The sequence below is a fragment of the Nicotiana tabacum genome, chromosome 21 (assembly GCF_000715075.1).
Source record: "Nicotiana tabacum cultivar K326 chromosome 21, ASM71507v2, whole genome shotgun sequence".
Taxonomy (NCBI): Eukaryota; Viridiplantae; Streptophyta; class Magnoliopsida; order Solanales; family Solanaceae; genus Nicotiana; species Nicotiana tabacum.
This window is the reverse complement of record NC_134100.1, coordinates 3,311,565-3,383,653: the sequence shown is the minus strand read 5'-3', so window position 1 is coordinate 3,383,653 and position 72,089 is coordinate 3,311,565. Positions and strand designations below refer to the sequence as shown.

Sequence of the window (72,089 nt, the reverse complement as noted above, 5' to 3'; positions counted from 1 at the left end):
GCCGAGGGCTTGTTACACTTGTAGTAATATGGGTCACATTGCTAGGTTTTGCCCTGGAGCATTGAGAAGTTCTCAGCATCAGGGTTCTTGTGCCATGGTTCAATCACCGAGTGTTCCATAGCCCGCCCAGCTAGCTAGATGTGGGGGTAAAGGTGCTAGAGGTGGAGATGGAGGTATTAGAGGTAGAGCTCAGGCCGCTAGGGGTGGAGGCCAGCCAGTAACAGGCCATCCCAGAGATGTAGTTCAGGGTGATGGGGCCCAACCCCGATGTTATGCTCTTTCAGCCAGGCCCAAGACTGAGGCTTCCAATGTAGTTATCACAAGTACTGTTTTGGTTTATAGCAGAGATGCTTCGGTTTTATTTGATCCAGGATCTACGTACTCCTATGTGTCATCTTATTTTGTACCGTATCTAATCATGCCTGGTGATTATTTGAGTGCTCATGTTTATGTGTCTACACTAGTGGGTGATTCTATCGTGGTAGATCGAGTCCATCGTTCGTGTATAGTTGTGATTGGGGGTCTTGAGACTCGTGTAGATTTACTTCTTCTGGACATGGTCGATTTTGATGTTATATTGGGGATGGACTGGTTATCACCTTATCATGCTATCTTGGACTGTCATGCCAAGACTGTGACCTTAGCCTTGCCGGGTCTACCTCGTCTTGAGTGGAGAGGGACTCCTGGTCATTCTACCCATAGTGTTGTCTCATATATGAAGGCTTGGCGTATGGTCGAGAAGGGGTGTTTGGCCTATTTGGCATATGTTCGTGATTCTAGTGCCAAGGTTCCTTCTATTTATTCTGTGCCTGTTGTTCATGTGTTCCCCGAGGTATTTCCTTCAGACCTACTGGGTATACCACCCGACAGGGATATTGACTTCTGCATTGATTTGGCTTTGAGCACTCAACCCATTTCTATTCCGCCGTATCGTATGGCCCTGCCTGAGTTGAAATAGTTGAAGGAGCAGTTGCAAGATTTTCTCGAAAAAGGTTTCATTAAACCTAGTGTCTCGCCTTGGGATACGTCGGTATTGTTTGTTAAGAAGAAGGACAGATCGATGAGAATGTGTATTGATTACCGGCAGTTGAACAAGGTTACAATCAAGAATAAGTATCCATCGCCGAAGACCGATGATTTGTTTGATCAGCTTCAGGGTGCCAAGGTATTTTCGAAGATTGACTTGAGATTTGGCTACCATCAGTTGAGTATTAGGGCATCTGATGTTCCTAAGACCGCTTTCCGCACTCGGTACGGGTATTATGAGTTCTTGGTAATGTCATTCGGGTTGACAAATGCCCCAACAACTTTTATGGATTTGATGAACCGAGTGTTCAGGCCTTACTTGGATTCGTTTGTGATAGTCTTTATTGATGATATTTTGATCTACTCCCGCAGCCGGGAGGAGCATGAGCAGCATCTTAGAGTGGTTCTTCAGACTTTAAAGGACAACAGTTGTATGCCAAATTTTCAAAGTGTGAGTTCTGGTTGAGTTCACTTGCATTCCTAGGTCATGTTGTATCCGCATGGGGTATTCAGGTTGATCTGAAGAAGATTGAGGCGGTCAAGAACTGGCCTAAACCAGCATCAGCTACAGATATCTGGAGTTTCTTGGGATTAATAGGCTACTATCGTAGGTTTGTGGAGGGGTTCTCGTCTATAGCAGCCCCGATGACCAGGTTGACCCAGAAGGGTGCCCAGTTTAGATGGTCATATGAGTGTGAGGCAAGCTTTCAGAAGATCAATACAGCTCTGACTACGACACCGGTGTTGGTTTTGCCCACAGGTTCAAGGCCTTATACAGTTTATTGTGATGCATCTCGTATTGGACTTGGTGCGATGTTGATATAGGATGGAAAGGTCATTACCTATGCTTCGCGGTAGTTGAAAATTCATGAGAAAATTATCCGGTTCATGATTTGGAGTTGGCAGCCATTGTTCACGCGTTGAAGATTTGGAGGCATTATCTGTATGGCGTGGCATGTGAGGTGTTCACGGATCACAAGAGTCTGCAGTATTTGTTCAAGTAGAAGGAGCTAAATTTGAGGCAGAAAAGGTGGTTGGAGCTATTAAAGGACTATGATATCACCATCTTATATCATTCGGGAAAGGCCAATATGGTGGCCGATGCTTTGAGTAGGAAGTCAGCCAGTATGGGCAGTCTTGCTTATATTCCTGTCGGTGAGAGACCGCTTCAGGCTTTGTCCAGTCAGTTTGTGAGGTTGGATGTTTTTGAGCCCAGCCGTGTGTTAGCTTGCACAGTCGCTCGTTCTTCTTTACTAGAGTGTATCCGAGATCGACAGTACGATGATCCTCATTTTTGTGTCCTTAGAGACACGGTGCATCACGGAGGTGCCAAGCAGGTTACCTTATGAGATGATGGAGTTTTGAGATTGCAGGGTCGCGTTTGTGTGCCTAATGTGGATGGTCTTCGAGCGTTGATTTTAGAGGAGGCCCATATCTCCCGGTACTCTATTCATCCGGGCGCCGCTAAGATGTATTAGGATTTATGGCAGTATTATTTGTGGAGGAGAATGAAGAAGGATATCGTTGCATATGTAGCTCGGTGTTTGAATTGTCAGTAGGTTAAGTACGAGCATCAGAGGCCTGGTGGTTTGTTCCAGAAGATTGAGCTTCCCGAGTAGAAGTGGTAGCGGATCACTATGGATTTCGTTGTTGGACTCCCACAGACTCGGAGGAAGTTTGACGCAGTGTGGGTCATTGTTGATAGGCTAACCAAGTTAGCGCATTTCATTCTTGTGGCAGTCTACTATCCATCTGAAAGGTTAGCTGAGATCTATATCCGGGAGATTGTTCATCTTCATGGTGTGCCCATGTCTATCATTTCAGTCCGAGGTATGCAATTTACCTCATGTTTCTGGAGGGCAGTTCAGCGATAGTTGGGTACACAGGTTGAGTTGAGAATAACGTTTCATCCTTAGACAGACGGGAAGTCCGACTGGACTATTTAGATTTTGGAGGATATGCTCCGAGCTTGTGTCATTGAATTTGGAGGCTCGTGGGATCAATTTTTGCCTTTAGCAGAGTTTGCCTACAACAACAGCTACCAGTCGAGTATCTAGATGGCTCCTTATGAGGCTTTGTATGGTAGGCGGTGTCGGTCGCCGGTTGGATGGCTTGAGCTGGGAGAGGCTCGGTTGTTGGGTACGGATCTAGTGCAGGATGCCTTGGACAAGGTCAGGATCATTCAGGATATGCTTCGTACAACTCAGTCCAGGCAAAAGAGTTATACCGACTGCAAGGTTCGTGATTTAGCATTCATGGTCGGTGAGTGGGTATTGCTTCGAGTGTCGCCTATGAAGGGCGTGATGAGATTTGGAAAGAAGGGCAACCTTAGCCCTATGTTCATTGTCCATTTGAGATTCTTGATCGAGCAGGAGAGGTGGCTTATAGACTTGCATTGCCGTCGAGCTTATCAGTCGTACATCCAGTGTTTCATGTGTCCATGCTTCAGAAGTATCACGACAATCCATCCCACGTGTTAGATTTCAGCACTGTCCAGTTGGATAAGGACTTGTCTTATGAGGAGGAGCCGGTAGCTATTCTAGACCTGTAGGTTCGTCAGTTGAGATCGAAGAGTTTTCCTTTTGTTCATGTTCAGTGGAGAGGTCAGCCTGCTGAGGCATCGACCTGGGAGTCCGAGTCCGATATGCGGAGCCGTTATCCCTAGGGCTGAGCATATATCGAGTATAACCGATAGCCCAAACCGACAAAAGCTTATTGGGATATCGATATCGGGTAATCGAGTTAATGGTTCGGTAATGGTTTTGTATTTTTTCACTATTGGTTTATCGGTTCAGGCCACGGGTTGCCCAATTTCTTAACGGGTTAACCGATAACCCAATAAGATTTAATAAAATTAGTATTTTACCCAATTTCTAGGGCTTCATTCTCTCTTTTTCTCCTAATTTTCCCAGCCACATTCAAGATTGAAGTTTCCATATTCACTCTTCAGACTTTGATTCAATTTTTGAACAGTTCTTCTTCAAATTTCAATGTACAACCACATTCTTAAAATCTTAGCATAAATTTGTATTCCAAAATTACTTCTTTGTTAAGAACAAATTTCGTTCCTTTCTTTTGAATTTTACAGTAGAGTTCGATAATAACAATATAGGATTTTTGATTGTTTTCGATTCTTTATTTTGTGCTCATGTTTTAGTACTATGTTTGTACTTTTTAATTTTAAGGTGAAATTGCTACTACTTTGTATTGTTATTAATGTATTTGGATTGTTGAAAAATTAACACTATTTCAGTTGTGTTTGGACAACTTTTGAATTACTAGTACTCTTATTGCTCTTGATACCATTGGACTCTGGAAAATGATTGATCTCCTGATTATAGTTTGGTAGGAACCCAAAAAATTATAATTTATGTTCCCATTAACTAATATTTCCAATGAAATAGAGATGGAATGCTTGTGGAGTTGTAGTATCAATTTTTGAGATTGCACATGTCATGAATTTGTCAAAATGAAACATTCTTCAAATATTAGTTGTGGCTAGAACGTAGAATTGAGTAGTATACTATATGTGAATTCTTCTCTTTTTTGCTTAACTCGAGTGAATTGTCTTCTCTTTTTTGCTTAACTCTTGATTGAGTTATCTTATCGGGTAAACTGATAACCGAACAGATAATGATCGATAACGGATTAACCGATAACCGATAAGTAATATCTTATTGGTTTGGTTATCGATTTATCATATTTGTAAACCAATAACCGACATGTTAAACTGATAATATTCATAACCGAACCGACCAATGCCCACCCCTAGTTATCCCCATCTTTTCCCCGACACAGGTACATTCTCTTCTTACGTCCGTTCGAGGACGAACGATTGTTTTAGAGGTGGAGAATGTGATGACCCAAAAGGTCATCACTTATTTTAGAAATAAATTCTGCATTCTGAGGCCTTAAAAACCTCTTTCAGCATCAGCTCGATTTGCGTGCGCAGTCCGGATACGTAGCCGGAAAGCCATTATATGAAAATCTATGAAAATGATGAATTTTGACTTTAAAATGAATTAAGTTGACTTCAGTCAACATTTTGGGTAACGGACCCGGACCCATGATTTGATGGTCCCCGAGGGTCCGTAGAAAAATATGGGACTTGGGCGTATGCCCGGAATCGAATTCCGAGGTCCCAAGCCTGAGAAATAAATTTTTTAAAGAAAAATATTTTCTGGAATAATTATGAATTTGTGAAAGTGAAATGTGTTTAAAGTTTGATGGTATCGGGCCTGTATTTTGGTTCTTGAGCCCGGTACAAGTCTTATATATGATTTGAGTCGAACCTGTGAAATTTGGCAAGAAACGGACTTGAAATGATATGAATCGGACCGTATTTGAGAGAAATTGGAAAATTAGAAGTTCTTAAGAAATTTCATGATTTTGATGCTAGATTCATAGTTGTTGATGTTATTTTGGTAATTTGAATATACAAGTGAGTCTGTATAATATTTTTAGGTTGGTGTTCATGTTTGGTTTGGAGCCCCGAGGGCTCGAGTGAGTTTTGGATAGGCCACGGTGTGGATTTTGGACTTGGGAAATTGCAGGCCTGCAGGCTTCGCATTTGCGAAGCCTAGCTCGCAAATGCGAAGGCTATGTCGCAAATGCGAAAATAGCCCAGGCCAGCCTACCTCGCAAATGCGAGGAATTTATCGCAAAAGCGATGTTTCCCCTTTTGGTCAGTCGTCGCAAATGCGACATATTGTTCGCAAATGCGAAGGTCACTTCGCAAATGCGAAGGTCGCTTCGCAAATGCGAGCTTAGCAGAAGTCTAGGTTCGCAATTGGGAACCCTGGTCGCAATTGCGACATCTGCGACCTGCAATTTTATAACTTAGCCGAAAATCTTTCATTTTTCACACTCTTTTAGAACCAAAACACTCTTGGGCGATTTTTCAAAGACAACTTCTCTTCCAAATCGATTGTAAGTCATTTCTAACTAGTTTTCTTCAATCTCTAACATCTTTTCACATGATTCCAAATCAAAATCAATGATTTTAATGGGGGAAATTGGGTGTTTTGGGTAGAACTTAGGTTTTTCAAAAATTAGGGATTTGGACCTCGATTTGAGGATCAGTTTCAAAACAAATTATATATTTGGGTTCGTGGGGAATGGGTATTCAGGTTTTGGTTTGAACCTCGGGTTTTGACCATGTTGGCCTAGGGGCGATTTTTGACTTTTTGGGTAAAACTTTGGAAAACTTATTTTCATGCATTAGAATTGATTCATTTAGCATTTATTGATGTAATTAAGTAACTTGTGGCTAGATACGAGCGAATTGGTGGTGGAATCAAGAGGTAAAGCGATAGTAGAGACTTGAATTGTGTTCGTGGCATCAAGGTAAGTGTTTCGTCTAACCTTAACTTGAGGGATTAAGAGTCGTGTCTTATTTGCTACGTGGTAACTGTGGAGTACGACGTATAGGCATGATGACGAGTATCTTTATGGCGGTGTCAAGCATGCCTGTGAGTCTTGTATTGTAATTGTTATGACACGTGGTTTATTGCTCTTCATATGAGGATTATCATTATTGTTTGCTTGCCGGGATGTTATTATCATTACTGTTCCCTTGTAGGATGTTATTGTCATATTATTGTTCCCTTGCTGAGATGTTGTTGAAATATTATTGTTCCCTTACCAGGATGTTGTTATATTGCTCTTGTTCTCTTGTCGGGATTCTTTTGTGATTGTTGTTGATTTATAAATGGGATCGGGTGGCATGCCGCCACAGAAACATATGAAATGGGAGCGGGTTGCACGCCTGCAATAAGATATATGAAATGAGAGCGAGTTGCACACATGCAACGTAATATATGAAATGGGAGCGGGTTGCACACCTGCAACGAGATATATGAAATAGGAGCGGGTTATACGCCTGAAACAAGATATATGAAATGAGAGCGGGTTGCACACCTGCAACAAGATATATGAAATGGGAGTGGGTTGCACGCCTGCAACGAGATATATAAAATGGGATCGGGTTGCACGCCTGCAATGAGATACATGAAATGGGATCGGGTTACACGCCTGCAATAAGATGTGAAATGAAAGTGAATTCTGCATTTGTTTTCCTTATCCTTGTTAGTGATTGAATTTTGGTTTCTTTATATTCCTCTTGATATTCTGTTGTTATCTGTTATTTCCTGAAGCATGTTTTCCCCCTCCCATCTTTAACTGTAATTATCTGCTTTTATTTTTCCGCTTATATGATTTAACTGCACATGTTTATTTGGTAATCTGGTCCTAGCCTCGTCACCACTTCGCCGAGGTTAGGCTAGGCACTTACCAGCACATGAGGTCGGTTGTGCTGATACTACACTCTGCACTGTGTGCAGATACCGGTACTAGAGTGTTTGGACCGCAGTAAGGTTGCTGACTTCAGTCCAATAGGCGATCCGAGGTAGTCCTGCAGGCGTCCGCGGGCCTTGGCGTCTCCTTCTATAATTTCTTTTCTGTTTCTACTTATTTAGAGACAGATTCGTGTACTTTTATTCGGACTTTATTTGTAGTAATCTTAGACAGTCTGTGAACTTGTGACACCAAATTCTAGGTAGAATTGTATTTAGACTTCCGCGATTTGTATTATGATAAATTATTAGATTTTGTCTTCCGCTTAATTATTTCTACTATTTGTATGATATCTACTCATCACTGATAATGGTTTAAAACTGGAAAAGATTAAGTAATTAGAATAATTTGGCTTGCCTAGCTTTCACCATTAGGCGCCATCACGACTCTCGAGGGTGAAAAATCCGGGTCGTGACAGAAACAAGTATTGAAAGAAGTGATAAGTGATCATGTGAAGGAGTTTGGCAGGATTTATGATTAAAGAGATGTGCTCCTTCAATCAAATCCAGAGAGTACATGTGTGGTAAAAGTGACAGATTCTGAAGATGGGAAAAAATTATTTCACTCCTTCTACATTTGTTTTGCAGCAATGGAAATGAGATATATTGAAGGGTGCAGGAAATGTATTGGGTTAGATGGTTATTTTTTAAGGGAATATCTAAGGAACATCTACTTGTTGTTATTGCAAATGATGGGAACAATTAAAAGTTTCCAATAACATGGGTTGTAGTTGGGATTGAAAGTAAAGATACAAGGTGTTGGTTTATAAGGATATTGAAGTCTGATTTGGAGATCAATGATGAAGGAGCAGAATTGACAATCATTAATGATATGCAAAAGGTACTATCTTATTTAAACTAACAAGATATTTGTTTTTAAGCTAACAATATCTTTTTTTAGACTAACCTTGTCTTATTTTGTAGGGTTTATATTCAACAGTTCAAAAATATCTTCCTGAATGCGAGCATAGAATGTGTGCAAGACCTATTCTAGCTAACTGCAACAAAAATGGAAGGGTATTGAGAGAAGAAATGGGTTTTAGAGTTGTGCAAGGTCAACTTATGAAGCTGAACTTAAAGCAAAGTTGGACAAGTTCAGTAAGCTAGGTCACAAGATCTGTGAAGACTTGGTAAACTACAATTCCGAGAAGGGAAAGCAAGCAATCACAACTAGACAACTTCAACATAGAAGTGCTTTACTACAGTATTTAAGGTCAAAATCACCAAAAGCTAATGAAAAACTGGAGGTGTTTGAGCTTCAACACTACTCTATTGTGAACTGTTGTATGTCGATACTATGATTGTGTTTTGGATAATATTTTTATGGTGCAAGTTATGATGTAAACTATTAAAACTTATTTTACTTCAATAAACCTTATGGGATGTAATGTAAAACTAGTCAATTGTAGTTCTTTTGGGCTCTAATACAATGTGTTATTTCTAGCTTTCCTTGTATTTTTAGTTTTGTGAAAAGATCAAACATATAGCAATGACAGTACACTTTCTAGCATTTGAAACAAAAGCAGCAATCAAGTCTCAGATTATACTTCCCAGCATTTGAAACAAAAGCAACAACCAAGTTTTAGATTACACAACACTTCCTAGCATTTGAACAACCAAAAATACACATTGAAACATATACTAATAATAAGCAGCATCTTCAAATTTTTGGAAAAATACATAAGTACTCCCCTGACCTATACTCGGATTCCTAACTACATACTCTACCTTTGTGGAGTTTTTATTACCCCCCTAAACTATTTTAAAGTAGAATTATTTGCACTTTTAAAACTGACGTGGCAGAGTGTGTGTATTTTACTCCCCTCTAGGAGAGTGAGAAGCATGAAAAAACGAGAACCAATTTGGGTTTATTCTGGTGCGTTCGACTACAGAAGCCATCCACCTTGTTAGGATATTGATGGATCAGTATAGGGAGAGAAAGAATGACTTGCATATGGTGTTCATCGACTTAGAAAAGGCGTACGATAAAGTTCCGAGGGAGGTTTTGTGGAGATGTTTGGAGGTTAGAGGTATTCATGTTGCCTATACTAGATTAATTAAGGATATGTATGATGGAGTAAAGACTCAGTGAGGACGGTTGGGGGGGAGGGGGAGCTCGGACCATTTTCCGATTATGATGGGGTTGCATTAGGGATCAGCACTAAGCCCATTTTTGTTTGCTCTGGTGATGGACGTACTGACGCGCCATATCTAGGGGGTGCCATGGAGCATGATATTTGCAGATGATATTGTATTGACTGACGAGACGTGAGACGGTGTGAACGCGCAATTAGAGGTATGGAGGCAGACCCTGGAATCTAAGGGTTTCAAGTTGAGTAGAGCCAAGACAAAATACTTGGAGTGCAAGTTTAGCAGTGAGACTTTAGGAGGGGAAGGGGAGCTGAGACTGGACTCGCAGGTCATCCCTAGGAGAGGGAGTTTTAAGGACCTCGGGTCTATTATTCAGGGGGATAAGGAGATTGATGAAGATGTCGCACATCGTATTGGGGTGGGATGGATGAAATGGAGACTCGCTTTCGGTATTTTGTATGACAAGAAGGTGCCACCAAAACTTAAGGGTAAGTTCTATAAAGTGGTAGTCAGACCAACGATGTTGTATGGGGTTGAGTGTTGGCCAGTCAAGATTGCTCATGTCCAAAAGATGAAGGTAGCAGAGATGAGGATGCTGAGATGGATGTGCGGGCACACCACGTTAGATTAGATCAGAAATAAGGTTATTCGCGATAAGGTGCGGGAAACACGACTTAGGTGGTTTGGTCATGTGATAAGGAGGAGCACAGATGCTCCGGTAAGGAGGTGTGAGAGGTTGACATTGGAGGACCTACGGAGAGGTAAATGTAGGCCAAAGAAGAGGTGGAGAGAAGTGATTAGGCAAGACATGGTGCAACTTCAGCTGACCGAGGACATGACCCTTGATAGAACGGTATGGAGGTCGAGAATTAAAGTAGTAGAGTAGGTAGTGTAGAGTTTTCATAGCTTTAGTATTGGCAAGCAGTCTCGTTTTCTGTTGGTAGTAGGTTTTTATGACTAACCGTTATTTTCTTTCATTGTTGATCACTTTACTGTCTTGTTGTGTTATTCTGCTTTTATATGGCTTTTTGATACTGTCTCTTCTTGCCTATATTTTTATTAATGTAGTACTTATACTATTTTGAGTTGAGGATCTATTGGAAACAACCTCTCTATCCTCACAAGGTAGGGGTAAGGTCTGCGTACACACTACCCTCCCCAGACCCCATGGTATGGGATAATACTTGTATGTTGTTGTTGTTGTTGTTTTGTTGCTTTTTTACCATTTATTTTTACTTTTTTCCCTTTTCCTTTTCTTTGTCTTTTTCTTTTACTTCTTTTTTCGTTTCTTCTCTAATTCCGGCGGATACTCATTCACCGGCGACTTTATCTTACCATTTTTCTTATATTTATTCTGTTTTTATTTTTTCTCTTTCTATCCTTTTCACACACAAATGAAACTCTCAAAAAGATCTATTTATAAGCAAAGCAAAATATACTCATATCGGAATAAAAATCTGTCACCGGGAAAAAAAATTCGCCGGAAAAAATGGTGTTCTTGAAATTCCGATGACCACCATTTTATGCCGTTGGTGACCAAAATAAAAAGAAAGAGAATGAAATAACCAAAAAAATGATAATAATGAGAAATAAGAAAAAAAAGATAAGAAAAAGAAGAAAGAATTAAAAAAATACTAAAAATAAATGTGGCAGCGCGTGTACTTCACTACTTGCCAAGAATTTGGTTGTCTAGTTTTAGGGTGGTATTTATTCCACTTAAAAATAGTTTTTAGGGGGGTAATAGGATTCCCGCAAAGATAAAGTGTGTAGTTGGGAATCCGGGTATAGGTCAAGGGGGTACTTATGTATTTTTCCTTTACTTCTTCTTCTTCTTCTTCTTCTTCAATTCAACCTCAAGTTCCATTTTATCCTTCTGTAAGCCAAGAATTATCTCTTTCGATTGGTCAGGAAATTCCGGATCATACCACTGGAAAAATCCACAAGCCACACGATCCTTATCCTGAAAATTTTAACCAACCCATTATAAATAAAAGCAAAATTTAGCTATATTATATCACATAAAATATGATGATTTGAAAGATGATTACCCCATAGTACTTGCATCCAAAAAAACGTCTTCCTGGGTTAGCATTTGTCGTTGATGTTCTCAAAGAAGCAGACTGCCCACAACCACATAACATATTAAACCTCATGACTCGTCTACAATGGATGTCCTTCTTTCAAATTAATTTGGGTAACAATGAAGGATGGATACAATGGGAAGGATAAAAAATAAACTCAATAAACAAAGAGAGAATTTCAAATGGATTAAGATGAAGAAAGAGATAAAAAGGGTGAAGAAAGGCGAAGAAATGGAGAAGAAAGGTGAAATAATGGAGAAGATGGTGTAATATAAAGAAAAAAGGGATAAAATATAAGTTTTTTTAAATAAATGGGCTAATTAGCCGTTATTCAAGCTGTTAGGTGGACCCCTTTTCATGTTGATTTTCACCGTTCACGTGCTCTTGCGCAACTGATTTACACAATATGCCACATAAGAGACTGGGGGGGGGGGGAGGAGGTTTATTATGAAGGGGGATATAGTTCAGGGGGTTTTCGGGGATACTCGATAGTTTAGGTAGGAAACTGACAAAAATCGTACATTTTAGGCGGGTTTGAGGGTATTAACTCTATTTTTTTTATTGTGCTGCAGAGTGAGCGTAAATAAGAAATTATTCAATTGGAGTCTAGTATAAAGCATAATCACAGTTAAGCCTAAATTAACCATTGCATAAGATACTATTTTGGTCAGAACTCCTAAAATTAATCTGTCATCCGAAAGTAATACAGCATGTGTAAACTACATAAAAAATTTAGTACAAACTATAAGTTAAAATAGTTAGACAACCGCACCTTTAAAAAAATTCAACATGGGGTCTTAATATACATGAGAATATAGTTCGGGATGGAGGGGGAGGGATTGGAGGACACTAGATAGTTTAAGTAGGTAACTGACAAAACAATTATAATTTATAAGGGTTTTAGGCTGGGTTAAATAGCCACGTATAGTGCCATAAGGCACATCTTTTAGATAATTAGAAGTGTGTACTAGACGTACCTCTAAGAATGCAACGAGAGAGTTTTAGTACGAAGAAAAATATAGTTCGGGAGGGGGGGGGGTGGAGACACCGAATAGTTTAAATAGGTACCCAGCAAAAAATGTAGAAATTTAGGAGAATTTAGGTATTAACTCTTAAACAAAAGGACCAAAAGTTTCTCAACACACATGGAATAATTTTTTAGTTTATGACTATAAGAACAAATAGTCTCGGCACACACACTTATTATGAACACTTTTTCCAAAAATAACATAATAAAAAGTGCATTAGAGTTGTCATATAAATTTAAGGAAGAAAGTGTACGTTTCAAAAAATGAGAAATGTTGATTCTATTTAGAGAACTTAATAAAGAAGAAAATGTGCCTCGCATAAGTCTTCGTATAACTTTGCCCATGTGAGCCATGGCCTGTCCTAAGCCTGGAATCTAAATAAAGGAAGAGAATTATAGTAGGCTGACAGTTAGTGTAAAACTTGCCAATTCATGATGAATCTCTATGATAAATAGATGATTTCAAATATTTGCTTTAGAAACTTAGATTGATAGCGATACTTGACTTGCATTCAATAGAATTTTGAATCATTCTATTACATCTTCACTTCTCTGAGGAAACAATTTGAAACTATGAGATTGAATGTCGTAAATCTACACAGTTCTAAAGGGAAACAATGCATAAGTACACCTGCCCTATACCCGGATTTTTAACTACACACTTTTTCTTTACGGGAATCCTATTACCCCCTAAACTTATTTTAAATGGAATTATTTGCACCCTTAACGCTGACAACCAAACTCTTGGCAAGTGGTGAGCTACACGCGCCCCCACATGTATTTTTAGTACTTTTTTTATTCTTTCTTCTTTTTCTTATTTCTTATTATTCTCATTTTTTGGGTTATTTCATTCTCTTTCTTTTTGTTTTGGTCACCGGCGGCATAAAATGGTGGTCGTCGGAATTTCATAAACACCATTTTTTCCAGCGAATTTTTTTTCCAGCGATAGATTTTTATCTCGATCTAAGTGTCTTTAGTTCTCTATATATATATATATATATAAATTTTTCTTGAAAGTGTAATTTATGTGTGGGAGGAAGAGCAAAAGAAATAAAAATGAATATAAGCTGAGAAAACGTTTTGCAATTAAAATTTCAATATATCATTTTTTTTCGGCGTGGGAAGGTTTTTCGATGATGAATGAATTTTTTTCCCCAAATCTGAGTGTATTTTGCTTTGTTTATGAATAGATCTTTTTGAGAGTTTAATTTTTATGTGAAAAGAAAAAAAAAGAAGAAAAACGGTTAGACAAAGTCGCTGGTGAATGAATATCCGCAGGAATTAGAGAAAAAACAAAAAAAAGTAAAAGAAAAAAGACAAAAAAAGTAAAAGTAAAAAAAGTAAAAGAGAAAATGGTAAAAAAGAATAAAAAATAATATGAAAATTATTTTTTATTGCTTCTCACTCTCCTAAAGGAGAGTGAAATACACACACTCTGCCACGTTAGCGTAAGGTGCAAATAATTTCATTTAAATAAGTTTAGGGGGTAATAGAATTTCCGCAAAGAAAAAATGTGTAGTTGAGAATACAAGTATAGGTCAGGGGATACTTATCTATTTTCCCTAATGTTTTTACATGAAGAATATTACAATAATGGCAACATAGACCTTTAAGCTAGAGAGATGTCTAGGATTTGAAGAAGATTTACGTACTTTTATGAAGAGGTAGATCTAGAATTTATATTTGATGGGTTTAACTTTTAGGTACTGATGATAAACTCATCACACTTTTGAGGTTGTAGGTTCAAAATTAATTTTATGTCACGATTTTAACAATTTTGTACCAAAAATATGTTGGTCATCTGAATCCATTAATTATATACTACGTCCTCTATTTCAGCTAATTCAAAAATAAATATTCAGTTTTATTATTCAAAATTTAACGAAGATGGCAAAGGAGAATAAAGATTTCAAGATGTTTTTTTTTGGTAATAAAGATAGATATTCTACTAAACAAACATATGCGTACAGAGGTTTTCGTGCTCAGGTTGCACTACATAAAGTTAACCATTACTACTACTAGCTATATTATTTATAGTTTTAGCAAGCAAGTTACTAGTACAACATCTCAAAATATTGTGACTACTGACATAACTTCTAGTTTCACACATGCAGGTTGTACTTGCAAGTCATATGTACAATGTGGTAGCAAGCAGGTAGTAGATACACCAAGCTTGTCCTCATCCCATATCTTACTAAGAAAAAAGTGGTGGTTCAGCAAAAGTCTGCATAGTAGAGTCTCCATTCAAAAAGCTTCCTCCATTTGCTAGTCGATCTGCTAATCTATTTTGCTCTCTGTACGCATGACTTACTGACGGATCATGCAGCTGTCTCAGTAGGTGCCTACAATCATTTAGTAGATTAACATGTAGTATATTACATTTGGGGATTTTAAAAGAAATAAACAATCAAACAAAAATACCTTAATAAAGGTAAGAGGGGACACAACACATGCCCATCCTCCATTTGTAGATCCAATTCTAGAAAAATAAAATAACAACAATAAAGACATGAGATTTGAACCTCCGAGCTTAATTACAAAAAAGAAGAAGAAAAAGACAACAAAATAGATGTGATATTTGAAACCTCGATTTTACTTGTAAAGATGCACTCAATAATTATTATACCATATGACTCATTAAGCTTAGGTATACACATATATCTAAATAATTTTAAGGAAATATAATATTGTTATACATGATTTAGGAAGAGAAGCATGTGTTCACGTAAATCCACACCTCTCTCCTTAAATATGCCCCTACTTTAAGATTCTTTACCATGAAAACGTTAATGTTAACTTCTAAGACGCTCGATCAAATCCGAACTCCAATTATAATCGAGTCAAACTAAAATATAATCAAATTGGTCGAGTCAGAATTAGAGCCGACTACTCTAACTTAGAATTCCCCGTCTTATTTCTTACTAAATAATAAATTCAAATCCAATGATACAAGTAAATTTTTTTTAACGTTATAAGTGTGAATTCAATATTCACATAATCTCAATAAGTGTGAATTTAATTCTCAATATCTTCTTTCTCCTTCTATCCCAAATGTAATAAAAATTAAAAAATATGGCAATTATAGGGCCTCACACGTGCCTTATTACTCACACGGTCACAAGATAAAAATAAAGTAAAAATTTCGTAGCATACTATATATAGTCATATTAATTTCCTCCTTTCGGCTTTCTTCTTCGACCTCTAAAATCTTTTTTTCTCTACAGCTTCCATTCGCCATTGACAAAAAAACTCTAATTCTCTGCTTCAGGTACTGCTTCCTTTTACATCGATCTTCTTTTTTATTAAAATTGTCACTGTTTTCCGATATTCGCTTCTGCTCTCTTAAATCCTTGCTTTGTGTTTTAATTTGCCTTTTTAGGGTTTCTCATGGGTATTTCGGGAAGTTCGTTTTTTCGATCCTTTTCTGAAATTGGTTGTTTTGATTTTTTTTACACTTACTTTATCGATCTTATTTCGATTGGGTTTAATTAATTAATTCTTTACTGGGTTTTTGATAATTAGCTGATATGTTTTCTGTTTTTTTTTTTAAAATTTATTTTTTGATAGACTTTAGACTTCAATTCTTTTTGCTAAATTGTTATTGGAAAGTTTCGTGGAATTAGGGTTTATTGGGAGGCCCAAACACTACAGTCATTAATAAAAAGAATTTACTGATGAGATTTCATTTCCAGACAAGATAATAATTATGCCTCAATAGGAATTTAGTTGAGTTGGTTCTATGATAGTCACTATCTGATTCGCTCCATTTTGCTTGTTATTGATTCTCAATTTCTATTGGAATCTCCCAGTTGGGAATGTGTAAAATTTCGCCAATGTGCTATGCATCGGTCTGAAGTGTTGTCAGTTAGCCACCCCTTGTCGGATAATTATACTGAATATATTGGTAAAATATTACTTTTTTATACATATATATTTAAATCTTGAACACCCTTATCAAAATTCCTGGCTTTGCTATTGGGTCTGAGGATTTTTAAGATACATTAAACGCAGAGTTGGCTGTGTTGCATTGCTTTTAACTTTTTGAATTAAGTCTGTAAAGAAGTGTAATCTGCTTGTACTGGACAGGTGAAGTTGCAGGAGCTTGGTGGGAGTTGTGGAGTGAGAAATGGCGGCTTCAAGTGCACATGAGGAGGCAGGGACAGGAAGGTCTTATGAGGGATTGTCGAGCGGGCAGCAGCAATGCAGTGAAGCGTTGGCGGAATGGAGGTCATCCGAGCAGGTAGAAAATGGAACTCCATCAACTTCGCCTCCTTACTGGGATTGTGATGATGACGACGATGGTGGTATGGTGCTTTCACTGCTTTGGGTCTCCAATTCTTTTTACCAATTCATTCAAATTTATGTTTGATAGTCTATGACTTTGTGATATTTTATTTCTTAGTATTTCCTTCAGTCTTTTAAGGTATTGTGGTTTCTTTATGATGAATACTTGGTACACGATGTTTTCGCTTTCTTTAGGATTTTCTTTCTATGCTAAGAGTGATATGCTGTGTAGGAGTCTCACTGTTGATTATGGAGGGCTGGACTTATCTGCGTATATTTATGTAAAGTTATCTAGATTGCCAGAATTCCTTCTTTTTGGATGAATATTTCTTTCCTCTCTTTGGTGTAGGAGGCTAGTATACCATTTTCTTTGAGAGTTTCTTTTAGAAAGTGTTTTAATTAGTTCTTTGTATTTTCCTTGTCTTTAGTTTCCTTGTAAAATTTCCTTCTCCCCCCCCCTCCCCCCAAGTTAATCAGTCAAAGTAGCTTCTAATATTCTCAAATCTTCTTTTACTGTCCCTTTTCTAGTCCCTAATGCAAAAAGTGGACATCATTACTGTATTTCATATACAAGGTCTATGTGATTTTGTAATCATGGACACTATTTCTGCTATCTTACATATAAGCAGTGATGTTAGGTGGATTGTACAATATACATTGATGGGTGATTTCGTCCATGGTAGATCCAGTATACTCTGGTTTTAAAGCTACTTTCTTTCACAATTCTCTGCCTCCGCTCCGTTGTTTTACCCTTTCCTAATTTTTCTAGTTCTTCACTTTTCAGCTCTAGTGAAATTGAGACAACTCTTTTGTCCTAATTACATAGTTGTTGAAAAAAGCTATTGCAGTCTAGTTGTATCTTTTACTTAGAAGATATCATAGTGGCTATTACCTTTTAAATCAATATAACTTAAAGGATATCACAGATTCATAGTGTCTGCTTACTTGCTTAGCACTATCCCAGCTTCCTGATTTTGATAATAAATAAGGATATAAAGTTAGAAGATTTAGTTTAAGTGATAGATCGAAATTGCAAAATAATGCGCCTTTTGCCTATTGGGTTGAGATATGATGCTTGAGTTATAATTGAGAATTTTCTTTTTGCATGGAACTCTGTGTCATTCTTATTCAGTTATACCTTTGGTTTTTATTCAGTTATCCTCTTTTATTGTCTTCAGGCCCTAAACCTTCTGAGCTATATGGGAAATATACATGGAAGATTGATAAGTTTTCGCAAATTAACAAGAGAGAACTTCGCAGTAATGCATTTGATGTTGGCGGCTACAAATGGTATGATGTTCTTGTGAAGAATTGTTTTGTTTAACTTTAAGCTCATTTTAAAACTGCTTTTAGAATCTTAATAGTAAGCCTCCATGTGCAACCCTATATTATTAGTTAGTTCTTGAGATTAGATTAAGAAAGGCGGCTTGTATCTTTATATTGATAGAAGAGTGGTTATTTTATATTAACTAGAATAACAATGCATCCATTTATTTACAATGATAATGACACTAGCTCAGAGGCGGATTTAGGATATGGAGATGGTGGGTGTCATAATTTTCTTTAATATACACCTTGTAATGACTAATATAGAGTTTGTTAGGAACATATATTCGGTTGGGTTCCGTCTCTTTTGAGTTTGTTCGAGTCAACTTAGTAGGTGTTTTTTATTTGCATATATGAAGATTACATCTCAAATGTCTAAGACAAACGTAATTAGAATTTTATGCCGGAATCATACCTTTAATTAACATCACAAGTAAAGTCAACACTTCCACTAATGGAATTTTTTTTTGTATATTTAAAAAATAATTTGCACAAGTAGAATAACATCGTCAATAAGAAAATTACACCAATTAAACAAGAAAAATAAAAGAACATTTTCAATTGGTAAACTACGCCCCCATAAGTAAATGTAGAATTAGATGATATATAAATTTCGTAAAATCAAAATCATAATTTTCATGTTTTTTCTAAGCAATATTTACAAAATTTCATCACAATTTGATAGTAAAGAGATTTAAATTGAACTTAACATCCATAGAATAGCACAATTTTTTATGATATACTCCCTCCGTTTCAATTTATGTGAACCTGTTTGACTGGCACGGAGTTAAGAAAAAAATGAAGACTTTTGGAATTTGTGGTCCTAAACAAGTCCAAATGGGGCCCAAAGTATTTGTATGGTTATAAAAGCTTCTCATTAAGGGTAGAGTTGTAACTTTAAGCTAAATTGTTACCAAATTTAGAAAGGGTTCATTCTTTTTGGAACGGACCAAAAAGGAAATAGGTTCACATAAACTGGAACGGAGGGAGTAATAAATAGAAGAAATTATGAAAAATTAAAACGGATCATAATCTAAAATTTCCATTGAGACCCAAGTCTTTCGATTTTGAAAGAAGAAACTTCGCAAAATTGAGACTAAAATATATGCTTATATTTATGGGATTTTAAAATTTTGGAGTTTCTTTTTGAGTGTTTTCGCTAGAAGTCACAGAAAAACTAATACTAGAATAAAGGAAAGAGAAATATAAAAAAGAATAAAAAGGCAAGCAGGAAATTGGGAGATAACTGAAAAGGGAAACGACTATGACAAAAGGAAATGAAAAGCACAAAAAAGGGAGCCAAATAAAGTTTAACATAAATTCGAACTTGGGTCACACAAGAAAAGCGTTCAAAAAGGTCTCCCAACTATGGCATCTTTGTTTAGTTTGCAACAACGGGTGGCAGAATCATATATTTAACCTAGTTTAAGAAAATTTCAATATAGGTACATAATAATTTTATCAACCTAGCGGGTGCCATACCATCCCCATCCTAAGGGGTGGATCCGCTCCTGCACTACCTGTATCGTATTCTTCCTATTTCTAATGCTATATTAACTTATATTACCATTTGTTAGGCTATGTTGAGTCTTCTTATTTCCAATGCCACATGAATTGCCAATATGCTTTCCACCACCATTCTTCGGATTGGAGCATATAATACAAGCGTTTACTTTTATGCACCAAGCTTGTTATAAATAAATACCGACTTCTAGGATGTCTCATAAGGATGTTTTGCTGTTTGTTCATTTGAACAAACGGACTAAGTGCTAATATGGCACAACCATAAGAGGAGTAGGGGAGACAAGGTTAGGCACTGGGTAGCGCAGTGCATCTGTCTCAGGTACAGAGGTGACGAGGGGTGTTAACCTGGCCACCCAATCCTAACAATATAATAGAGAAGTAAAGATTGTAAATACGGGTTCCGTACTTCAAGTAGGCAATAAAGAATGTCCAATGCATATTTAGCAGACTATAACAGCTGCCTCTCAGCTGCCTCATTGTTTCCGGGAAGTAAACTAGGAATGGTTACCAGTAATATGATTATAAGTACTAGAACCAATTATCCAAAGATTTCTATTACTTTTGTGAGATAAAAATGTAGAGTCACCAATACGTACTGTAGTGGAGGTGAAAGGACTGAGCTTGCTTGGATGCGTTTTGTTTGAAGGTACTCTTGGTAATTTTTGATTAGTCTTTGAGACATTTTGAAGACTGTTAAGATTGTTTAGTTTCTACTAGACTGAGAGGAAACGGGACGTGTTGATAAGGTCAGGATTCTGTTAGACTGGATGACAGACCTGTGATACTCTGATTGACTTGATAATAGACTAAGAGAAAGACTTGAAACAAGAGAATTGGCTAAGAAAATGACTCGTGACTTACTCGAGTGGTTTGTCACCCGGTAACTATAATTTACTTATGTAAAAAGTTATTACAAATTGTATTAACAGGAACAACAATTAATCCTCTTATATCAAATGCTATACTACCTATTTTCATTTTGTGTTATATTTACTTTTCTAACTTATAATGCTACATTAACTCTTCTTATTTTGTAGTTCTTCATTAAGTGCTAGTATCATTTTAACACAAGCTATGTTAGTAGGATGAACATAAGTAAAAGAGGAGAATTGAGAGTTATTTTCGTGGTTTGGTTGGAAAAATAGTTGAGGTGCATGATAACTCCCTACGTCACCTTTCTCCAATTCTTGGGAAACTTAAATGGTAATCACAAAATCGTTTTTACTACGTACTGAACAAAAAGTAAACTCTCTTACTTTCCTCTAGAAATGAATGGTTAATGGGTGACGTAAGGAAAGTAATGATTAAGTCCTATTCCTGTTCCCTTCCTCTTGTCCATTGCTGAACCAAATAAACTTGTAGCTTAGTTCGAGGCAGATGCATGGCTGACTAGCTGGCACAACAGTTATATTCTTGTTGTTTTGATGTAGAGGTTGGTGATAGTAATTGTTAATTTGGAGTTTGGGTTATCAAGGTTGCTACTCTTGTTATCATAGTGGAAGTTCCATGGGGGCATGCATTTGCAGCAACATCTGCTGTATCATCATATGCTCGTTACCTATTGTTGAATGGAAATTACCAGTTGATGAATTAGGAATTGACTGACAAATGTTTGCTCCAACTGTTGCGACAGGTACATTCTGATTTATCCTCAGGGGTGTGATGTTTGCAACCATCTCTCTTTGTTTCTTTGTGTGGCTAATCATGACAAGCTCCTTCCAGGTGTGGTAATGTTGATAGTTCATCACAAGCTATCTAGAAATTGATGTGTTAGCTATGATTATGATGTTTTGTTCCTATTTTGGTAACAGGTTGGGGTCATTTTGCTCAATTCACTATTGCTGTGGTGAACAAAGACCCGAAGAAGTCCAAGTATTCGGGTTGGTTTGTTGGGTCTGTTCTTTTTGCAATGAATTTATTGGTTCCGTTCGTGCTCACATTAATAGACAGTTGCAAATTTTTGCAGATACATTACATCGTTTCTGGAAGAAAGAGCATGATTGGGGGTGGAAAAAATTTATGGAGTTGTCGAAAGTTTTAGATGGTTTTGTTGATGCTGATACGCTCATAATAAAAGCTCAAGTTCAAGTAATCAGGTCTTTTGCAAGCCATTCCTATTTGAGACTTTTTAGATGAACGCTTGCAGAAATGCGTATACCCTTTGTTCAAATGCATATACCCTTTGTTTTACCTTAAAGAGGTTTAGCAGATGCACTAATAGCATGCTTCTTCCGCCTTTTTTGTGGTAAATGTCAAAGTGATATCTGATGTATGCTTGTGTATGGGGTGTAAAAGGGGCAGCTAGTTGACCTTTTCTTTTAACTTTTGCCTAATAAAAGAGCAGCAAATCGGTTAGAGATGTGGACATGCCGAGCATGGCATATGACCTGAGATGGACATACTGACATGAAAACTAAACATCATTGAATTGAGTTTTGCAAAATTTCTATTTTTTATAGCTTATATGGGGATTAATCTAATAAAAAGTTATACATGCACACTATATATATGATACAAATATTAACCAGGCAATTCAGCGATCTTTTTAACTCGACATATCATCCTTGTGTTCTTTTATCCTTGTAATATTTTACTATTATTTATTGACTTGCATATCATAGGGAGAAAATATAGAACAGAAAATTGTAGGAGGAAGTGTCTTCAAATATTGTTGAGGACATTTTGTATGGTGGTCAAACAGTTAATGAAGAATTTTGGAGTATGACAGGAATTTGATGCATTTCTTGAGTGTTTTTAAAAGTGCCTTTCAACATGAACATGAGTGCAGTGCCCTTGTTACATATTGTGAAGTTTGAACCAGTTAGCAACTTAGACCATAATAGACCAAGGCAACAAGATGTCACAATTGGAAGGCTCTATTTACTTTACATAAATCTTCAATCGAACTTTTAGTTTAGCTTGAGGATTGTAGCAGTTCTTTTTTGAATTATTCTTTCTGAGAATAGAAAGTACTGTCCTTTATAGTATTTTCCAGTAAGTTGCTCTTAAGCAGCCCCCTTCATGCTTGAATGGGTCTCAAACAGTGATTGTTGGTTTATACTGCTATGATCCTTGCAATGCTAAACTGCTATGATCTCTGTTTAATGTCTGTAGGGAGAAACCAGAACATCCCTTTCGTTGCCTTGACCGTCAATATCGAAGGGAGCTTGTTAGGGTATATTTGACTAATGTGGAACAAATCTGCCGCCGTTTCGTGGAAGAGCGACGAGTAAAGCTTGGGAAGTTGATAGAGGATAGAGCTCGATGGTCAAGGTAGGGATGACGATATTCTTACTTTTGGCCATGTTTTAGGGGCTTTCAGTTTCCATAGGGCACTATCGTCTACTTTGGTTTGTGCTCTCTTTTGTGTCTAGTCTAGTTGGGTTGTTTGTGGCTTGTGACTCATGGTTAATGGTTTTATGTTGAATAAACTGTGTTCCTCATCTCCTTAGGAGAAATGCTTAAGATTTTGATGTCAGTATTTCATTTGTCAAATTTCTCAGCATTTTCACCTAAAGGACTACTTGTGATGAAATTTCAGCTTCTGTGCTTTTTGGCTGGGAATGGACCAAAATTCTAGGTGCGACATGTCCAAGGAGAGATCAGATTCAATTTTAAAAGTGGTTGTCAAGAACTTTTTCATAGAGAAGGAGGTTACTTCTACTCTTGTTATGGACTCCTTGTACAGCGGGCTTAAGTCTCTTGAAGGCCAGATAATGGGCAAGAAAGGTAAAGCAAAATATTCGGATGCAGATGAACAACTGGTTCCTATTGTTCGTATGGAGAAAAACATGTTTGTGTTGGTGGATGATGTCTTGCTATTGCTTGAGAGTGCTGCATTGGAGCCATTGCCTCCAAAGGATGAGAAAGGCCCTCAAAACAGAACAAAGGTGAGTGACATAATGCCATTGTTGAAGCTATATGCCAGATATATTCTCATGGTTATAGCTTGAGTTGTGCAGTGCTACTGCTAAACGGACCCCCCCCCCCCGCGCGCGCGCGCGATATTGGCATTCACAATTGATAAGAATGTTACCCAACAATTGACTGGAGGTCAACATTTAAATTTAAGATGTCTCTTTCTGGCAATGTTCAATGCTATCAGACTGCTCGTATTAATCACGCGTGATAGTAGATTAAGATTCTCTTATTTATTGTGTGTTCTTGGATTTGTTTGTTGCTTATTTATGTATTTAGTTTGGCCCTGTTATTTAGGAGTCTATCAAATTCCAATAAGTAACAGTATCATTGTGTGATCGTTGACAAGCAGTTACATGTAGTCCTTGATCTGTTTGGACACATGTTAAGCTCGTTTCCTCGATAAACTTCTGCGTTTCAGCAAGAATAAAAATACACCTTTTGCCAGTGGTAACTGTCAACTGGAGTGCTTTTCTATTTAGGAATTTATATTTGAGAGAATTTTATGGCATTGGGCCAGTGAAGAATTTTATGGTGTCTAAAAGGAGAATTTTAGAATCCTCCTTTTTTTACCTATTATAACACCATCCCCACACCCCCCCCCCCAAAAAAAAAAAAAAAACAACAACACACATTTTGCAAGCTATGTGTGAACTTTGTGGCTCATGTTCTGCATGCTTGCACTTTATCTATCTTTTTAGCAGATAACATGTATCCATACCCCATAGACACTTGCTTATTGTACCATTGTTTTTTGTTTCAGGATGGCACTTCTGGAGATGAGTTTAACAAAGATACAATTGAGCGTGATGAGAGGCGTTTAACTGAATTAGGTCGTCGAACCATTGAAATATTTGTCCTAGCACAGATTTTCAGGTAAAAACTCTTTTGATCAATTATTTGCGCATTTTAGTCACTTAATTGTGATATAATATATAAACTGCTGGTTAGGTATAAAAGTTTCTCTTTGGCCTTGCTATTTAAATGGTTAGAACGTATAGATTCTGTTGCTTTTTGGTTCGTGTTTTTGCATGGAGGCCATTTCATGTTTGGAGGTCTGACCCATCTTCATGATCTAGCTTGGAATACTTCAAGTCTAGGTTGTAATTTTCTCTTGAATCCTATTTGTCTAAACTTGAGATGTATTGAGGAGTTCTCTTAATTCTAGTTTAGCAATTATACATTAATTCCAAGTTTAGTATATTTTGTGACGTTCTGTAATATCATCTCATGCACAACTTATGTAGTGTACACTAGTTGGTTAAATATACTTCTCTTATTTTGTGGCAAAAGTTAATACGTATGTCGTCCAGTCCACCTATTTGTTGGATTGAAGTTAATTTGGTTTGGCCTCACGGTTGGATAAGGTGCGCTTCCAGCAAAACAAAATATCTTTTCCTTTTGGAAGTACAATTTCAGAATCAAATTTGCTCCAAACCAATCCAGACCTTAGTAGCCCTCATACAGTTATCTTTTACTTCAACCACAGGAGGTCCAGGAGTAGACTTCTCTTGAATCCATTCTTACTTCTGTCAGCTGGATCACCTAAGTACAACCTAAAGGTTTTACCTCATGTTTCTATGCATGCTGATGTCACTTGATTGGTAGAAAATAAAGGAAACCAGTAGTTGGTGCTTCGTTTCTATATAGGATCAGGTAAAGGGGAAGCTCATGTTGTATGACACGTCACTCAAACACTCATACGTGCAGGTATTATGCACTTATCTTTAATGACCTTGATTTAATGTTAATTGATTCTTCTGCTATGCTGGAATGTTCGTTAAACTAACATAAATAGTTAAGAGTGGCATCAGTAACTGCATTTTCCTCAATGTGAGGTCTCGTACTTTCTTAAATAGCGGCAGTTTGTTATTCTTGCAATTTTAATTAACAATGACTTTTTCATTTATCTTCTGTAGTAAAATAGAGGTTGCGTATCAGGAGGCTGTTGCTTTAAAGAGGCAAGAAGAGCTCATCCGTGAAGAGGAAGCTGCTTGGCTGGCAGAAACTGAACAGAAAGCTAAACGAGCATCTGGAAAGGAAAAAAAGTCCAAGAAAAAGCAGGTATTGCATTTTTTTTATGTATGCAGGACAAGAAACAAGCTTTGGTATTATCTATGAATTAGGGCCTTTGCTTTGAGGACAGATACATTTATCGTGCTTGCTTTGTATGTCAGGCTAAGCAGAAGCGGAATAATCACAAAGTAAAGGATAAGGGTGTTGATGAAAAACCTGGATCCATGGAGCTATATAAAATTGATCAGGATGGGCCTATTGGTGAAGGAAACGAGTACATAAATGAGGAGCGAGAAGCAGTACTTGGAAAACCAGATATACTGGAAGCTGTATCTGATGTTTCTGATTCAATTGATTGTGTCCCAGAGGTTATTAATCCTGACTCTGAAGACAGAGATGCAAGTCCTGTCAATTGGGATACTGACAGCTCAGAAGTTCATCCTTCCACGGAAACTAGCTGCAGTGGGTTAAGTGACCTTTCAGCTGTGCAAAATGGGTTAGCTGGAAGGAGAAGTCCTTCCGTCATGGATGATAGTTCATCGACGTGTTCCACAGATTCGATTCCTTCCGTGGTTTCGAATGGGCCTTGCAGATGGACTTCGGCTAACCATAAAAATCAGAAATCACCTAGCAGGTAACCTTCTTTATGTTTTTTTGGGGGGGGGGGGGGAGGGGGAGCATAGTCTAAATATATTTGAAATGTTGGTTGTATTCTAAAATTGTGGTGCTTCAACTATTCAGAGGGAAGAACCAAAGAAACAAGTCAACGTCTAATGCGGCTGATTGGGCTAGTGAAACACTAAGTCAGCCATTAGATGCTGTTTCAGACTTAGGACAGCTAAGTGATAGAAGTTGCGGGGCACCTGGATCTGAGTCGCATTCTACTGTGCTTTCGTCGAATGAGCAGCAAAAGGTGAAGAAGGTTATTATCTTCCCTGCACTCCCTCTTTTCCTTCTGAAGAACCAACTGGAATCGTCATAAAATACTTTTACCTAAGAGAGACCACCTAATGTTGATGAATTTTTTTTTATTTTTGGTTCTTTTCTCTCTCTTTCTTATCCCTCATTATTTCACCACATTGCCATCATAAAACCTCAAGTTCATGGTAAACAAAAAACGAAATGCAGGGAAAGAAAAATCTCACGGAGACTTAGTTTCGTGTTCTTACTGTTCATGTAGGCAATTAGTATTCTCGAAATGCCGGTAAATTGCCTCTATTTGTTAAGATGCGTATGCCTTTCCAATGAGTTTATTGGGAAATGTCTTTTCTTAGACACTGTGATTCTGTTTGTCTCCAGTTAATACCAATTTCATGCTACTTTCTTACTCTGAGCAGGAAGTAGTAGCTTTGCAGCAGAGAAAGGCCGAGACAGAGAGACCTTCAATGGAGAAGCCGAGTGTCAAGTCTTCTCGGAGAAGCCCTCCAAAAGATGCAGGCTCTGCTGTTCAGCAGAAGTCACAGACGAAGATCTCTGTCACAAGTGATCCTGCTTTGGTTAAAAGATCCTCTACAGATGGTCCCAAGCTAGCTGATAAATCAGCTCTAGTGTCTAATTCATCTGAAACTGCGGTATTGAAAGCTGATCCGCATAAAGCTGTAGAGCCAAGGGTCAAGGATAAGCCCTCAGTGCAGCCCATTTGTATTATGACTGGGGAGTCCTCGTCTCAACAAGTAACAGTCTCTTCTACAACAGAAAATTTCAAATGGCAACAAGTGCCCGCCGTGTCCAGACCATTGTGTGATCCTTTAGTTCCTGGACCTAGGCCTGCTGCCCCTGTTGTTTCCATGGTTCAGACAACACCATCACTGGCTCGTTCAGTGAGTGCAGCTGGCCGATTGGGTCCCGATCCTTCTCCAGCAACACACAGCTATCTTACTCAGTCCTACCGAAATGCAATTATGGGTGGTCCTGTTTCTGGAAGTCCGGCTAGTTTTAGTCAACCTCATTCTCCAATTTCAGCAGTTAACCTATCACATTCGTACTCTCAACAACAACCTCCACTGGTTTCTGGGGCATCATTTTTACCTCATGGTTTGGAAAGAGCAGAACCTTGCTCGATGAGACCAAGTTTTTCATATGGAATGGTGAATAATGGCAGCTTGCAGAATGGACTGCAATGGGAGTGTCCCCAAAGGGACAGTAACAGGAGTATATCTCAACATCATCCTTCTGCATCAAATGGAATTAGGAACTTTGATATGTTCAAGACTGTAAACAGTAGAACACATGATCACGTTCCTGATTCTCTGGCTTGCACGTCTGGACGCCAGTCCCAGAGTGTATCGCCTGATGAATTTCCTCATCTTGATATTATTAACGACTTACTGAACGATGATCATGGGATTGGAAGGGCTTCTATACCCGACTTGGGCTTTCAAAGTTTTAGCAGCGGATCACAGCATCTAAATCATGTGTTCACATTCCCAGGTGATATTGGCACCCCAACTGACCTAGGTGCCTCATCAAGCTCTTGTAGGTTTGAACGAACACGAAGTCATCATGACATGTTCCAGCATAACTATTCTGGAGGCCTTTTTGATAGTGCTAGTGATATGATTCTGCAGCCCGATCCACGATTTATGAATGGACATCATATTGATGGGTTAGTTCCTAACCAGTGGCAAATGATAGGTTCTGATCCGTCATTTCTTGGGATGAGGAATGTGAATATTGATGGTAGTCACCCGTATCCCCTCCCTGACTATTCAAACATGGCGTGTGGTGTAAATGGGTACGGATTATTTAGGCCTTCGAATGGCCTTTGAAAGCTTCTATGGCGGAGCCTAGCCTTGAATATTTAGGCTGTCTTCCTCTGTAATAACGTATTTGAGAAGAGCATTTTGGTCTTTAAAGGAAACATTTTGTATAGGGTGATTCTGCTTTGTTTCAAATTTTAGCATTGGAAAAGCGTGGCTTTTTGCTATCGCGCCAGATTGAGTATTTAATATTTTAGAAGTTTGGCCTTTTTCTTATTCCTCAAGTCTGATGTATGTTGTTATCTTTGCTGTTTTGAGATAGCATAAGCAGATAACCAATATGTTACCATAAAAATGTACTCCATCACCTAGCATAGTCTCAAGAGCTTTGGTTCAGTGGTGTAAAGTTGGGACGTGTAATGTGTAAGTTAGACGCACGTTGTGGGTTTGAACTGTCGTTGACAAAGCAACAGCAGTAACGACAATATACTTAGTGTGATCTCACAAGTGGGATTTTGGGGAAGGTAAACTGCGTACAGACCTTACCCCTACCTTGTGTGAGGTAGAGAGGATGTTTCCGATAGACTTTCGGCTCAAGAAGCCATAAATTAGGAGGAAGGAAATTGGTATTATGGTCAATTTCAATACCTTTAAAGATACAACATGAAGGCAAGGTAGGTCTGCTTAATGATTTTTGATGTCAATGCTCCTTTGAATACCAAATAGAAAGAAGAAAAAGACCTACGTTTTCAAAGATAGAATTATTTAATCTTTTAAATTTTTATGAAATAAAAAAAAAGTACATGAAAATTACAGTAGAATCTCAGGTTTTCACACCTAAAAAGTATGTAAAATGTAATTTTAAAGTATAGTAATAATAGTTAACATTCTAAAAACATGAAACAAGACATTCAATTTAATGCATAAAGAATTGTTATTAGGTAGAGTTAGGCGAAACCTTTGAAATTATGGTCACTTGATGAGCATAAGAGATTTTTGTTGCATTTTTGTGAAAAAAAAAAGATGTATGCACGAAGCTTTGTGTGTGTGTGTAAAACTTTTGAACCCGATTTATTTTGCTCGTTATCTTTTTGATTCAATGGTTGATTCAAACGTCTCTTCACATGTGTGTCTGATTCTTTTTCCTGAGCCACTCATGTTGAATTTTTTATTTATTTTTATAATGAGTGAAAACGAGAAGAACCCAAATTTCCTTAATTATGTCCTCAACATGTCGAGTATGTGCGTGACTTATTCTTTTCGGCTAAATACGTGGATGATAATGAGCGGTAATAAAACTCAAATTTAAGACCTCTGTCTGCTCTAATATTATGTTGTAGCGTGTAATTATTTCATTTAAAAGCTTAAATTATTAGAGTAAGGACACTCAATTTTATCATGTTAGCGTGTGAAAGTTTAGAACCACATTTGAGTGTTTCCTCCTAAAGTCCTATCCAATGTTCAAAGCTTCTTCTAATGAAATACGCAATTTTTTTTGTAATTTTCTTTTCATGCGTGACGAAAAACTATATAGAAAGTCATGCGATTTTAATGCCACTAACTGATCACGATTGTTATTTTATTATGCATTTTTATGGTACTAATATATCGGCTCCTGTTGCTTTTTGAGCCGAGGGTCTCCTGGAAACAGCCTCTCTACCCTTCGGGGTAGGGGTAAGGTCTGCGTACATATTACCCTCCCCAGACCCCACTTGTGGGATTATACTGGGTCGTCGTCGTTGTTGTTGTAACTGATCACGATTGTGAATATCTCTTCCTTCATCCAAAATTTATATTTTGAATAATTACGTACATGTTTGAGAAAAATACAATAGTCTGCCTTTACTTTTGAACTTAACTAACTTTTTAATTAGTGGAGTATATATTTTATGAATAAGTTTCACAGTTTTTTCGTGCCGAATGGCACTGTGGAAAAATGGAAAAATCATCAGGAATTGATCAAAATTTATTATTCACAATGAAAAGGAGAAAAAAAAGAGAATAAAGTAATTTACAGCCTTAAGTAAAATTTTCTATATCTATATTTACATCAATTACTTGGACTTACAAACAAATTAAGCTAATCACGCATGGGCCTCCAAAAAGAAAAAAAAAATGCTTTACAAAAACAAAAGAAAATGAAACAAACCAAAGAATTAAAGAATGGTACATTACAATAGCAAAGAATTTACTTAAACTATTTAATGGAAACTTTCTATATTTAGCTTCCTTTGGCACCATGGAAGCTCCTCTAAGATCCATGCCATGCATGCTTGCAGCCTACGTAAACTCTACTATGGTGATGATACTGCAGAGGACTCCTGTGGAAAAATAGCTCGACGCCAGGATGATAAAAAGTTGAAAACCAGTAATAGTAACATCACATGAAAGAACATGAGCGTCCAACTTAAAATCTTTAATCATTGTGTCGTGTCTCAGGATATTATTAACCATTTTGAAAACTCTTACACAACTGATGAGAGACAAGTGCATTCTCTGACAACAACGGATATGGACGGCCAAGGTTTATCGGTTCAAGGGCATGAGCCGCCACCGCCTTGGCCGGGGATGTTGGTGCAAGGAGAAGGACCAGATGGTGGAACTGGACCCCTAGGCAAAGATGTTAGAAGTGTGGCTTCTTGTTTCAACCATTTCTCCATATCTAAGGGCCTTCCTGCTTTTACTGATAACAAAGTATTCGGAGTGGAAAAAATGGAGAAAATGAATAAAAATGTAATAAATCCTCTAAAAAGAATCATGATATTTTATGTAATATTAATATGAAAACCCCTTTTTGGACTTTGTTTTTTTTTTTTGATGAGGAAGAGAGTTTTGTAGGTAGGAGAAAGTTTATTGAGGTTGTTGAGATTATGGGAATGAAAATACAAGGTAGGTGGATATATTTATAGGCATAGAGATATACTTTAACTAGGGTATTCAAAGACTAAGAAATTCTTTAAATGTTTATTTATTTAAGTTTGACTTGGAAAAATGTGTTTTTTAGATGTTGACTTGGCCATGGTAAGAACTAAGAATGTTGAATTGAAAATTTTAACCTCATTTGTGACATACTCAAAAAGACACGGATTCTTGGGCACCAAACAAATGATAGAAGATTGAAAAAAAAAAACATAAAGATCAATGTTGTTTATTGACTTCTTTACATACATGATGCATTTAACTTGTTTGAATTGTATGCCATTGACGTGGAAAATAAATAGTAGTAAAAGATTTAAAAACAACAAAAGAAGAGAAAAATAAAAATAAAAATAAAAATTCAGGTTAAACAAGGTATCTAAAAATAGTAAAAGAATTAAAAACAACATAAAGAAGACAACGACAACAACAACAACAATAACAACCACGACCCAGTATAATCCCACAAGTAGGATCTGGGGAGGGTAATATGTACGCAGACCTTACCCCTACACCGAAGAGAAAAATAAAAATAAAAACAACATAAAAAAGAGAAAAATAAAAATAAAAATTTAGGTTAGACAAGGTATCTTCGGGATTGGTTGTTGAAACCACCCGAGCTCATGCTTGAGTACTGATCTAATAGTATAAAATTTTTAATTACTTTAACGGTAATTTTTTTTTTGGAATTTAATAAATAAGGCTAAGTCAGCTGCTATAACAAATAAAGATAACCTAATAATGTGAAAATTCTTTATCCTCGTCGATAAATATTAGTCAAATTAATTAATTTTGTCAAAATTCGTTTGTTTTTTCCTCTCTTTTGACCAGGAAGGGGTCAAAGACAATACTACGTTGTTCCTCCTCCGTTAGTCTACTCCTTGTGAATATACTATTTTATAGCTTGTAATTTCTTGGCAACTTTTGGAGTTTAACATGATATTAATTATAGCAAATTAAAGTGAAGATGTGTCAATGACGATGGATAATAAATCAAATGTGAAGAATGAAAATAGTATATTCACGTTTGGAATATGTAAAAATGGATAGAAAATTAAAATTTTGAAGCATAAGTCATAAAAGTTGGCCAATATTTAAAATCAGAGGCGGAACCATGATTTAAAGCTTATGGGTTCAGAATTCTAATCGTTTTAAGTTACTGAGTTCTAAATTAATAATTTATACATATTCAATGAATTTTTAAGACAAATACAGAGTTCGAACCAAAGCAACTGGGTTCGGCCGAACCCGCTGGCTACACTCTAGCTCCGCCCCTGTTTAAAAGTCAAGCACAACAAGAGAGGGAGATTAAGGAAAGGTTATGAATCGATTAGGAGGCAAGGATTGTAACTATGGTCTTGGTTGCTATACCTTTTTTTCAATTGAGTTTTTAATTAAATCTATATCTAAAATGGAGTGCCAATTTGAGTGGCATCTGCGTTTTTGACATGTATATAAAATTCTAAATTGTTAAAAGTATTACCTTAATTTCTTTTCCATTAACGAAAACTATATATTCCTTTAATTATCCCTCTTCGTATTGTTGTTTATACTTAGATCTTCTGCCTCTATTTTTTTTTTTTGGTTGTTATTATTATTTAGATAAAAACAAATTACTGTAGAAATGCATATTCCTTTTCTCTTTTTTTTTTTTCAATCCATTGATACATTCATTTCCATATATAAATAATTTGCACAATAAAGTGGAATTCTTGAGTATAACCTTCTTAAGTAAAGTCCAAAATAAAAAAAATTACTATCTCTTATGGTAAATATTGGAATATAATGAAAACCATCAATTGAAGAATTTCTAATGTTCACACAAAACAAGAAAATACCAAGGAAATAACGTAGCTTTATGTGCAACCGTACCTAAAAAATACTAAATATAATAATGTACGTGAACTACAAGAAAAGTTATTCGTAAAACGTATTTGTGTGTTAGCCCATTGGCTGTTCTAATTAGTTTCCAGTTGCAACACTGCTAATCTAATAAGTTATAAAGGCATAGTTATTAAATGTTACGCATGTTTAAGATTATAAGTTTCAATTTTTTTTGAAAATATTGTATTTAGTCAAATACAATTATATAAAAAGAAATTGAAGGAATATTACAAATACAAGATGTTTTGATATTGCAAAGACTGGAAAATAGGCTGCTAACTCTACAACCATGCAGATGGCGTGATGCAGATGGCGTGAAGTATAGCATGTGAAAATCTGGAAATCATCTTGAATTCCTATTTTATGGTACTAAAATACCCAAAACCGAGTAACAGTCATGGCAAAGCGATGACTACTATTCATTAGGCCTTTTTTTTATGGGATTGAAATTTTTTAGGAGATTAGGGTCGGGGCCGGTCGCCCGAATTTATGCAGATGTCGTAGACTATAGCACACAAAAATCTGAGAACTATCATAAATTCAGTTTTATGGCTCTAAACACCAGATTACGAGGAACGGTCATGGCGAAGCGATGAATATTGTTCATTAGGTCATTTTTGATAGGCGCACAAAATATTAGGAGATTGGGGACAGTCACCCATTTCATGCAAATGGCGTTGATTATACCACATGAAAATCTGGGAATCGTCCTAAATTCCTATTTTATGGCCCTAAAACACCAAAAAACGAGGAACGGTCATGTAAAAGTGATGACTATTGTTCACTAGGTCATTTTTTATGGGCCTGCAAAATATCAGGAGATTTTGGGCCGGTCACCTAAATTCATGCATATGACGTGGACTATAGCACACAAAAATTTGGGAATCATCCTCAATTCTTGTTTTATGGATCTAAAATGCCAAAAAAATGAGGAATGATCATGGCGAAACAATGACTATTGTTCATTAGGTTATTTTTTATGGACCTGCAAAATTTTAGGAGATTTAGGGTCAGTTGCCCGAATTCATGCAGATGGCGTAGACTATAACACACGAAAATCTGGTAATCATTCTAAATTCCTGTTTTATGGTCATAAAACACCAAAAATCGAGGAATGGTCATGGGAAGTGATGACTATTATTCATTAGCGTTTTTATGGACCCGCAAAATTTTAGGAGATTCGAGGCCGGTCGCCCGAATTCATGCAGATGGCGTAGACATAAAACACAAACATTTGGTAATCATTCTAAATTCCTATTTTATAGCCCTAAAACGTCAAAAATCGAGGAACGATCATGGGAAATGATGACTATTATTCATTAGGTCATTTTTTATGGGCTCGCAAAATTTTAGGAGATTCGGTGTCGGTCACCTGAATTCATGCAGATCACGTGGACTATAACACACGAAAATCTGGGAATCGTCCTGAATTCCTATTTTATGGCTCTAAAACACTAAAAAAGTGGAACGGTCCTGACGAAACGACGACTATTGTTGATTAGGTCATTTTTATGGGCCCACAAAATATTAAAAGATTCAGGGCCAGTAGCTCGAATTCATGCAGATGGCGTGGACTATAGCACATGAGAATTTGAGAATCTTCCTGAATTCCTGTTTTATGGTCCTAAAACACCAAAAAATGAGGAACGACTATGGAGAAGTGATGACTATTATTCATTAAGTCGTTTTTTATAGGCCCACAAAATTTTAGGAGATTCGGGGCGGGTCGCCCCAATTCATGCAGATGGCGTGGACTATAGCACACGAAAATCTGGGAATCTTCCTGAATTCAGGTTTAATGGACCACACACGCCAAAAAATAAGGTACAGTCATGGCAAATCGATGACTATTGATTATTAGGTCGTTTTTATGGGCTCGCAAAATTTTAGGAGATTCGGTTGGCTGCCCGAATTCATGCACATGCCGGCACACGAAAATCTCAGAATCGTCTTGAACTTCTATTTTATGGCTTAAAACGCCAAAAAATGAAATGGTCCTGGAAAAGAAATTATTATTGTTTATTAGGTCATTTTTGATGGGCCATAAAATTTTTAGGAGATATACAACCGTCGCCATATTCATACAGATGGCACAGACTATAACACACAAAAATTTGGGAATCGTCTTGAATTCCTTTTTTATGGCCCTAAGGAGCCAATAAACTAGGAAATGTCATGGTGAAATAATGACTATTATTCATTAGGTCGCTTTTGATGGACCCGTAAAATTTTAGGAGATTCGGGACCATCGCCCGAATTTATGCAGATGACTTAGATTATATAGCACACGAAAATCTCGGAATCGTCCTGAATTCCTGTTTAATGGTCCTAAAATGCCAAAAAAGCGGAACGGCCATGACGAAGTGATGACTATTGTTGATTAAATCGTTTTTTTGGGCCCGCAAAATTTTAGGAGATTCTAGGCCGGTCACCTAAATTCATGTAGATGGCGTGGACTATAACACACAATATGAGAATCATCCTGAATTTCTGTCTTTTGATGGTCCCACAAAATTTTAGGCGATTCGAATCCGGTCGCCCAGATGCATCCAAATGGCGTGAGCTATAGCACATGAAAATCTAGGAATCGGGTGGAATTTGAGTTTTATGGTCTTAAAATTCCAAAAACGAGGAACGATCATGGCGAGGCGATGATTATTGTTTCTTAGGTCATTTTTTATGATCCGAAAAAATTTCATGCGATTCGGGTCCGATCGCTCGGATGCAAGCAGATGGTGTGGGCTATAGTACACGAAAATCTGAAAATCGGGCATAATTCTAATTTTATGGCTTTAAAACGTCAAAGAACAAGGAACGATCATGAAGAGGTGATGACTATTGTTCCTCATGTCATTTTCAATGAATATTAGTTTAAAAAAGGTGATTTCTTATATGATGATGAAACTAGTTCGCAAGATCGTATTTAATTTGAAGGATATATGGGAGTTTGAATATTTACTCCTAGAAAAAACCAATACCCTTAATCTAATACACACATAGAGATCGAGATATTACAAGTACATACAAAATACAATATTAAGAAATCTATATATAGGAGACATCATATACTAAAAGACATAGTATAATATCATTAATAGAAATCATTAGGAGTACATGTAGAACATTCCATCATCAACAACAACAACAACAACAACAACCCAGTATAATCCCACTTAGTGGGGTCTGAGGAGGGTAGTGTGTACGCAAACCTTACCCCTACCCTGAGGTAGAGAGGCTGTTTCCAAATAGACCCCCGGCATCCTTCCCTCCAAGAACTTCCCACCTTGCTCTTGGGGAGACTCGAACTCACAACCTCTTGGTTGGAAGTGGAGGTTGCTTACCATCAGAACATTCCATCATTGAAACAAAATACTTTGTAAAAAAAAAATAAAAAAAAAATAAAAAAATAAAGCACATGCCAAGAATATAAATTTAAAATTTCATGTTTTTATGATATCTTGATATGATTCATTCACGGAGCATTAGATGCGTTATTTGTATTCTCTGGGGATACTTGTGACGAGGATGAAGCTTCATTTTCTAACCGTCAATAACTTGTGCACTCTACACTTAATTCATGAAGGCAATTGAATTTCTAACCAAATATTGCAATTGGAAGTAATATTTTCATCATGTTGAAAATTATAGTATAAAATTTAAATTATTGATAGTTATAATATGATCTGCATATCAGTAACATCAATCAAATCTGGAATTTTAAGTTAAAAAGTAAATGGTTTGAATATACTTAATGAAATTTACTAAATAATAATTAACAATTGTGAACATCATTTGATGGAACATATTTACGTACAAAAGTCTTCCTAATCTTTTATAGCAACTAAATCAAATTCTCTAATTGCACAAACAGAAATAAATTTACCATTTAACTTAAAAAGTAGAAATTGTATTAATGTACTTATGGAAATTCATTGAGTGCTCGTAGACCAGAGTCAATATAATTAGGAGAGATATAAATGTCACGACCCGGATTTCCCATTCTCGGGAGTCGTGATGACGCCTACTAATAAGAGCTAGGTAAGCCAACCCTTAACTACCTAATTCGTTACCGAATTACTTCTTTTTAACAAACACAAGCGTTAACATGAATACAACGGAACCTTAAATAATTAAGCGGAAGGAAACGATGAAATATTTGAAATCAGCGTCTATTACAACTTTTAAAACCTCAAGTGCCCAAAATCTGGTGTCACAGTGTCACAGACTGTCTAAGAGTTACTACATACAAGGTCTGAAGGAGATACAATACACTGTTTCTGAGCAAAAGAAAAAGAAACAGGAAATAGAGATAGAGGGAGACGCCAGGGCCTGCGGACGCCTGCAGGTCTACCTTGGGTCTCCAAGTGGACTGAAGGAAGCCCTCCAACTACTGTCCAAAAGCTGCTCCTGGATTTGCACAAAGTGCAGAGTGTAGTATCAGCACAACCGACCCCATGTGCCGGTAAGTGCCTGGCCTAAACCCGGCGAGGTAGTGACAAGGCTAGGACCAGACTCCAGATAAACCTGTGCAATTATATAATATATGGCGGAAAAATAAACAGGAATACGCAGTTTAACATGGGAGGGGGTACATGCTTCGGGGGAAACATATCAAGACCAACAAAAACATAATAAAATATGAAAGGAAAGCTCAATATCTACAACAATACAATAACAATACTGTTGCGACGCGCAACCCGATCCAATATAATATCTGTTGCGGCGTGCAACCCGATCCAATATAATATCTGTTACGGCGTGCAACCCTATCCAATATAATATCTATTGCGGTGTGCAACCCGATCCAGTCTTGTAACAACATCTAACTACCTCAGCTATAACTAAACTTGTTAGAACATCTAACTACCTCAGCTATAACCAAACTTGTTACAACACCTAACACCAAGAATCATCAACCTAAATATCCGTAATATCAATTAAGAACACAATGCAAGGGAACCACAACTCACAATAGCCCGACAAGAGAGAGACATAATGATCTCTTCTCTTTCTTACTTTTTCTTCACAATTCACTTCACAACTCGAACCAATACTCTAAAGTTTCAATTATCACTTATACTTTCACAATTCGTTATACAACTGGAGCCAATGCTCCTCAATGTTCATAGGTCACAATTCCTTTCCACGACTTTACACAACAAATATAAATCTTCACCAAGGCATGAATAATACAACGAAGTCATGAAAATTACAATATAAGACCCACAGTCATGCTTGATACTAACGTATATATACTCGTCACCATGCCTATACGTCGTACTCAACAAGAAGCAAATAGCAAATAGGACACACCTCCTAATCTCTCAAGCTAGGGTTAGGCCAAACACTTACCTCGATGCCTCGAACACAACTCAATCTTCAATTATAGCTTTACCCCTTGATTCTACCGCCAATTTGCTCGTATCTACTCACGAATTACTCAATTACATCAATAAATGCTAAATGAATCAATTTAAATGCATGAAAATGAGTTTTCTAAAGTTTTACCCAAAAAGTCAAAAATCGCCCCCGGGCCCACATGGTCAAAACCCGATTACCCATTCCCCCTCGAACCCAAATATATAATTTATTTTAAAATCAGACCTCATATCGAGGTCCCAATCTCCATTTTTTGAAAAACCTAGGTTTTACCCAAAACATCCAATTTTCCCCATGAAAATAATTGATTTGAAGTTGAAATCATGTTAAAAGATGTTAATGATTGAAGAAAACTAGTTAAAAACAACTTCATTTGATTTGGAGAAGAAAGTTTGTTGGAAAAATCGCCTCTTAGGTTTTTGGGGTTTTGAAAAATGAAAAATAACTGGAAATCCCGTCTATTTATACCCCTCTCAGACCCTCAGCGCGGACCGCACAAAAAAGGCTGCGACCGCGGAGCTCCACCACGGACCGCACAAATCTCATCGCGGTCGCGGAGTCCCCACCGCGGCTGCGAAACTTCCACCGCGGACCGCGTGACCTGACTTCACAGACCTGCAACTTTTTCCTAAGTTCAAAACTTCCCGAAACACATCCGAAACACACCAGAGCCCTCTGGGCTCCTAACCAAGCACATGTACTAACTCAACAACATCATACGAACTCATCCGTGCGATTAAATCGCCAAAATAACCTCAATAACAATGAATCAAACCTCAAAATCAAGAACTTTTTCTCAAACTTCATCAATAATCAAATTCAGCAATTTAGGTCCGGATCACGTCAAACGACTTCCGTTTTCAACCAAACTTTACAAAAATAACTTAAACCATATGTAACACCTGTACCGAGTGCCGGAACCAAAATACGGGCCTGATACCATCATGTTCTAATCAAATTTGATTTCTAATTTCTTTAAACAATTTCAGAAAATAATTTTCTTTTAAAATTCACTTCTCGGGTTTGGGACCTCGGAATTCGATTCCGAGCATACGCCCAAGTCCCATATTTTCCTACGGACCCTCTAGGACCGTCAAATCATGGGTCCGAGTCCGTTTACCTAAAACATTGATCGAAGTCAATTTAGCTCATTCTATAATCAAAACTTATCGTTTTTCACAGATTATCATATTTAAGCTTTCCGGTTACGTGCCCGGACTGCGCACACAAATCGAGGTGGCTATAAATGAGGTTTTCAAGGCCTCGCAATACGGAGTTTCATTTTAAAAGGGTCATCACATTCTCCACCTTTAAAACAACCGTTCGTCCTCGAATAGACAGAAAAAGGAAGTACCTGAGTCGGGGAAAAGATGGGGATAATGGCTCCATATATCGGACTCGGACTCCCAGGTCGATGCCTCAGGAGGCTGACCTCTCCACTGAACACGAACAGAAGGAAAACTCTTCGATCTCAACCGACGAATCTGCCGGTCTAGAATAGCCACCGGCTCCTCCTCATAAGACAGGTCCTTGTCCAACTGGACAATGCTGAAATATAACACATGGGATGGATCGCCGTGATATTTCTGGAGCATGGACATATGAAACACTGGATGCACGGCTGATAAGCTCAGCGGCAATGCAAGTCTATAAGCCACCTCTCCCACTCGATCAAGAATCTCAAATGGGCCAATAAACCTAGGGCTAAGCTTGCCCTTCTTCCCAAATCTCATCACGCCCTTCATAGGCGACACTCGAAGTAATACCTGCTCACCGACCATAAAAGCCACATCTCGAACCTTGCGGTCTGCATAACTTTTTTGCCTGGACTGAGCCATACGAAGCCTATCTTGAATAATCCTGACCTTGTCCAAGGCCTCCTAAACCAGATCCGTACCCAACAACCGAGCCTCTCCCGGCTCAAACCATCCAACCGGAGATCGACACCGTCTACCATATAAAGCCTCATAAGGAGCCATCTAAATACTCGACTGGTAGCTGTTGTTGTAGGCAAACTCTGCTAAAGGAAAAAATTGATCCCACGAACATCCAAAGTCAATGACACAAGCTCGGAGCATATCCTCCAAAATCTAAATAGTCCGCTCGGACTGCCCGTCCGTCTGAGGATGAAATGCTGTACTCAACTCAACCTGGGTGCCCAACTCTCGCTAAACTGCTCTCCAGAAATGTGAGGTAAACTGCGTACCTCGGTCCAAAATGATAGATACAAGCACACCATGAAGACGAACAATCTCCCGGATATAGATCTCAGCTAACCTCTCAGATGAATATGAGATTGCCACAGGAATGAAATGCGCTGACTTGGTCAGCCTATCAACAATGACCCATACTGCGTCGAACTTCCTTTGAGTCTGCGGGAGTCCAACAACGAAATCCATAGTGATCCGCTCCCACTTCCACTCGGGAAGCTCAATCCTCTGAAATAAGCCACTAAGCCTCTGATGCGTATACTTAACTTGCTGACAATTCAACACTGAGCCACATATGCAACGATATGCTTCTTCATTCTCCGCCACCAATAATATTGCCACAAATCCTGATACATCTTAGCGGTGCCCGGATGAATAGAGTACCGGGAACTATGGGCCTCCTCTAAGATAAATTCTCGAAGTCCATCCACATTAGACACACAAACTCGACCCTGCAATCTCAAAACTCCATCATCATCTAAGGTAACCTGCTTGGCACCTCCGCGCTGCACTGTGTCTCTAAGGACACACAAATGGGGATCATCATACTGCCGATCACGGATACGCTCCAATAAAGAAGAACGAGCGACCGTGCAAGCTAATACACGACTAGGCTCAGAAACATCCAACCTCACGAACTGATTGGCCAAGGCCTGAACATCCAAAGCAAGCGGTCTCTTACCAACCAGAATATAAGCAAGACTGCCCATACTGGCTGACTTCCTACTCAAAGCATCGGCCACCACATTGGCCTTTCCCGGATGATATAAGATGGTGATATCATAATCTTTTAACAACTCCAACCACCTACTCTATCTCAAATTCAACTCCTTTTGCTTGAACAAATACTGAAGACTCTTGTGATCCGTGAACACCTCACATGCCATGCCATACAGATAATTCCTCCAAATCTTCAATGCGAACTATGACTGCCAACTCTAAATCATGAATTGGATAGTTCTTCTCATGAATCTTCAACTGCCGTGAAACATAGGCAATGACCTTGCCATTCTGCATCAACACGGCACCAAGCCCAATACGAGATGCATCACAATAAACTATATAAGGCCCTGAACCTGTGGGCAAAACCAACACTGGTGCCGTAGTCAGAGCTGTCTTGAGCTTCTGAAAGCTCGCCTCACACTCATCCGACCATCTGAACTGGCACCCTTCTGGGTCAATCTGGTCATTGGGGTTGCGATAGATGAAAACCCCTTCACGAACCGAAGATAGTAGCCTGCCAATCCCAAGAAACTCCGAATATCTGTAGCTGATGCTGCTCTAGGCCAGTTCTTGACTGTCTCAATCTTCTTCAGATCAATCTGAATACCCTCTGCTGATACAACATGACCCAGAAATGCAACTGAACTCAACCAGAACTCACACTTGGAGAACTTAGCATATAACTGGCTATCCCTCAAGGTCTGAAGAACCACTCTAAGATGCTGCTCGTGCTCCTCCCGGCTGCGAGAATATATCAAAATATCATCAATGAAGACTATCACGAATGAGTCCAAATAAGGCCTGAACACTCGATTCATCAAATCCATAAAAGCTGTTGGGGCATTGGTCAACCCAAATGACATGACCAGGAACTCATAATGCCTGTACCGAGTGCGGAAAGCTGTCTTAGGGACATCAGATGCCCTAATCCTTAACTGATGATAGACAGATCTTAAATCAATCTTTGAGAACACCTTGGCACCCTGAAGCTAATCAAACAAATCATCGATCCTCAGCAATGGATACTTATTCTTGATTGTAACCTTGTTCAACTGCCGGTAATCAATACACATTCTCATCGATCCGTCCTTCTTCTTAACGAACAACACCGGCACACCCCAGGGCAAAATACTGGGTCTAATGAAACCCTTCTCAAGCAAGTCTTGCAACTGCTCCTTCAACTCTTTCAACTCAGGCAGAGCCATACGATACGACAGAATAGAAATGGGCTGAGCGCCCGGAGCCAAATCAATGTAAAAGTCAATATCCCTATCGGGTGGCATACACGACAGGTCTGAAGGGAAAAACTTAGGAAACTCACGAACAATGGGCACAGAATCAATAGAGTGAACTTCGGCACTAGAATCACAAACACATGCCAAATAGGCCAAACACCCCTTCTCGACCATACGCCGAGCCTTCACATAAGAGATAACACTTCAGGTAGAATGACTAGGAGTCCCTCTCCACTCTAAACGAGGTAAACCTGGTAAGGCTAAGGTCACAGTCTTGGCATGACAGTCTAAGATAGCGTGGTAAGGTGATAACCAGTCCATCCCCAATATAACATCAAAATCGACCATATCCAGAAGCAACAAATCTACACAAGTCTCAAGACCCCCAATCACAACTATACAAGAGCGATGGACTCGATCTACCACAATAGAATCACCCACCGGTGTAAACACATATACATGATCACTCAAAGAATCACTAGGCATAACCAGATATGGTGCAAAATAAGAGGACACATACGAGTACGTAGACCCTGGATCAAATAACACTGAAGCATTTCTATCACAAACTAGAACCGTACCTGTAATAACTACATCTGAAGCCTCAGCCTCTGGCCTGGCTAAAAGAGCATAACATCGGGGCTGAGCCCCACCACCCTGGTTTATATCTCTAGGACGGCCTGCAGCTGGCTGGCCTCCACCTCTAGCGGTCTGAGTTCCACCTCTAAATCCTCTACCTCCACCTATAGCACCTCTACCCCCACCTCTAACTGGCTGGGCGGTCTGTGGAACACTTGGTGCCTGAACCATAGCACGGGAACCCTGCTGCTACGACTGAGTACCCACTAACCTCGGACAGGTCCTCCTGATATGACCATACTCACCACACTCAAAACATCCACCTGAGTGTTGTGGCTGAGAAAACTGAGACTGACTTTGGCGACCCGAATGACCACCCCGAAAACTTTGGAGTGGCGGTGCACTGATAGGAGCTGGTGGTGCACTGTAGGACTCCTAACCCGAATACTGCATCTGCAGATCACGACTACCTGAAGCACCGTAAGAAACCTGAAGAGCTGACTGAAAGGGCCTAGGATGATGGCCTCTACTATATGAATCCCTACCTCCAAACGAGGCACCACTGAATCGACCTGAATGACGGGGCCTCTTGTCTGACCCATGTCCGCCTCCCTATGACAGAACCATCTCAACTCTACGGGCCATATTGTTCGCCTCCTGAATTAATCTCACTCCCTGCCTCTCTAGCCATCTGAAGATGAATCGGCTGGATAAGACCATCAATAAACCTCCTTACCCTCCCTCTCTCGGTAGGAAGTATGACAAGAGCATGGCGAGCTAAGTCGATGAACTTGGTCTTATACTGGGTAACCGTCATGGAACCCTGCTGGAGGCGCTCAAACTGCCTCCGATAGGGCTCTCTCTGAGTAATGGGGAGAAACTTCTCCAGGAATAACACTGTAAACTGCTCCCAAGTCAAGGCTGGCGATCCGGCTGGTCTAGCCAAGCATAATCTCTCCACCAAGTCTTGGCGGATCCAGACAGGAAAAATATAGCAAAATCGACCCCATTGGTCTCAACAATCCCCATGTTCCTGAGAACCTCGTGGCAGCTGTCTAGATAATCCAGGGGATCCTTAGTAGATGCACCGCTGAAAGTAGAAGTGAAGAGCTTGGTGAATCTATCCAGCCTCCACAAAGCATCGACGGAAATAGCCGCTCCATTGCCGGTATAAGCTACCACACCCGGCTGAACTGCTCCAACTGGCTGAACCGCTGGAGTCTGAATCTGGGGAGCTACTTGCTCCGGAGTGCGAGTAGCAGGAGTCTGGGCCCCTCCTCCAGCCTGAGAGACGACTGGTACTGCAGGAAGCAAGCCCACTCGGGTGACACTCTCCATGAGGCCCACTAATCGTACAAGAGCATCCTGAAGGACTGGGGTGGAGATAAACCCCTCTGGGACCTGAGCTGGGCCCACCGGAGCTGCTGGAGCCGGAACCTCGTCATCAAAGTCAACCTGAGGCTCCGCTACTAGGGCTACTGCTCGGGGCTGAGCTCTACCCCTACCTCAGCCTCTGGCACGGCCTTGGCCTCGCACTCTGCCCCTCGTAGGAGCTGTTGCTGGGGGCTTGGGCTGCTGAGCGGTAGATGAGGAAGCACGTGTTCTCGCCATCTATGAAAGAACAAAGTAGAAGTTCGATTAGCATTGAGGGACCAAACCGCACGATGGGAAAGAATAAATGTAAAGTTTTCCTAACTTTGTACCCTCTGGGGGATAAATACAGACGTCTCCGTACCGATCCCTCAGACTCTACTAAGCTTGTCTGTGAACCGTGAGACCAATGTAACCTAGAGCTCTGATAACAATTTGTCACGACCCGGATTTTCCACCCTCGAGAGTCGTGATGGCGCCTACTAATGAGAGCTAGGCAAGCCAACCCTTAACTACCTAATTCGTTACCAAATTACTTCTTTTTAACAAATACAAGCATTAACATGAATACAACGGAACCTTAAATAATTAAGCGGAAGGAAACGATGAAATATTTGAAATTAGCGTCTATTACAACTTTTAAAACCTCAAGTGCCCAAAATCTGGTGTCATAGTGTCACAGATTGTTTAAGAGTTACTACATACAAGGTCTGAAGGAAATACAATACACTGTTTCTGAGCAAAAAAAAAAGAAACAGGAAATAGAGATAGAGGGAGACGCCAGGGCCTGCGGACGCCTGCAGGTCTACCTTGGGTCTCCAAGTGGACTGAAGGAAGCCCTCCAACTACTGTCCAAAAGCTGCTCCTGGATCTGCACAAAGTGCAGAGTGTAGTATCAGTACAACTGACCCCATGTGCTGGTAAGTGCCTGGCCTAACCCTGGTGAGGTTGTGACGAGGCTAAGACCAGACTCTAGATAAACCTGTGCAGTTATATAATATATGGCAAAAAAATAAATAGGAATACGCAGTTTAACATGGGAGGGGGTACATGCTTCGGGGGAAACATATCAAGACTAACAGAAGCTTAATAAAATATGAAAAGAAAGCTCAATATCTACAACAATACAATAACAATACTATTGTGGCGCGCAACCCGATCCCTTATCATTTAATATTGTTGCGGCGTGCAACCCGATTCACATATATAACTGTTGTGGCGTGCAACCCGATCCAATATAATATCTGTTGTGGCGTGCAACCCGATCCAATATAATATCTGTTGCGGCGTGCAACCCGATCCAATATAATATCTGTTGCAGCGTGCAACCCGATCCAATATAATATCTATTGCGGCGTGCAACCCGATCCAATATAATATCTGTTGCGGCATGCAACCCGATCCAGTCTTGTAATAACATCTAACTACCTCAACTATAACCAAACTTGTTAGAACATCTAACTACCTCAGCTATAACCAAACTTGTTACAACACCTAACACCAAGAATCATCAACCTAAATATCCGTAATATCAATTAAGAATACAATGCAAGGGAACCACAAATCGCAGTAGCCTCGCAAGAGGGCAACATAATGATCTCTTCTCTTTCTCACTTTTTCTTTACAATTCACTTTACAACTCGAACAAATACTCTAAAGTTTCAATTATCACTTATACTTTCACAATTCGTTATACAACTAGAGCCAACGTTCCTTAATGTTCATAGGTCACAATTCCTTTCCACGACTTGACATAGCAAATTCGCTCGTATCTAATCACGAATTACATCAATAAACGCTAAATAAATCAATTTAAATGCATGAAAATGAGTTTTTTAAAGTTTTACCCAAAAAGTCAAAAATCGCCCCCGGGCCCACATGGTCAAAACCCGAGGTTCGAACCAAAACCCGATTACCCATTCCCCCACGAACCCAAATATGTAATTTGTTTTGAAATCGGACTTCAAATCGAGGTCCAAATCCCCATATTTTGAAAAACCTAGGTTTTACCCAAAACACCTAATTTCCCCATGAAAATAATTGATTTGAAATTGAAATCATGTTAAAAGATGTTAATGATTGAAGAAAACTAGTTAAAAATGACTTACAATTGATTTGGAGAAGAAAGTTTGTTGGAAAAATCGTCTCTTAGGTTTTTGGGGTTTTGAAAAATGAAAAATAACTGGAAATCTCGTCAATTTATACCCCTCTCAGACCCTCAGCGCGGACCGCACAAAAAAGGTTGCGACCGCGGAGCTCCACCACGGAACGCGAGAAATCGAGCGCGGTTGCGAAGGTTGGCCTTGCTCACCGCGGACCGCACAAATCCCACTGCTGTCGCGGAGTCCCCACCGCGGCTGCGAAACTTCCGCCGCGAACCGCGTGACTTGGCTTCACAGACCTGCAACTTTTTCCTAAGTTCAAAACTTCCTGAAACACATCCGAAACACAGCAGAGTTCAAAACTTTTCCTAACCAAGCACACATACTAACTCAACAACATCATACGAACTCATCCGTGCGATCAAATCGCCAAAATAACCTCAATAACAATGAATCAAACCTCAAAATCAAGAACTTTTTCTTAAACTTCATCAATTATCAAATTCAGCAATTTAGGTCCAGATCACGTCAAACGACGTCCGTTTTCAACCAAACTTTACAGAAATGACTTAAACCATATATAAGACCTGTACCGGGCGCCGAAATCAAAATACGGGCCCGATACCATCATGTTCTAATCAAATTTCATTTTAAATTTCTTTAAACAATTTCAGAAAATAATTTTCTTTGAAAATTCATTTCTCGGGTTCGGGACCTCGGAATTCGATTCCGGGCATACGCCCAAGTCCCATATTTTTCTTCGGACCCTACGGGACCGTCAAGTCACCGGTCTGGGTCCGTTTACCCAAAACGTTGACCGAAGTCAAATTAGCTCATTCTATAATCAAAACTTATCGTTTTTTACAGATTATTATATTTAAGTTTTCTGGCTACGCGCCCGGACTGCGTACGCAAATCGAGGTGGCTCTAAATGAGGTTTTCAAGGCCTCAGAACACGAAGTTTCGTTTTAAAACAAGTGATGACCTTTTGGGTCATCACAATAAATTATATCAAAGTTTTTAAAATTTTAAACATAAAGAGATCCTTAACAAGGATTAACATCAATATAATGAAATTACCTTAAATATAATTGTAAATTTAATTTGAATAGTAAATTTTTAATGAATAACAATAATGAAATCAAACTCTCAAGATGCACTAAGTGTAACTAGATTTGATAACTTGTATTAGAAAATATTTCATGTTCTTACCGAAGTAAGCCTGAATGTAACTAAAAGAGAAAAACTTTCAGATTTTATGATTAAATCTTTTTTGGAAATGCATTAACATCTATAGAAAAATGAATCTTAACTTGAGAAGGAAAATGTTAAATATAACAAAGATGGACAGAAATTGCATATATCAAAAAGTTCTTAAATTTATAAAACCAAATTAGTTAAAATATCTCCACCATATATCACGCGAAATGCTAAATTGTTTTTATTACCAGAGAACATAAAATTGGTACTCAACTTTAAAAAAAAATTAAGTAACATTAATATTTAAATTTAGTTGAAGCATCACATTACCAATAATATTGTAAAGAGGTGAATTAATAAGCTATTTCAAATAAAATTATCTAATTAAATTGTGGATTCATTTATTTATACATTAATGGGAACTAAAAAGTTAAAAATTCCATTTATGGTGATTGATTGTAAAGACATCATGTTCCTGTGAATTAATAGATAGACCTAATCTAATTAGAAAGAAAATTGCAAATTCTATGCAAAACTGTTAATTCATTGGATGAATTAAATTACAAAAGAGAATTGAATAAATCATTGTTTAACAAAGAACACAAATTTATTTAAAGTTTTGATGGGACGTCGTAAATTTTTTTTATCTTAGAGGATCCAAGTGCAAAAAAAAAAACTAATATTAAAAAGTAAAGAAGAGACTTGTACATCATGAATATAAGAATAAATAATGACACTATCGCGCAAACAAACCTGAGAAATTAAGAAGACATTTTGATCTTTTAAGCCGCAAAAAATGATAAAATTTATGATAAATATATCTTCTTATCCTCGTTTTCTTGTCTGTAGATATGAATGGCTTCCTGAAATCAAGTAAAAAGATTTAGAATAAGTAAAAATTAAAATTATCTTGAATAATGTGAAGGAAAAGTATAATATCAACTTATTCTCTTGAATAATGCGCATTTTATTCACGCTTAAGGGAAAGAAGTTATTTTTATAGTTACAAATATACAGCTAATCAAGGATTAATTAGCAGACAGCTGTATATATTTACTATTAAAAATTAACACAATGTATCTTACATTGGATTACAAAAGAGTCAACGTATTTATGTCGTTCTTATTGAAATTGATGTTCTTGGTAGGCTCGTGAAGTAACTGCCTATATATAGTTATAATACTAGTGATTTGTCTACACTTAAGCGCAACTGTGAATGACCTTATTAGATTTACCAATTAATTCTTTTCTAATACATGAATGATAATTTTTTTCTAAAGGTTTTCTTTAGTATTCAAATCTTAAATTATTTTCAGGACGAAGATGATGCCAGATGAGTGGAGGTGGAGTATAGTGGTTCCATTGTACAAGAACAAAGGTGATATTCAGTGTTGCAACTATAGGGGTATGAAGTTACTAAGTCATACCATGAAAGTTTGGGAGAGGGTGGTGGAGGCGAGGGTGGGGAAGATAGTGTCTATATCTGACAACCAATTCGGGTTCATGCCGGGACGCTCGACCACGGAAGCTATCCATCTTATTAGGAGGTTGGTGGAACAGTACAGGGATAGGAAGAAAGATCTGCACATGGTGTTTATTGACTTGGAGAAAGCGTATGACAAAGTACCTAGGAAGGTGCTATGAAGGTGTCTGGAGGTAAAAGGTGTGCCGGTAGCTTATGTTAGAGCGATCAAGGACATGTATGATGGAGCTAAGACTAGGGTAAGGACTGTGGGAGGCGACTCAGAGTATTTTTCGGTTGTTATGGGGTTACACCAAGGATCAGCGCTTAGCCCGTTCTTATTTGCCTTAGTAATGGATGCACTAACACACCATATTCAAGGAGAAGTGCCATGGTGTATGTTATTCGCTGATGACATAGTACTGATTGATGAGACGCGAGACGGTGTTAATGAGAGGTTGGAGGTTTGGAGACAAGCTCTCGAGTCTTAGGGTTTCAAATTGCAGGACTAAGACGGAGTACCTGGAGTGCAAGTTCAGCGCCGAGTCGAGGAAAGTAGGCATGGATGTGAGGCTTGGATCACAGGTCATCCCCAAGAGAGGTAGTTTCAAATACCTTGGGTCGGTTATTCAAGTGGATGGAGAGATTGACGAGGACGTCACTCACCGCATAGGAGTGAGGTGGACGAAATGGAGGCTTGTATCTGGAGTCTTATGTGACAAGAAAGTGCCACCGATACTCAAAGGTAAGTTTTATAGGGCGGTGGTTAGACCGGCCATGTTGTATGGGGCAGAGTGTTGGCTAGTTAAGAACTCTCATATCCAGAAGATGAAGGTAGCTGAGATGAGGATGTTAAGGTGGATGTGCGGGCACACTAGGATAGATAAGATTAGGAATGACGATATTCGGGAGAAGGTGGGTGTGGCCTCTGTGGAAGACAAGATGCGGGAAGCGAGGCTCAGATCGTTCGGACACGTGCGGAGGAGAAGCCTGGATGCTCCGGTGAGGAGGTGTGAGTTGCTGGCTTTAGTGGGTTCTAGAATAGGTAAGGACGACTTAAGAAGTATTGGGGAGAGGTGATCAGGCAGGACCTGACACGATTGCAGATTTCCGAGGACATGACCCTTGATAGGAAGGTTTGGAGGTCGAGCATTAGGGTTGTAGGATAGGGTAGTAGTCGAGCTTCTCCTCCTCCATTCCGGGGGTGAAGCGAGTTTGAGTAGGTTGGTCCTAGACAGACTTGTGGTTAATATAGAGTTCACACTAACCTTACTGTTTTCCGTAGCTCTAGACCTTAGTTGTGGGTTATGGTTATTGCATGTCATCTATTTTATAGTTTTTACGATGCTGTCATTATTTCTATGGTTATGTTGACGTTACTGATGAATTGTCTTTTCTTATTTTCTTATTTTATTTTCATCTTCCTGAGCCGAGGGTCTATCGAAAAAAGCCTCTCTGCCCTATCGGGGTAGGGGTAAAGTCTGCGTACACACCACCCTCCCCAGACCCCATTTAGTAGGACTTTACTGGGTCATTGTTGTTGTTGTTGTTGTTGTTGTTGTTGTTGTTGTTGTTGTTGTCGTCAAATCTTAAATTAGATTTTAAGTCATGTTAATCCATTTAATCATTGAGCTACCTTGAAATTTGACATTATAATTTGTGCTACAGTAAGTCGCCCATGGAAACAGCGACTTATTACTTTACAAAATTCAGCTTTTTCCTTTTCTATTTTGAAATGCGGAATATTTTCTTTCAAACCAAATTTTTAACAATAGGTCGCCTGTAATGTGAAGATATATATTTGTAATTTTTTCATAAAAATCATATAAAGAGAATTTTTTTTTAAAAAAAATTGATCTTTTTATGGGTGTCTGATATGAAAGAAAATATATTTTGAAAAATATTTTTAGAAGAAACTTTGTTTCGCTATCCAACACTCCCTAAAATTTAAAAATTACTTCAAATGAACAATCGAAAAAAAAGAAAGCGAAGGCAGTCGTTTTTCCTTTTTAAATATAAAATACTTCTCAAGAAAATTACTTTTTGTTGTTTGGTTGCTAGAAAATAATTTATTTTTTGAATAATATTTTCGTCATACCAATCACATTTTTTGAATAATGGAGCTAGTCAGTTAATTAAATAGACTATCTGTTCGCACGTTATCTGTCACGATCCGGATTTCACACCCTCGGAAATCGTGATGACGCCTACTAGTGAACGCTAGACAAGCCAATTAGTCCAATTATTTAACCATGTTCATTTTTAATTTCTTAGCAATTTCAAAACAACATAACAAAAGCAGCGAAATTAATAATAATAAAAACAGCGCGGAAGACGAAATTTGATAATTTAGATTAATACAAACGGCGAAAGTTTAAGTACAACTCTACCCAGAATTTGGTACCACAATTACACAGACTGTCTAAGAATACTACAAATAGGGGTCTGAAAGATAAATACAAGTTGTTTCAGAAATACATAGAGGAAACAGTATAGAAAGATAGAAGGAAACGCCAGGGCCTGCGAACGCCTGCAAGATTACCTTGGGTCGCCTGAATGGACTGAAGACATCACCCTCACTGCAGTTCGAAAGCTGCGGCACCGGGATCTGCACACAGTGTAGAGTGTAGTATCAGCACAACCGATCCCATGTGCTGGTAAGTGCCTAGCTGTCACGACCCGAAGTTTCCACCCTCGGGAGTCGTGATGGCGCCTACTAGTGAAAGCTAGGCAAGCCAAATTATTCTAATTACTTAACCTTTTCAAGTTTTAAACCAATACTAGTAATGAATAGATATCGTACAAATAGCGGAAAAAATTAAGCGGAAGACAAATTTCTGACAATTTAACTTAATACAACTGCGGAAGTTTAAATACAACTCTATCCAGAATTTGGTGTCACAACTTCACAGATTGTCTAAGATTACTACAAATAAAGTCTGAATAAAAGTACACGAATCTGTCTCTGAATAAGTAAAAACAGAAAAGAAATGATAGAAGGAGATGCCAAGGTCCGCGGACGCCTGCAGGACTACCTCGTGTCGCCTGTTGGACTGAAGGTAGCAACCTCACTGCGGTCCAAACGCTCCGGTACCAGTATCTGCACATAGTGCAGAGTGTAGTATCAGCACAACCGACCCCACGTGCTGGTAAGTGCCTAGCCTAACCTCGACAAAGTAGTGACGAAGCTAGAACCAGACTACCAAATAAACCTGTGCAGTTAAATCATATACAACAAAAAATAAAAGCAGACAATTACAGCTAAAGATGGGAGGGGGAAAACATACTGCGGGAGTAACAGATAACAATAGAATACCAAAGAGGAATGTAAAGAAACCAAAATTCAATTACTAACAAGGATAAGGAAATCAAACACGGAATTCACTTCCATAACATATTTTGTTGCAGGAGTGCAACCCGATCCTATCTCATATATCTCGTTGCAGGAGTGCAACCCGATCCCATTTTATATATCTTGTTGCAGGCGTGCAACCCACTCCCATTTCATATATCTTGTTGCAGGCGTGCAACCCACTTCTATTTTATATATCTTGTTGCAGGCGTGCAACCCGCTCCCATTTCATATATCTTATTGCAGGCGTGCAACCCGATCCCATTTTATATATCTCGTTGCAGGCGTGCAACCCGCTCCCATTTCATATATTTCCGTGGCGGCGTGCCACCCGATCCCATTTACAAATCAACATCAATCACAAAATAATTTTGGCAAGGAAACAAGAGTATAACAACAATATCACGGCAAGGGAGATAATATCGTAAACAATAACATCCCGGCAAGGGAGACAATGTCATAACAATAATATCTTGGCAAGGAAGACAATATCATAAACAGTAACATCCCAGCAAGGGAGACAATATCATAATCAACATATTAAGCATGAATAAATCTCAACGGAGTCACAACAATTACAACACTAGACCCACGAGCATGCTTGACACCGACGTATAAATACTCGTCACCATGCCTATACATCGTACTCTACAATTAACACATAGCAAATAAGACAAAACTCCTAATCCCTCAAGCTAAGGTTAGACCAAACACTTACCTCAAACTTCCACGGCCAACTCAAGCCTCAAACACCGCTTTTCATTTAGAATTCGTCTCTAAATTACTTGTATCTAGCCCAAATTAATTCAACAACTTCAATAAATGCTAAAGAATTCATACACAATGCTTAATTATAGGTTTTCTATCATTTTTCCATAAAAAGCCAAAAATCGGCCCAGGCCCGCTTGGTCGAAACTCGAGGTTCGGACCAAAAATCCGATCACCTAGTCACCCGCGAGCCCAAATATGCAATTAGTTTCGAAGTTCGACCCCAAAATGAGGTCTAAATTCCAATTAATCAAAAAGCCCTAACTCTACCCAAATTCCTAATTTCTACCATAAAACCCTAGATTTTTGGATGAAAATTGATGAAATGCAATGGGAAATCGAAAGAATAAGGTTTAGAATCATATACCAATGCTTTGGGGAAGAACTTGTTCTTAGAAAATCGCCTCAATGCTCTCTAGTTTTGAAAATTTGAAGTTATGGACTAAATCCCGATTTTGCTACTGTTTTTAATTCACTGGACAAGCCTTCTTCGCATTCGCGAAGGGCCTGTCGCGTTCGCGAAGGGCTAGGCTCATTAGCCTTTGCGTTTGCATAGCTTTGACTCCTCAAGCCTTCATGTTCGCGTAGAACAAAATCCCCTTCCCCCTTCCCCAGCCCAAAGGCCTTCGTGTTCGCGATAGCAGGTCCGCATTCGCGAAGGGTAACACCCCCAAAGCTTCGCGTTCGAGACCTGTTTCTCGCGTTCGCGTAGAAGGAAAATTACTTCAGCCTGACTTACCCTTTGCGTTCGCGAGAGTCCTTCCGCGAACGCGAACAACAAAACTTCAGAATATCAGAAACTGAAAACCTGCAACTTTTCTAAGTTTAAAAACCTTCCGAAACCTATCCGAAACTCACCCAAGCCCTCGGTGCTCCAAACTAAACATGCATACTAACTCAAAAATATTATATGGACTTACTCGTGTGATCAAATCACAAAATTAACAGCTTTAACAACAAATTTAGCATCAAAATCAAAGAAAAATCTCAAGAACACTTAAGTTTCAAATCTCACAACCGAGGGTCCGATTCACGTCATTTCAAGTCTGTTTCTTACCAAATTTTACAGGCTCAACTTAAATCATATATAAGACATGTACCGAGCTCCGGAACAAAAGTACGGGCATGATACCATCAAATTCAATTACATTCAAATTTCCAAAAACTCTAAAAAAATTCAGTTAAACAATTTTCTTCAAGAATTCATTTCTCGGGCTTGGGGCCTCGGAATTCGATTTCGAGTATATGCCCAAGTCCCATATTTTCCTACGGACCCTCCGGGATCGTCAAATCATGTGGCTGGGTCCGTTTACCCAAAAAATTTACCGAAGTCAACTTAAATTAAATTTTAAGGCCAAATTAACATTTTCATCAAATTCCCACATAAAAGCGTTCCGGATATACGCCCGGACCGCACACGCAAATCAAGGTGAGAAAAAAAGGAGGTTTTAAGGGCTCAAATCACAGAATTTAGTTCTAAAACAAGTAAGGTCATCACATTCTCCACCTCTAAAACAACCGTTCATCATCGAACAGACGTAAGAAGGAAGTACCTCAGTCGGAGAAAAGATGGGGATAACGGCTCCGCATATCGGACTCGGACTCCCAGGTCGATGCCTCAGCAGGATGACCTCTCTACTGAACACGAACAGAAGGGAAACTCTTCGATCTCAACTGACAAACCTACTGGTCTAGAATAGCTATCGGCTCCTCCTCATAGGACAAGTCCTTGTCCAACTAGACAGTGCTAAAATCTAACACGCGGGATGGATCGTTGTGATACTTTCAAAGCATGGACACATGAAACACTGGATGCACAACTGATAAACTCGGCGGCAACACAAGTCTGTAAGCCACCTCTCACACTCGATCAAGAATCTCAAACGGGCCAATAAACCTAGGGCTAAGCTTGCCCTCTTCCCAAATCTCATCACGTCCTTCATAGGCGACACCCAAAGCAACACCCGCTCACCGATCATGAATGCCAAATCACGAACCTTACGGTCGATATAACTCTTTTGCCTGGACTGAGACTCTCATGGTTCAAACCATCTAACTGGTAACTGGCACCGCCTACCATATAAAGCCTCATAAGGAGCCATCTGGATACTCGACTGGTAGCTGTTGTTGTAGGCAAACTCTGCTAAAGGCAAGAATTGATCCCATGAGCATCCAAAGTCAAAGACACAAGCTCCAAAGTCAAAGACACGAGGATGAAATGTTGTGCTCAATTCGACCCGTGTGCCCAACTCATGCTGAACTGCTCTCCAAAAATGTGAGGTAAACTACGTACCTCGGTTCGAAATGATAGACACAGGCACACCATGAAGACGAACAATCTCCCAGATATACATCTTAGCTAACCTCTCGGAATAATATGAGACTGCCACATGAATGAAATATGCTGACTTGGTCAGACTATAGTGATACGCCCCCACTTCCACTCAGGAATCTCAATCTTCTGGAACAAACCACCAGGTCTCTAATGCTCATACTTAACCTGTTGACAATTCAAATACCGAGACACATATGCAACAATGTCCTTCTTCATCCTCCTCCACCAACAATGCTGCCACAAATCCTAATACATCTTAGCGGTGCCCGGATGAATAGAGTACCGGAAACTATGGGCCTTCTTCTAAAATCAACTCTCAGAGCCCATCCACATTAGGCACACAAACTCTACCCTGCAGTCTCAAAACTCCATCATCTCCTAATGTAACCTGCTTGGCACCACCGTGCTGCACCGTGTCCCTAATGACACACAAATGAGGATCATCATACTGCCGAGCCCGGATACGCTCCAATAAAGAAGAACGAGTGACTGTGCAAGCTAACACACGGTTGGGCTCATAAACATCCAACCTCATGAAATGATTGGCCAAAGCTTGAACATCTAAAGCAAGCGGTATCTCACCGACTGGAATATACACAAGACTGCCCATACTGGCTGACTTCCTACTCAAAGCATCGGCCACCACATTGGCCATTTCCGGATGATATAAGATGGTGATATCATAGTCTTTCAATAGCTCCAACCACTTTCTCTACCTCAAATTTAGCTCCTTCTGCTTGAACAAATACTGAAGACTCTTGTGATCTGTGAACACCTCATATGACATGCCATATAGATAATGCCTCCAAATCTTCAACGCGTGAACAATGGCTGCTAAGTCCAAATCATGGACTGGATAGTTCTTCTCATGAATCTTCAAGTGCCGCAAAGCGTAGGCAATGACCTTTCCATCTTGCATCAACACTTTACCAAGTCCAATACGAGATGCATCACAATAGACTATATATGGCCCTAAACCTGTGGGCAAAACCAACACTGGCGCTGTAGTCAAAGCTGTCTTGAGCTTCTGAAAGCTCGCCTCATACTTGTCCGACAACCTGAACTGGGCACCCTTCTGGGTCAACCTGTTCATCGGGGCTGCAATAGATGAAAACCCCTCCACAAACAAATGATAATAGCCTGCCAAACCCAAGAAACTCCGGATCTCTGTAGCTGATGAGGGTCTAGGCCAGTCCTTGACTGCCTCTATCTTCTTTGGATCTACCTGAATACCCTCCGCTGAAACAACATGACCCAAGAATGCAATTGAACTCAACCATAACTCACACTTCGAAAACTTATCATACAACTGACTATCTCTTAAAGTCTGAAGAACCACTCTCAGATGTTGCTCGTGCTCCTTCCGGCTACGGGAATAGATCAAAATATCGTCAATGAAGACTATCACGAACGAATCCAAGTAAGGCCTGAACACTCGGTTCATCAAATTCATAAAAGCTGCTGGGGTATTTGTCAACCCAAATAATATCACCAAGAACTCATAACGCCCGTACTGAGTGTGGAAAGCTGTCTTAGGGACATCAGATACCCTAATCCTCAACTGATGGTAGCCAGATCTCAAGTCAATATTCAAAAATACCTTGGCACTCTGAAGCTGATCAAACAATTTATCAATCCTCGACAATGGATACTTATTCTTGATTGTAACCTTGTTCAACTGCCGATAATCTATACACATTCTCATCGATCCATCCTTCTTCTTAACAAACAACACCGGCACACCCCAAGGCAAGACACTAGGTCTAATGAAGCCTTTATCAAGCAAGTCTTGCAACTGCTCCTTCAACTCTTTCAACTCAGGCGAGGCCATACAATACGGCAGAATAGAAATAGGCTGAGCGCCCGGAGCCAAATCAATGCAGAAGTCAATATCCCTGTCGAGTGGCATACCCCACAGGTATGAAGGAAATACCTCAGGAAAATCACAAACAACAGGCACAAAATCAATAGAAGGAACCTCAACACTAGAATCACGAACATATGCCAAATAAGCCAAACACCCCTTCTCGACCATACGTCGAGCCTTCATATATGAGATAACACTACGGGTAGAATGACCATGAGTCCCTCTCCACTCTAAATGAGGCAAACCCGACAAGGCTAAGGTCACAATCTTGGTATGACAATCCAAGATAGCGTGTTAAGGTGATAACCAGTCCATCCCCAATATGACATCAAAATCAACCATGTCCAACAGTAATAAGTCTACTCGGGTCTCAAGACCCCCAATCACAACTATACATGAACGACGAACATGATCTACCATAATAGAATCACCCACCGGTGTAGACGCATATACATGAGTACTCAAGGAATCACTAGGCATGACCAGATACGGTGCAAAATAAGATGACACATATGTGTACGTAGATCCTGGATCAAATAGAACTGAAGCATCTCTATTACAAACCACAACAGTACCTGTGATAACTGCATCGGAAGCCTCAGCCTCAAGCATGGCTGGAAGAGCATAACATCAGGGTTGGGCCCCACCATTCTGAACTACATCTCTAGGATGGCCTGCTATTGGCTGGCCTCTACCTCTAGCATCCTGATCTCCACCTCTAATACATTTACCTCCACCTCTAGCACCTCTACCTCTACCTCTAGCTAGTTAAGCGAGTTGTGGAACACTCGGTGCCTGAACCATGGCACGGGAACCCTGGTGTTGAGAATTTCTCGGTGCTCGAGGGCAAAATCTAGCAATATGCCTCGTGTCGCCACAAGTAAAACAAGCCATTGGCTGCTGGGGTTGACGACCCTAAAAACTCTAAAGCGGAGATGTACTGATAGGAGCTGGCGGTGCACTGTAGGACTGCTGATCAGAATACTACATGTGAGAACCACGGCTACCTAAAGCACCGTGAGAAACCTGAAGTGCTGACTGGAAAGGCCTGGGAGGATGGCCCCTACCAAAAGAATCCCTGCCTCCAGATGAGGCACCACTGAACCCGCCCAAATGACGAGGCCTCTTGTCAGACCCCTGACCACCCCCCTGCGATAGAACCATCTCAACTCTCCTGGACACATTGGCTGCTTCTTGAAAAGAAATCTCACTCCCTGTCTCCTTAGCCATCTGCAATCGAATAGACTGAATGAGCCCCTCAATGAATCTCCTCACTCTCTCTCTCTCTTAGTGGGAAGTATAAGAAGAGCATGACGGGCCAAGTCAATAAATCTGGTCTTGTACTGAGTAACAGTCATAGAACCCTGCTGGAGATGCTCAAACGGCCTCCTATAGTTCTCCCTCTGAGTGATAGGAAGAAACTTCTCCAGAAATGGCTAAGAGAACTAACACAAAGTCAAAGCTGGTAACGCAACTGGTCTAGTCAAACAATAATCTCTCCACCACGTCTTGGCGGATCCAGATAAGCGAAAAGTAGCAAATTCGACCCCATTGGTCTCCACTGTCCCTATGTTCTTGAGAATCTCATAATATCTGTTTAAATAATCCTGGGGATCCTCAGAAGATGCACCGCTGAAAGTGGTAGTGAAGAGCTTGGTGAACCTGTCCAATCTCCACAAGGCATCAGCAAACATAACTGATCCATCACCGGATTGAGCTACCACATCCAGTTGAACTGCTCCAACTGGCTGAGCTGCTGGAGTCTAAAACTGGGGAGCTATCTGCTCCAGAGTGCGAGTAGTAGGAGTCTGGGCTCCTCCTCCAGCCTGAGAGACGACTGGTACTAGAGGAAGCAAGCCTACCCGGGTGACACTCTCCATAAGGCCTGTCATACCTCCCTTTTTACCTATACCCCGTAAAGGGCTATAGTATAAGGGAGTTTTTCCAATTAAAGGACAATCAAAATGGGATTTATTGTTAAAAGATTCAGAGTCGCCACTTGGGAGATTTATGGTGTCCCAAGTCACCGGTTGAATCCCAAATCGAGGAAAATATGACTCTGTTTAACAGTCCGCGAACCAAAAATCCGGGTAAGGAATTCTGTTAACCCGAGAGAAGGTGTTAGGCATTCCCGAGTTCCGTGGTTCTAGCACGACCGCTCAACTATTATATTCAGCTTAACTATTTGATTTTAAACAAGTTTTAAACCTATGTGCAAATTCTGATTCTTTAACCGCTTCATTTGATTATTTAAAGAAGATTGCAACGTTATTAAAATATGTCTCGAACCACGTCACATAAATGCACTCGTGGTCCTTGACATACTTTAATATCGTTGAGATTTGGATTTGGGTCACATAAATGCGCACCCAAATTTAGGAAAGTAACTTTATTAAAATATCGCACCTAAAGCAACTATGCGTTTTTAACTTTGCGAGGGCCATGGAAATTTACTAAATGACACGCCTCGAATTCTAAATAATTTTAAAGACATAATTAAAGATGGCCACATGATTTGTCATTTTACTTGGCACGACGCGCCTCGATTCCATTTTTAAGAGGATATTCAAACTATAGCTTGAAGGGCCATGGGTTATGAGTTATCTAATTATGACTCACCTCCAATCTATTTGATGGGCTTAATTAATTAACACTAGACGTAGTTAAAGGTTCCATTAAAACTAACTAGGAATGCTTATGTGAGGGAAACTTAATTCATTACATAAAGGGCTTGGGCCAACCCAATTTGATACAAGAAAACACTTTCCGAACTGGGCCTCAAAGTGAGCCCAAATTCTGAGCCTTGTAGCTGTTGAGTCAAGAACTAATCATCGAATCCCTACCCCGTTTGAGGCTGTCAGTGAATTCAACATGAGCCAAGGAAGGGACTGGTACCTGTACAAGCAAGCTTGGGAGTCGTTTTAACTCATCATTAACCAGTTAGATAACACCCAATAATGATCCGATCATGGAAGCACTTGTGAGTTCCAATTCCAATTATTAACAATAGGCGATGGAATTTAACAACTTCAGTCTCATAACAGCACAATTAATCATATTGCTCCTGTACAAAGGCTACCGTATCTAATGATTTTAGTCATTCAATCATCTAATTAAGCGGGTTGCTACTTAAAGTTATATGCAGAACTTCATCGTTGATTCAACTACACGAACATGATGTTTAAGCTTTCAGGAAGATTCGAAACTAAACGTCATGACAAAGTCTATTTATATATCATTGGTTTTCAAGTTACCGAGCATTCGACCAAAATTGAACCTCATGTCTATTTCAAATTAGACTCACCCTCAAGGAGCATTGTCACTGACCAACACACAAACATGAATATATACAAACTAAAGTTTCTAAATAAAGACAAGATTAAGCTCCTACAATAAGAACAAATGGCCAACATGCTTCAAGTCTTCCAGATTTCCATATCACAAGGTTTTTACATTGAGAAGAGTTAAATAAGTACTTGAGATCACAAATAAGAGAGGGTAAGAATATCAGCAACGCAATAACAAAAAGCAAGGGTCAGCAGCAAAGCAAATCAACAGAACAGACCATCAGCTCCAAAAATCGAATTTCAAACCCAGAAGTTGAAATAAACAACCAGAAACCAATTCGATCCAAACAATGGACCTAGAAAACCTCAACCCAAGCTGATTTTAACCCATTTCTAAGGTCTACTAGTAAGTGATTTGTTGTATAATCAGGAAAACTTCAGAAATTAGCCAAAGAACTCAATGGAACAATACCTTTTCTGAATTTTTCGTCTAGAATTTTCAGAGATTTTTTAGCCCTTCCCAGTTTCTTGGGTCTGTATTTTAGCTCTTAAATCCCTCTAATTTTTCCTTGAATGACAAGGAAGAGATGCCTTTATAGGCAAGCAAATAGGGCAGACCCAAGGAGATACATTTTGTCATTCAGTCCTTTTCTAGTTTCTATTTTGTCATTCAGTCCTGGTTTAAATTCAGATTTTGCAAAGTAGTCCCCTCCCCAGCTTCCTAGAAGCTTCCCAGACAGTTACAAGTAGATTCCCTCACTAAGACTACCCAAACTAACCCCCATACCCCTGTTATTTACCGTAAACCCCAAATAAGACATGGGTCAAATTAACCCACGGATGAATTTACCCCAAGAAACCAAACCAATTTGGACGGACTGCTCTTTGCCAAATGGACCAAAGACAAACCAAAGCCCAGACGAACACTTATCTATTTGAAAAAGAAAAATCTGCAAGCCATGATAACATGAAATGATTTCAAAGCAAACCTACTAACTTACTAATCAATTAACGATGACTAGGCAAGGATTTAACTCAGTTGAAGTAACTTAATTTAAAAAAATAATTTGGATGTCTAAACAGAAAACAAGATCATAGAATTATCCATGTTATTAACACGACGGACTAAAGAAATCAGAAAACAAACTTTCACAAAGAAGAGAAGGACAATGACCGGAAGACCAATCTAAACTCGAGAGATTAGTCGAGTTTCAATCAGACTAATATAAGAAGATTAAGCTAAAGAAAAGGGGAGGAAGAAGAGAATAAGACATTCAAAAAGGAAAAGAAGATAAGAGAAGTAAAGAGCTTACCGATTTAGACTTGGAATCCATCGGAGATGAAAGCCCTAACAAAGCTAAGGTCGAACATTTGAATCCGAACTTTAGACCTCGAAGAATGGTGCCTTTTGCCCATGCATGTACCAGGATTGACGAAAGAGTGGTTTTGAACTTTTGGGGTTGACCTCAGATTCGAGATTCGCGGAGCTCCGGGCCGATTCGAAGGAGAGTAGTTGTGGATTTGGCATGAGGGGATCCTGGGGGTTGTGGGGTGTTAGTTTGGGGTTGAACGGAGGCAGCACCGCCACCAGAGAGCACAAGGGAGGCGCTAGGGTTTTCTTTCAAAACCAGATTCGAGACGTTCTGGGTTGATTCGAGGCAAACAGAGGGGGAATTTGGAATGAGGGGCTCTTGATGGTCATGGGGTGTTATTTTGGGAGTGGTTGGATGTGGCGCCGCCGGTGGATGGTGGCAGAAAAGGGGCGGTTCCGTTAGGGTTAGGTTTGGGCTCTTTGAAGGCGGGGGTGTTGGAACGATGAAATGAGGGGGGTAGGATACGTTCGGACATATATATATTGAAACCCCCCCAGTTCTGATCCGTTGGATCAGGCGATATCAACGGCCCATATCAAGCTTGCTGAAACAACGTCATATGGTACTGGGGGGGGTTTGGACCGGGTTGGACGGTCTGGGCCTGGGTCAAACGGACGGGTACGGGGAAAAATGGCTTTGGGCCCGGGCACTTTTAACTAAAGGCAGCCCAATTCTATCTCTTCAATTCTTTTTCCAATTTTCCATTAATTCTCAATTCCTTTTCTTTTAAAAATCTTTTCCTTTTTTCAAAATTAAAATTAAAACCTAAATTAAATCCTAAACCAAATTATCCTACCAAATTAAATTAATTAACCCTAATAATTGCTACTACAAATAATTAAAAACCAAATTAAAGGAAAAGCTACCAAAATTCAAAATTAAATTAAAAGTGCAAAATAAACTATTTTGTGATTTTTTCCTATTTTTATAAAATAATTTGTCAATTAATCCTAAAAATGTAAAATTAAATCCTAAATGCAAATGCAACACATTTTTTTCGTAATTTTTATTAATTAAATAAAAAACAAAAATGCACAGACAAATGCAAGTAATTACGTGAAAATGCCACGAAAATCCCCCAAATTGCAAACACTGAAAGAAATTGATTTGTTTTGAATTTATGAGAGTAATTCATATAGGGCAAAAATCACGTGCTCACAAGGCCCACTAGCCGGACCAGAGTATCCTGGAGTACTAGGGTAGAAATGAACCCCTCTGGGACCTGAACTGGGCCCACCGAAACTGCCTAGGCTAGAACCTCATCATCAAGCTCAACCTGAGGCTCCGCCGCTGGTGCTGCTGCTCTGGACTGAGCTCTTCCCCTGCCTCGGCCTCTAGCACGGCCTCAGCCTCGCCCTATGCCCCTCGTGAGAGCTGCTGCTGAGGGCTCGGGCTGCTGATCAATGGATGAGGAAGCGCGTGTTCTCTCCATCTACGAAAGAACAGAGTAGAAATTCAATTAGCATTGGAAAACCAAACTGCACGACAAGAAAGAATAGATGTGAAGTTTTTTTCCTAACTTTGTAGCCTCTGGGGGATAAATACAGACGTCTCCGTACTGATCCCCTAGACTCTACTAAGCTTGCCCGTGAATTGTGAGACCTAAGTAACCTAGAGCTTTGATACCAACTTGTCACGACCCGGATTTCCCACCCCCGAGAGTTGTGATGGAGCCTACTGGTGAAAGCTAAGTAAGCCAAATTATTCTAATTACTTAAACTTTTCTAGTTTTAAGCCATTACTAGTAATGAATAAATATCGTACAAATAGCGGAAATAATTAAGCGGAAGACAAATTCTTACAATTTAGCTTAATACAAACTGCGGAAATCTAAATACAACTCTACCCAGAATTTGGTGTCACAACTTCACAGACTGTCTAAGATTACTACAAATAAAGTCTGAATAAAAGTACACGTATCTGTCTCTGAATAAGTAAATACAGAAAAGAAATGATAGAAGGAGACGCCAAGGCCCGTGGACGCCTGCAGGACTACCTCGAGTCACCTGTTGGACTGAAGGCAACAACCTCACTTCGGTCCAAATACTTCGGTACCAGTATCTGCACATAATGCAGAGTGTAGTATCAGCACAACTAATCCCATGTGTTGGTAAGTGCCTAGCCTAACCTCGGCGAAGTAGTGTCTAGGCTACAACCAGACTACCAAATAAACCTGTGCAGTTAAATCATATATAGTGAAAAATAAAAGCAGACAATTATAGCTAAAGATGGGAGGGGGAAAACATGCTGCGGGGAGTAATAGATAACAACAGAATACCAAAGAGGAATGTAAAGAAACCAAAATCCAATTACTGACAAGGATAAGGAAAACAAACACAGAATTCACTTCCATAACATATCTTGTTGCAAGAGTGCAACCCGATCCCATCTCATATATCTCGCTGCAGGCATGCAACCCGATCCCATTTTATAAATCTCGTTGCAGGCATGCAACCCGCTCCCATTTCATATATCTTGTTGCAGGCGTGCAACCCCTTCCCATTTTATATATCTTGTTGCAGGCGTGCAACCCGCTCCCATTTCATATATTTCCGTGGCGGCGTGCCACCAAATCCTATTTACAAATCAACATCAATCACAAAATAATCCCAGCAAGGGAACAAGAGTATAACAACAACATCTCGGCAAGAGAGACAATATCGTAAACAATAACATCCCGGCAAGGGAGACAATGTCATAACAATAACATCCCAGCAAGGGAGACAATATCATAAACAGTAACATCCCGGCAAGGGAGACAATATCAAAATCAACATATTAAGCATGGATAAATCTCAACGGAGTCACAACAATTACAACACCTGACCCACGAACATGCTTGACACCGACGTATAGATACTAGTCACCATGCCTATACGTCGTACTCTACAATTAACATATAGAAAATAAGACACAACTCCTAATCTCTCATGCTAAGGTTAGACCAAACACTTACCTCAAACTTCCACGCCCAACTCAAGCCTCAAACATTGCTTTTCCTTTAGAATTCGCCTCCAAATTACTTGTATCTAGCCCAAATTAATTTAACAACATAAATAAATGCTAAAGAATTCATACCCAATGCTTAATTATAGGTTTCTATCATTTTCCCCCAAAAGTAAAAAATCGGCCCCAGGACCGCTTGGTCGAAACTCGAGATTTGGACCAAAATACGATCACTCATTCACCCACGAGCCCAAATATGCAATTAGTTTCGAAATCCGACCCCAAAATGAGGTCTAAATTCCAATTAATCAAAAATCCCTAACTCTACCCAAATTCCTAATTTCTACCATAAAACACCTAGATTTTTGGATGAAAATTGATGAAAGGTAATGGAAATCGAAAGAATAAGGTTTAGAATCATATACCAACGCTTTGGGGAAGAACTTGTTCTTTGAAAATTGCCTCAATGCTCTCTAGTTTTGTAAATTTGAAGTTATGGACTAAATCCCGATTATGCTACTATTTTTTAATCATTGGACAAGCCTTCTTCGCATTCGCGAAGGGTCAGGCCCATTAGCCTTCGCGTTCTCGTTTAGCGGCTCGCGTTCGCTGAGCTTTGACTCCTCAAGCCTTTGCATTCACAGGCCAATGGCCGCATCCACGTAGAACAAAATCACCTTCCCCCTGCCCCAGCCTAAAGGCCTTCGCGTTCGCGATAGCAGGTCCGCGTTCGCGAAAAGTAGCACCCCCAAGCTTCGCGTTCGCGACCTGTTTCTCGCGTTCGCGTAGAAGGAAAATTCCTTCAGCCTAACTTACCCTTCGCATTCACGAGAGTCCTTCCGCAAACACGAAGAACAAAACTTCAGAATACCAGAAACTGAAAACCTGCAACTTTTCTAAGTTTATAAACCTTCAGAAATCTATCCGAAACTCACTCGAGCCCTCGGGCTCCAAACCAAACATGCATACTAACTCAAAAACATCATATGGACTTACTCGTGCGATCAAATTGCCAAATTAACAGCTTTAACAATGAATTTAGCATCAAAATCAAAGAAAAATCTCAAGAATACTTAAGTTTCAAATTTCACAACCGAGGGTCCGATTCACTTCATTTCAAGTCCGTTTCTTACCAAATTTTACAAGCTCAACTTAAATCATATATAAGACCTGTACCAGGCTCCGGAACCAAAATACGGGCCCGATACCATCAAATTCAATTACATTCAAATTTCCAAAAACTCTAAAATTTTCAGTTAAACAATTTTCTTCAAAAATTCATGCATGGCCGAAGTCAACTTAAATTACGTGTCCGGGTCTGTTTACCCAAAATGTTGACCGAAGTCAACTTAAATTAAATTTTAAAGGCCAAATTAACATTTCCATCAAATTACCCCATAAAAGCATTCCGGATATACGCCCGGACTATGCATGTAAATTGAGGTGAGAAAAAAAGAGGTTTTAAGGACTCAGATCACAGATTTTAGTTCTAAAACAAGTGATAACCTTTTGGATCATCACACTAGACTAACCTCGGCGAAGTGGTGACGAGGCTAGGACCAGAAACCAAATAAACCTATGCAGTTAAATCATATACAACAGAAAATAAAAGTAGGAATGTACAGTTAAGGATGGAAGGGGGAAAACATGATGCGGGGAACCTCAAATAATAACAGAAGGAAAACAAATAACTAAAAGGATCACCAAAGTTCAGTTACCAACAAGAATCAGAAATAAAAGACAAGTGCACGGCATCACCCTTTGTGCTTTTACTCTCGTCCTCACCATAATAATCAATAAAATCTGCACGGCACCATCCTTCGTGCTTTTACTCTCATCCTCACCATATAAATCAATATATTTGACACAGAATTGTACATCGTGCGGCATGGCATCACCCTTTGTGCTTTTACCTCACAATATTGGCACGTCATCACCCTTCGTGCATTAACACTCTAAAAATCATACACGACATCACCCTTCGTGCTTTACACTCTCTCACAAATATCATGCATGGCATCACCCTTCGTGCTTTAACACTCTTCCTCACCCAAGTAACAATAACAAACAATTTGGGCAAGGGAATTAATAATATTTTACATAAAATCCTGGCAAGGGAACAATAGCATAACAACAATATCCCGACAAGGGAAAACAATATCATGAATAATAACGTCCCGGCAAAGGAGATAATATCAAAGCAATACCATCCCGGCAAGGGAGATAATATCATAAACCTCTTCTCTTTTCCACATTTACTTCACAACTCAATTCACAACTTGAGCCAATGCTCTAAAATGTTCAACTGCCATTAATACTTCCACAAATCATTTTACAACTTGAGCCAATGCTCTTCAATGTTCAATTACCAATAATACTTTCACAAATCTTGTTCATCAATAGAAATCATTATATAAAGCATGAACAATATGAAACAGAGTCACATTAATCATAGTATAAGACTCACGGGCATGCTTCACACCAACGTATAGATACTCGTCACCATGCCTATACGCCGTACTCAACAATTAACACATAGCAAATAAGACACGACTTCTAATCTCTCAAGCTAAGGTTAGACCAAACACTTACCTCGATTCCACGAACACAATTCAAGCCTCAACTACCGCTTTACCTCTTGTTTCCACCACCAATTCGCTTGTATCTAGCCACAATTTACTTAACAAAATCAATAAATGCTAAATGAATCAATTCTAATGCATGAAAAATAGGTTTTCCAATAATTTTCTCAAAAAGTCAAAAATCAACCCCAGGCCCGCTTGGTCCAAACTCGAAATTCGGACCAAAACCCGATTACCCATTCACCCCCGAGCCCGGATATATAATTAGTTTTGTAATCTGACCTCAATTTGAGGTCTAAATCCCCAAATTTTAATATTCTTAGGTTTTACCCAAAATTCCCAGTTCCACCATGAAACCCCTAGATTCTAGGATTAAATCTTGTTAAAAGAAGTTAAGGAGTGAAATAAAAGAGTTAAAAATCACTTACTAGTATTTTAGAGAAGAAAGAGTGTTTGGAAAATCGCATCTTATGTTTTAGGGTTATGAAAAGTGAAAAAATAACTGAAAGTCCCATTTAAATATACTCCTCTCAGACCCTCTCCGCGGATAACATAAAATAGACTGCGATCGCGGAGCTCCACCACGGACCGCAAGAAATCGAGCACGGTCGCGAAGGCTTGGCCTTGCTTACCGCGGACCGCATAAATCCCAACTGTCACGACCCGAATTTTCCACCCTCGAGAGTCATGATGGCACCTACTAGTGAAAGCTAGGCAAGCCAATTAGTCTAATTATTTAACCATGTTCATTTTTAATCTCTTAGCAATTTCAAAACAACATAACAAAATTAGTGGAATTAGTAATAATAAAAACAGTGCGGAAGACGAAATTTGATGATTTATATTAATACAAACTATGGAAGTCTAAGTACAACTCTACCCAGAATTTGGTGTCACAATTACACAGATTGTCAAAGAATACTACAAATAGGGGTCCAAAAGATAAATACAAGGTGTTTCAGAAATACATAGAGGAAACAGTATAGAAAGATAGAAGGAGACGCCAGGGCCTGCGAACGCCTGCAGGACTACCTTGGGTCGCCTGAATGGACTGAAGACAGTACGTCACTGTGGTCCGAAAGTCGCGGCACCGGGATCTGCACACAGTGCAGAGTGTAGTATCAGCACAACCGACCCCATGTGCTGGTAAGTGCCTAGCCTAACCTCGGCGAAGTAGTGACGAGGCTAGGACCAGACAACCAAATAAACGTGTGCAGTTAAATCATATACAGTGGAAAATAAAAGCAGGAATGTACAGTTAAGGATGGGAGGGGGAAACATGCTAAGGGGAACCTCAAATAATAACAGAAGGACAACAGATAACTATAAGGATCACCAAAGTTCAATTATCAACAATAATAAGAAATAAAATACAAGTGCACCGCATCACCCTTTGTTTTTTTACTCTCGTCCTCATATTAAGAATCAATAAAATCTGCACGGCATCACACTTCATGCTTTTATCTCATCCTCACCTTATAAATCAATATATTCGGCACGAAATTGTACATCATGCGGCACGACATCACCCTTCATGCTTTTACCTCACAATATTGGCACGACATCACCCTTCGTGTATTAACACTCTTAAAATCATACATGGCATCACCCTTTGTGCTTTACACTCTCTCACAAATATCATGCATGGCATCACCCTTCGTGCTTTAACACTCTTCCTCACCCAAGTAACAATAACAAACAATTTGGGCAAGGGAATCAATAATATTTTACATAAAATCCTGGCAAGGGAACAATAGCATAACAACAATATCCCGACAAGGGAAAACAATATCATGAATAATAACGTCCCTGCAAAGGAGATAATATCAAAGCAATAACATCCCGGCAAGGGAGATAATATCATAAACCTCTTCTCTTTTCCATATTTACTTCGCAACTCAATTCACAACTTGAGCCAACGCTCTAAAATGTTCAACTTCCATTAATACTTCCACAAATCATTTTACAACTTGAGCCAATGCTATTCAATGTTCAGTTACCAATAATACTTTCACAAGTCTTGTTCATCAATAGAAATCATTATATAAAGCATGGACAATATGAAATAGAGTCATATTAATCATAGTATAAGACTCACGAGCATGCTTGACACCAACGTATAGATACTCGTCACCATGCCTATACGTCGTACTCAACAATTAACACATAACAAATAAGATATGACTCCTAATCCCTCAAGCTAAGGTTAAACCAAACACTTACCTCGATGCCACGAACACAATTTAAGCCTCAACTACTGCTTTACCTCTTATTTCCACCACCAATTTGCTTGTATCTAGCCACAATTTACTTAACGATATCAATAAATGCTAAATGGATCAATTCTAATGCATGAAAAATAGGTTTTCCAATGATTTCCCCAAAAAGTCAAAAATCGACCCCGGGCCCTCTTGGTCCAAACCCAAAATTCGGACCAAACCCCGATTACCTATTCACCCCCGAGCCCGGATATATAATTGGTTTTGGAATCTTACCTCAATTTGAGGTCTAAATTCCCAAATTTCAATACTCTTAGGTTTTACCCAAAATTCCCAGTTCCACCATGAAAACCCTAGATTCTAGGATGAAATCTTGTTAAAAGAAGTTAAGGAGTGAAAGAAATAAGTCAAAAATCACTTATTAGTGTTTTGGGGGAAGAAATAGTGTTTGAAAAATAGCCTCTTATGTTTTAGGGTTTTGAAAAGTGAAAAAAATAACTGAAAGTCCCGTTTAAATATACTCCTCTCAGACCTTCTCCGCGGACCGCATAAAAAGGATTGCGGCCGCGGAGCTCCACTGCGGACCTCAAGAAATCGAGCGCGGCCGTGAAAACTTGGCCTTGCTCACCGTGAACCGCACTAATTCTACTGCGATCTCGAAGGTTCCACCGCGGACCACGAGACCTAGTTTCAGAGACCTACAACTTTTTCTTAAGTGTAAAAATATCCCGAAAACTATCTGAAACTCACCCGAGCCCTCGGGGCTCCATACCAAATGTGCATACTAACTCAAAAACATACATGGACTTACTCGTGCGATCAAATCTCCAAATTAACACCTTTAACAACGGATTTAGCATTAAAATCAAACAAAATCTCATGAACTCTTAAGTTCTATTTTTAACAACCGATGGTCCGATTCACGTCATTTCAAGTCCGTTTTTTACCAAACTTTACTTTCTCAACTTAAATAACATATAAGACCTGTACCAGGCTCCGAAACCAAGATACGAGCCCGATAGCATTAAATTTCAGAAAATAATTTTCTTTAGAAATTCATTTCTCGGGCTTGGGACCTCGGAATTTAATTCCGGGCATACGCCCAAGTCCCATATTTTCCTATGGATCCTTCGGGACTGTCAAATCACAGGCTCGGGTCTATTTACCCAAAATATTGACCGAAGTCAACTTAAATTCATTTTAAAAGCAAATATTTTTTTATTTTCCACAGATTTTCACATAATGACTTTCCGAATACATGCCCGGACTGCGCACGTGAATCAGGGTGAGACACAAAGGAGGTTTTAAGGCCTCAGAACATAGAATTTATTCCCAAAATAAGTGATGACCCAAAAAGGGTCATCACATTCTACACCTCTAAAATAATCGTTCGTCCTCGAACGGACATAAGAAGGAGGTACCTGAGTCGGAGAAAAGATGGGGATATCGACTCCGCATATCGAACTCGGACTCCCAGGTCGCTGCCTCAACATGCTGACTCTCTACTGAACATGAACAGAAGGGATACTCTTCGATCTCAACTGATGAACCTGCCAGTCAAGAATAGTTACCGGCTCTTCATCATAGGACAAGTACTTGTCCAATTGGACCGTGCTGAAATCTAACATGTGGGATGGATCATGGTGATACTTCCGAAGCATGGACACATGAAACACTGGACGCGCGACTGATAAGCTCGGAGGCAACGCAAGTCTGTAAGCCACCTCTCCCACTCGATCAAGAATCTCAAACAGGCCAATAAATCTAGGGCTAAGTTTTCCCCTCTTCCCAAATCTCATCACGCCCTTCATAGGCGACACCCAAAGCAACACCCGCTCGCCGACCATGAATGTCATATCGCGAACCTTACAATCGGCATAACTCTTTTGCCAGGACTGAGCTGTACGAAGCCTATCCTGAATAATCCTGACCTTGTCCAAGGCATCCTGTACTA

The 72,089-nt window shown here is 39.2% G+C and overlaps 1 protein-coding gene across 3 annotated transcripts; it reads left to right on the top strand.

Moving 5' to 3' along the window:
- Window positions 1-15,744: 15,744 nt before the first annotated feature.
- LOC107762086 (TNF receptor-associated factor homolog 1a-like) lies at window positions 15,745-28,629 on the top strand. 3 transcript variants are annotated; one of them, XM_075242434.1, is made up of 13 exons: window positions 15,745-15,846; window positions 16,665-16,882; window positions 18,041-18,152; window positions 21,346-21,434; window positions 21,524-21,592; window positions 21,679-21,808; window positions 22,827-22,985; window positions 23,254-23,602; window positions 24,394-24,506; window positions 25,550-25,694; window positions 25,808-26,280; window positions 26,388-26,559; window positions 26,984-28,629. In XM_075242434.1, the coding sequence occupies exons 2-13, from the start codon at window positions 16,705-16,707 to the stop codon at window positions 28,412-28,414; spliced, it is 3,420 nt and encodes a 1,139-aa protein (XP_075098535.1). In that variant the 5' UTR covers window positions 15,745-15,846; window positions 16,665-16,704; the 3' UTR covers window positions 28,415-28,629. The 3 variants fall into 3 exon arrangements, with proteins under 3 accessions (XP_075098535.1, XP_075098534.1, XP_075098536.1); XM_075242433.1 differs by having other exon boundaries at window positions 26,388-26,568; XM_075242435.1 differs by lacking the exons at window positions 15,745-15,846; window positions 16,665-16,882; window positions 18,041-18,152; window positions 21,346-21,434 and having other exon boundaries at window positions 21,521-21,605; window positions 26,388-26,568.
- The last annotated feature ends 43,460 nt before the right edge of the window (window positions 28,630-72,089 follow it).

Bases quoted from the DNA above. Each gene is read 5' to 3' on its own strand.
- LOC107762086 (XM_075242433.1), top strand. From the start codon at position 16,705: ATGGCGGCTTCAAGTGCACATGAGGAGGCAGGGACAGGAAGGTCTTAT. The intron at 25,695-25,807 runs GTATTGCATTTT...TTTGTATGTCAG, and splicing joins AAAAGTCCAAGAAAAAGCAG to GCTAAGCAGAAGCGGAATAA. The intron at 26,281-26,387 runs GTAACCTTCTTT...TCAACTATTCAG, and splicing joins AATCAGAAATCACCTAGCAG to AGGGAAGAACCAAAGAAACA.